General features: G+C 43.9%; 3 protein-coding genes and 1 non-coding gene across 4 annotated transcripts; 2 read left to right on the top strand and 2 right to left on the bottom strand.

Moving 5' to 3' along the window:
* The first annotated feature begins 14,569 nt into the window (after positions 1-14,569).
* On the top strand, positions 14,570-17,428 carry LOC123135626 (transcription factor ILR3). Its single transcript, XM_044554781.1, has 5 exons — positions 14,570-14,865; positions 15,620-15,682; positions 16,123-16,203; positions 16,335-16,539; positions 16,874-17,428. The coding sequence occupies exons 1-5, from the start codon at positions 14,762-14,764 to the stop codon at positions 17,165-17,167; spliced, it is 747 nt and encodes a 248-aa protein (XP_044410716.1). The 5' UTR covers positions 14,570-14,761; the 3' UTR covers positions 17,168-17,428.
* Positions 17,429-18,033: 605 nt separating this feature from the next.
* Positions 18,034-21,745, bottom strand: LOC123135625 (dehydrogenase/reductase SDR family member FEY). Its single transcript, XM_044554780.1, has 8 exons — positions 21,295-21,745; positions 20,496-20,616; positions 20,081-20,198; positions 19,839-19,975; positions 19,468-19,569; positions 19,272-19,364; positions 18,725-18,797; positions 18,034-18,636 (listed from the first exon to the last, which is right to left on the bottom strand). Exons 1-8 carry the CDS (start codon positions 21,618-21,620, stop codon positions 18,371-18,373), a joined length of 1,236 nt encoding a protein of 411 aa, XP_044410715.1. The 5' UTR covers positions 21,621-21,745; the 3' UTR covers positions 18,034-18,370.
* Positions 21,746-46,031: 24,286 nt separating this feature from the next.
* LOC123133388 (FBD-associated F-box protein At5g56370) lies at positions 46,032-48,902 on the top strand. The gene is made up of 5 exons (XM_044552890.1): positions 46,032-46,284; positions 46,368-47,287; positions 47,762-47,917; positions 48,020-48,219; positions 48,573-48,902. Exons 2-4 carry the CDS (start codon positions 46,397-46,399, stop codon positions 48,206-48,208), a joined length of 1,236 nt encoding a protein of 411 aa, XP_044408825.1. The 5' UTR covers positions 46,032-46,284; positions 46,368-46,396; the 3' UTR covers positions 48,209-48,219; positions 48,573-48,902.
* An 82-nt stretch (positions 48,903-48,984) lies between these two features.
* On the bottom strand, positions 48,985-49,058 carry TRNAV-AAC (transfer RNA valine (anticodon AAC)). Its single transcript has one exon. It is a non-coding gene; the product is annotated as a tRNA-Val (tRNA).
* Between the last annotated feature and the right edge of the window lie 23,031 nt (positions 49,059-72,089).

Raw genomic sequence — 72,089 nt, 5'->3', positions numbered from 1 at the left:
TTTGACTAATGTTGAGTCCATGGATTATACGCACCCTCACCCTTCCACCATTGCTAGCCTTTCTTGTGCCGCGCAACTTTCGCCGGTACCATACACCAACCATATACCTTCCTCAAAACAGCCACCATACCTACCTATTATGGCATTCCATAGCCATTCCGAGATATATTGACATGCAACTTTCCACTGTTCCATTTATATGACACGCATCATCATTGTCATATTGCTCTTTGCATGATCATGTAGTTGACAGCCTATTTGTGGCAAGGCCACCTTCATAATTTTCATACATGACACTCTTGATTCCTTGCATATCCCGGTACACCACCGGATGCATTCATATAGAGTCATATCTTGTTCTAGCTTTGAGTTGTAAATCCATAAAATTGTGATGATCTTCATTAATTAGAGCATTGTCTCAGTAAGGAAAGGATGATGAAGACTATGATTCCCCCACAAGTCGGGATGAGACTTCGGACTTTACAAAAAGAAAAAAAGGGGAAAAAAGAGAAAGGCCAAAAAGAAAAAAATAAAGGGGGAAAGGCCAAAGAAAAAAAAGAAAAAGAAAAAAAGAAAGAGAAAAAAATAAAAATAAAAAATAAAATGAGAGAAAAAAAGAGAAGGGACAATGCTACTATCTCTTTTTCCACACTTGTGCTTCAAAGTAGCACCATGATCTTCATGATAGAGAGTCTCCTATGTTGTCACTTTCATATACTAGTGGGAATTTTTCATTATAGAACTTGGCTTGTATATTCCAATGATGGGCTTCCTCAAAATGCCCTAGGTCTTCATGAGCAAGAAAGTTGGATGCACACCCACTTAGTTTCTTTTGTTGAGCTTTCATATATTTATAGCTCTAGTGCATCCGTTGCATGGCAATCCCTACTCACTCACATTGATATCTATTAATGGGCATCTCCATAGCCCGTTGATACGCCTAGTTGATGTGAGACTATCTTCTCCTTTTTGTCTTCTCCACAACCACCATTCTATTCCACATATAGTGCTATGTCCATGGTTCACGCTCATGTATTGCGTGAAAGTTCAAAAAGTTTGAGATTACTAAAGTGTGAAACAACTGCTTGGCTTGCCATCGGGGTTGTGCATGATTAAATACTTTGTGTGATGAAGATAGAGCAACAGCCAGACTATATGATTTTGTAGGGATAACTTTCTTTGGCCATGTTATTTTGAGAAGACATGATTACTTCTATTAGTATGCTTGAAATTACATTGAGAATTATGCTAGGTAGCATTCCACATCAAAAATTTTGTTTTTATCATTTACCTACTCGAGGGCGAGCATGAATTAAGCTTGGGGATGCTTGATACGTCTCCAATGTATCTATAATTTTTGATTGCTCCATGCTATTATATTACCCCTTTTGGATGTTTATGGGCTTTATTTTACACATTTATATCATTTTTGGGACTAACCTATTAACCAGAGGCCCAGCCCATATTGCTGTTTTATTGCATGTTTCAGTATTTCGAAGAAAAGGAATATCAAACGGAGTCCAAACGGAATGAAACCTTCGGAAAAGTTATTTTTGGAACAGAATCAATCCCAGGAACTTGGAGTGCAAGCCAGGGGATCATCGAGGAGGCCACGAGATAGGGGGGCGCGCCCACCCCCCTAGGCGCGCCCTACCCTCTCGTGGGCCCCTCGAGGCTCCCCCGACCGACTTCTTTCACCTATATATTCCCTTATACCGTAAAAACATCGAATATCAAGATAGATCGGGAGTTCCGCCGCCGCAAGACTCTGTAGCCACTAAAACTCTCGGGAGCCCGTTCTGGCACCCTGTCGGAGGGGGAACCCATCACCGGTGGCCATCTTCATCATCCCGATGCTATCCATGACGAGTAGGGAGTAGTTCACCCTTGGGGCTAAGGGTATGTACCAGTAGCTATGTGTTTGATCTCTCTCTCTCTCTCTCGTGTTCTCTCTATGGCACGATCTTGATGTATCGCGAGCTTTGCCATTATAGTTGGATCTTATGATGCTTCTCACCCTCTACTCTCTTGTGATGAATTGAGTTTTCCTCTTGAAGTTATCTTATCGGATTGAGTCTTTAAGGATTTGAGAACACTTGATGTATGTCTTGCCGTGCGTATCTGTGGTGACAATGGGATATCACGTGCCACTTGATGTATGTTTTGGTGATCAACTTGCGAGTTCCGCCCATGAACCTATGCATAGGGGTTGGCACACATTTTCGTCTTGACTCTCCGGTAGAAACTTTGGGGCACTCTTTGAAGTACTTTGTGTTGGTTGAATAGATGAATCTGAGATTGTGTGATGCATATCGTATAATCATGCCCACAGATACTTGAGGTGACAATGGAGTATCTAGGTGACATTAGGGTTTTGGTTGATTTGTGTCTTAAGGTGTTATTCTAGTATGAACTCTATGATGGATTGAGCGGAAAGAATAGCTTCATGTTATTTTACTACGAACTCTTGAATAGATAGAACAGAAAGGATAACTTTGAGGTGGTTTCATACCCTACCATAATCTCTTCGTTTGCTCTCCGATATTAGTGGCTTTGTAGTGACTCTTTGTTGCATGTTGAGGGATTGTTATATGATCTATCTATGTTATTATTGTTGAGAGAACTTGCACTAGTGAAAGTATGAACCCTATGCCTTGTTTCCTATCATTGCAATACCGTTTACGCTCACTTTTATCATTAGTTACCTTGCTGTTTTTATAATTTCAGATTAAAAAAACCTTTATCTACCATCCATATTGCACTTGTATCACCATCTCTTCGCCGAACTAGTGCACCTATACAATTTGCCATTGTATTGGGTGTGTTGGGGACACAAGAGACTCTTTGTTATTTGGTTGTAGGGTTGTTTGAGAGATACCATCTTCATCCTACGCCTCCTGTGGATTGATAAACCTTAGGTCATCCACTTGAGGGAAATTTGTTATTGTCCTACAAACCTGTGCACTTGCAGGCCCAACAATGTCTACAAGAAGAAGGTTGTGTAGTAGACATCATGCTATAAGTTCGGGGTGCCGCACTGTCGAGAGAGTTCGGACTTTTCTTGCCGTGTTATGGGGTACACTGAAGCCCCTGGCGAACTAAATATACCAAATGTACGGGTGCGACTAAATAAACAGTTTAAGGAAAACGAGAAGAAAATGCAATAATAAGCTGACGTTGTGTGTTTCTTCCATTGTTATTCAAATGATACGTCAAAGCTTATGTATACAAGTAGTGCGATAAGCAAAATAGGACTATTTAACATGTCCTAACCAAGGGTAAGCTACGTGTGAGTATAAAACAGGTATAGTGATCATTAACAGAGACCACCTGGGTATTCCCTTGTACGTCAAAGCTTCTTACCTCCTTGGTTTTTCCCTCCCGTGATGACTCCAACGATCCGGCTATCTGAAAGGGCTTCCAGGAAGTTGGGCTCTGAAAGAAAGAAAATGATGAAGGAATACGGCTCCCATGGCGGTTGAGCCGCATTGTGGACCGCGTCATAGTTGTGCCTCCGCCTATGCCCATGGTATTTTTAATGCGTAATTATGTACGTGCGGCACAAATTTTGCCGCTTGGCTGGGACTAGGACGGAGGCCGAATTGCTAATCGAGCTCTAGACGTGCCGGATGATCCTGCTGCGGGGTACTCCAAACTCGCTTGATGGTGTCCGGGTTCTTCGTCGCCGAATTGGCTGTTTGCCTAAGAAGGCTGCTTTGTACTTCTGCCGCTAGGGCCGCAGTGTGCTCCTCCGTACGGAGGGAGCGTCTGTGTTTCCATCAATTGTTATAACCCCGCGAGGTCCTGGCATCTTGAGCTTGGGGTATGCGTAGTGCAGCACCGCATTGAATCGAGCAAATGCAGTTCGTCCTAGTAGGGCATGATAACCACTACGGAAGGGGATGATATCGAAGATTAACTCCTCGCTTCGGAAGTTGTTCGGAGATCCGAAGACTACTTCCAACGTTATTGAGCCCGTACAGCAGGCCTCTACACCTAGTATTACTCCTTTAAAGGTGGTTTTGGTTGGTTATCGATGCCCATTTTGCACACTGTATCCTGATAAAGAAGGTTAAGGCTGCTGCCACCGTCCATGAGGACTCGTGTAAGGTGGAATCCGTCAATGATTGGGTCGAGGACCAATGTGGCCAAACTGCCGTGACGGATACTGGTAGGATGATCCCTGCGATCGAAGGTGATCGAACAGGAAGACCATGGGTTGAACTTTGGGGCGAGGGCTCCATCGCATAGACGTCCCATAGTGCACGCTTCCGTTCCCTCTTGGGAATATGGCTTGCCTATATCATATTCACCGTTTTCACCTCGGGAGGGAATTTCTTCTGTCCTCCTGTGTTCGGCGGCCGGGGCTCCTCATCGTCATTGCTATGCAGCCCCTTGTCCTTGTATTCGGCATTCAACTTGCCGGCCTGTTTAAATACCCAGTTCCATGTTGGTGTGGTTGGCTGGTTTATCGGGGGTGCCGTGAATTTGACATGAGCGATCGAGTATCCGGTCCAAACTGGACGAGCCCGGATTGTTTCTTTTGAATGGATTTTTCCACTGACCAGGTTTCGAGCCTCTGAATTCGGCGTTGACTGCCGTGTCTTTAGCGTTGTCGCCAATGTTTCAACGCTTGTGTCTATTGCATCGTTGCTTGCCGCTGCTATCTCTGGCGTATGAATCGCCGGAATTTTTTGGTGTGATGTTGCTGCGAGCCAGCCAGCTGTCCTCGTCCATGCAAAAGCGGGTCATGAGTGTCGTAAGGGATGCCATGGACTTTGGCTTTTCTTGGCCGAGGTGTCGGGTAAGCCATTCATCACGAATGTTATGCTTGAAAGCTGCTAAGGCTTTGGCATCCGGACAATCGACAATTTGGTTCTTTTTAGTTAGGAACCGGGTCCAGAATCTCTTTGCCGTCTGCTTCCCACTCGAGTCGGACATAGTTTGGCCAAGAGTCTCCTGATAGAGAGAGAGACCTTAATGAGTTTAGCACGTCGCCCAAGGGCGAGTGCTGAAAGATATCCGTGGAGGTGAACTCCATGACCGGTGCCCAATCAGATTCGATAGGCACGGGCGTACGCGGCTCGGATCCTGTAGCCGAAGACGAGTCCGAGGGTCTGGTGGTACCGACCTCATAGGAGGTGGGAGGAGTGTTCGGCTCCAAGGCCGATGGGTGTGCTACCTCCATGGCAGGGTCCATCCACCCGTCCTAGGATGGCACAGTCTGCTCCGGATTGTTTCCCAGAGCAGCCGCAGGCGCGATCACCCGAGTATTGTTCGATGGCAGATCTAGGTCATGCTCGTCGGGACTGTCTGGCGCACCTGACATGCGCTCGAATCCGCTGAAGATCAAGTCTCCGCGGATGTCGGCAGTGTAGTTTAGGTTTCCAAACCTAACCTGGTGGCCAGGGGCGTAGCTGTCGATCTTCTCCAGATGGCCAAGCGAATTGGCTCGCAGTGCGAAGCCGCCGAATACGAAGATCTGTCCGGGAGGGAAAACCTCCCCTTGGACTGCATCATTGAAGATGATTGAAGGAGCCATCAAGCCTTATCGCGACGACACAGTGGAACTCTCAATGAAAGCACCAATGTCGGTGTCAAAACCGGCGGATCTCGGGTAGGGGGTCCCGAACTGTGCGTCTAAGGCTAATGGTAACAGGAGGCTAGGGACACGATGTTTACCCAGGTTCGAGCCCTCTCGATGGAGGTAATACCCTACTTCCTGCTTGATTGATCTTGATGATATGAGTATTACAAGAGTTGATCTACCACGAGATTGGAGAGGCTAAACCCTAGAAGCTAGCCTATGATTATGATTGTAGTTGTCCTACGGACTAAACAACTACTAGGGAAAAGCCTAGCAGTAGCGCGGGTTTTGGGCCTATCAGTAGCGCGGGCAGGAGCGCTACTGATAAGGCGCTATAGCTAATGCTTAGCAATAGCGCGTCTTGGCCCACGCTACTGCTATATTGACTTAGTAGCAGCGCTTCATCAGAACATCGCTACTGGTAACTAGTAGTAGTGCTTCTCCTTACCCGCGCTACTACTATTTTTTAGTATTTTATTTCTTTTCTTTTTCTTTTCATGTTGTATTCATACACCTTTACACAAGTTTTCATACAACAGGAATTTAGAGATTGTTTTTACATCATAATGAGTTATTACATCATGGGGTGAAAGAACCGTGGACTAGTTTCAAGTGGATGTCCATCCACTTGAAACTAATCCGCGGTTCTTTCACCCAATGACATAATAATATCATCATCATCATCATATCATTAACTACTTAGCATCATAATACATCATTGTCATATAACACCTCCTCAATATCATCATTTTTATCATTGACATCACATAACACCTCCTCAAGATCATCATTATCAACTCTAACACATTACCACATAATAAACATATTGTACCTCATAGGACCTATTACATTCGATTAAGACCTACTACATTTTCTAAGGTAAAATAACAAAAAACAAGATAGCCCCTGACTCTCCATTATGGAGAATGGAGATTAGCCTGTCTCCAATTCTTGCCTTTCGCTGAATGTTACTTCCAAGAACCTCCTTGCGAATGTCCATACATTTCTTCCATTCTCTGATGATCATGTGTTCACGGGTTTTAGAAATCCCATATGCACAGGTGAGCTCCGTAGATTTACCTGGCAGTATGTTCAAAACTGAGAGGCGACCATGCAGAGACATCAGATGAGGCACACAATCCATCGGGAGTTTCTGTTGAAAAACATAATAATAACTTTGTAGTTAGCAATGATGTACTAGTTTTAGAAGTATGCAAAAGATGCACGGATGTCGTAATAGTAAAAAATCTTACCAGGGTATCTCCAGAGAAGTTATCGTTGTTCAACATATGCACTAGTGGCACGTATTCACCATAATTTGGAGGAGTTCGATAATAGTCATTGTAATTCTCAAGAAGAGTACAAAATGCGATCAGATGATTTTTCTCCTTATACGTTAATTGGGTGCCTTCGGTGTAGTGGGTTTTATCTACCATCTTCCGCACAGTCTTTGAAGAATCAAAATAAGCTGTCAATGGAAATAAGCTATCAACTATTTTGAAATAAACAATATAAATTAGTTAATAACTATGTTTGAGAAACTCACATAGCGGTACAATCGGAAGCGTATCAACAAGGACCCAAATGTCCATATTGTCTTCCTCGCTGTCAGGATCACCAAGATCCATGGTGACAATCATACCCTCATAAAAACCATACATTTTGCAAAGTGCTTCCCAATTTTGGCAACCAAAATGGGTTACGCTCCGAGCATTGCACAGATTTACTTCAAAATCCATATCATGATGGGTCCTTAGGTGTATTTTCTTTGTTTCTAAATTTTCATGGTCTTCAAAACCCATCCTCTCCAAGACATAGCGTCTTGCATGGCATGGGATAAGCTAGTCGAATTGTAAAATATGAAAATTAGACGTTGAAATAGTTGAAGTCATGCTTAATGGAGAAAAAAACACTTGTCGTTGTTGCGTACCGTTTCACAATCGAAGGTCTCCTCGAGCTTAATGCTGAAGCGCCGATCTTCGTCCAGCCGAACGAACCTGTCGCACATACCTCGATCGTCGTGGCACCAGCTACACTCCCCCGGGAGACCGTCGTCGTTCGAGTACGACATTTCCTACAATCATAATTCAAAGATTAAACTTGTACATATTCTAGCACAAGTCATGCCAGAATTCACGACAAAATCCGGCATGACCTTTGCTAAAAAAGGACATATCGAGCGCCTGAAATTTGCCGGAACGGAAATTAATCAACACTCCGGCAAAACATAGGCCACTCGGAGATGTAAACTGAACATGAACGGCCACTTGGGCAACCACATATCCTATTTGAGCAACAACACAAGATATACAAGGATATTTGGCTGGTCTCACCTCGATGTCGGAGGGGGTCGGTGACTGGGACGACGGCGGGGATGTCGGAGGGGGTCGGTGACGGGGACGACGGAGGTCACCTGAAACCATATAAGTTATCACTAACAACAAACATGACATGTTCAACTAGTTTTATTAATTCAACTAGTTCTTACTAAATATAAACTTACTACAAATAGAAAAAAACTAGTTCTTTCTAAAAATAAAGTAGTTCAACTAGTTATATTAATTATCTTACTAAAAATAGATTAGTTCTGTTAATTCGACTAGTTCAACTAGTTTATTAATTTACTTACTAAACTAGTTCAACTACAACTAAAGTAGTTCAACTACCACTACTACTACTAAAAATCTAGTACTAACTAAGCAACATCTAGTACTAGCTAACCCTAAATTAACATCTACTACTACTAAATCTAGTACTAACTAGTGGCAGGGGGTGGGGGGCGACGGAGAGGTAGCTAGGGGCGGCGAGGTCGAGGGCGGTGGGAGGAGGGCTGCCGGCAGAGGAGGGAGGAGGGGCGGCCCCAGGCGGAGGGAGGAGGGCGGCGACGAAGGAGGGAGGGGCGGCCGCAGGAGGAGGGAGGATGTGCGAGGAGGATGGAGGAGGGACGGAAGGAGGGGAGTACCTCGGCGGCGGACGGACGAAGGCGGCGGCGACGGCGACGCACGACGACGGTTTACGCGGGCGAGAGTGATAGTGTGAGTGAGAGGGCCGGTCGTGCGCGTGGGGATAAGGTAGGGATAGTTGTAGCGCGTTTCCTGAAACGCGCTACAGCTAACCTGAATAGCGGTAGCGCTCTATAGTAAAGTGCGCTACTTCTATAGCTAGCAGGGGGGCGAGGTCATGGCAACTATAGCAGTAGCGCTGTATGCGGTGCACGTGCTACTGCTATTTCCAAGTCAGCAGCGCGTTTCGGTCACACGCGCTGCTGCTAAGTAGCAGTAGTGTGGTATTTTGAAGAGCGCTGCTGGTAAGATTCTGTGTATAGGCTTTTCCCTAGTAGTGAACCCTCCAGTTTATATAGACACCGGAGGGGGCTAGGGTTACACAGAGTCGGTTACAGAGAAGGAGATCTACATATCTGAATTGCCAAGCTTGCCTTCCACGCAAAGGAGAGTCCCATCCGGACATGGGACGAAGTCTTCAATCTTGTATCTTCATAGTCCAAAAGTCCGGCCAAAGTATATAGTCCGGCTGTCCAGATACCCCCCTAATCCAGCACTCCCTCAGTCACTACTAGAGTTACTAGTACAAGCATCAACATTGATAATAGGAGAAGAGTAAGCCTTGGCTAGATTTTCAAGATAAGTAAGCTTGAGTGTCTCAGAACTCTTTGTAAGAAGGGTGGGCTCTTCTTCCTTAGTCTTGAGGGACACAGATAGAAGCTCACAATCCTTAGAGAGAGAAGCATGAGACTTCACAAGCTTACTTTTATCATTCATCAACTCTTTGCAAGAGTCCTTAGCCTTTTTCAAGGAGGCAAGATCTATAGCATGAACATCAATGTTTGCACCAATTTTCAAGCATAGTTCATCATTTCATGCTTCCTCATATTGGACTTTCCGCTCAAGGATTTCATATTTTTCCTTTTCCTTGGTTACAAGGGTTTCAAGTTCCTTAATGGTGACGGTGTGCCGACCCACCATCTCCATAAGCATGCGAAACATAGTGAGCTTCTTTCCTTTGAGGGAGCACATGACCTTATTTAATTTTGCAAACATGGGGTCATCTATATCATTATCATCATAATTATCCTCCGCATCAAGATACTCATCACTAGGAGTAGAAGGAGTGAAAAGAGGAGGGTTTGATCGTGGGGTTACATTGACCTTGTCAGGAGAGTTTTCATCCTCTCCATCTTCTACCACGGCCTTTGCCATTAAGCACTTGTGAGCATTGCCCTTGTATTCTTTCATGTAGTTGTAGGTGACAACCTCACCACTATTGTTGACTAGCCTCAAGGTGTTTTGAGAATCTTGAGCTACTCTGGCAACACCACTAACATCATCCGGATCGGATTCTTCATGACCAACCATTGCTTTCCCATCTCTCTTCTTGAGCTTGGAGTTCAGAGGATTTGGCAACTTTTTATTGGGAAAGGTCTTGGGAAACCTTGGTTTATCTTCTCTCTTCTCATACGGGCATTCGTTGGAGAAGTGGTTGGTTTCTTCACAGTTGTAGCATTTCCTCACTTTCTTCTTCTGGAATCTCCCTTGAATTTTCCCGCGCTAAACTTCTTGACAAAGAGAGCAATGTCTTCATATGAAGGACTCTCATCGGAGTCAATCTCATCACCATCTTCCTCATCATCATCATCTTCTTCTTCTTCACTTTGCTCTTCTTCACATACATGCTTGGCCTTCAATGCAAGGTTGATCTTTGATGTTGGGGTACCGTGCATGGCTAGATGTTTTGTGGTATTTTCCTTTGATTCTTAAAATAGTTTGAATGTGGATATGATGTCATTCGGGGTCATTTCCTTGAATCCATGGTGTTGTCTTATGTCCCACACCATTTGGTGATGATATGGATCAAGAGCATGAAGCAACTTGTCCACGAGAAACCGCTTAGTCAAGTTGAATCCATCTTGTGTCTTGTCACAATCACAAGACTCTATGTCAGTGGTGAGAGTCATGAGACGCTCAAGGAGCTGCGTGGGGGATCCACCTTTTTCCATACAGAAGTTTTGCAATTGACCCTTAGCAATTTCATATTGAGCAAGCCGGAGAGTGGAGGTACCGGTCTTGGTCCTCACAATGCTATCCCATAATTCCTTGGCACTTGTGATGTGTATGTATGGTTTCCTTTGCTTGTCAGTCATACCTCTCCTTATGCACATGATTGCGGTGTCGTTGAGATGTTTGTCATGTACTTCTCTTGGTGTAAGATTCTTCAGGTCTACAGCTTGATAACCATACTCCAAGATTTCCAACATCTCATCATTTCCATATCGAAGATGATCCTGTATAGCAACTCTCCACAAAGCAAAGTCGGTTGTGTCATGAAGTAAATGAGGTTTGCCTTGAGGGTTATACTTTGGTTTCTCTACTTGAGGTCTTGCATAAAGCCAAGGAACACTGGAGTGTTCATTACTAGGAGGTTGTTGGCCAAGTGAAGGAGTAGGCACAGTTAGCCTCGAGGCCGCACCACCAGAAAGTGGTGCAAACATCATGGTCAGTGTGTGGCTAGTCTCATTTGGACCCAGGCCTCAAGAGAAGCATCATGCTCCTCCTTTTGCTTAGCAAGCGCCCATTGCAGATCTTCAAAAGTGAAGGACTTGTCTTCCGTGGAAGCCACGCCCTTATCCTTTGGATCTGCAACAAGGAGAGTCCCATCGGGCTTCATCTCGCTCTAGGGCGGTTAACCCACAAGAATAGAGCACGAGGCTCTGATACCAATTGAAAGGATCGAGATGGACCTAGAGGGGGGTGAATAGGTACAATTACAAATTTTAATTGTTACTTAGCAATTTTAGGCAATAATGCGGAATATGAAGTTGAGCCTAACAACTGCAAGTGTGATGGTATGAGCTAAGCAAGGTAAACAAGTAACACTAGTAGGAGAGTAAGCAAGCACAGTATGATATAAGTAAAGACAACGAGACAAGTAACCACAAGTAGGAAGTTAGAGTTAGGGATAACCACAACTTCGAGAGAGAGGATGTATGTCGATGTTCACTTCCTTGGAGGGAAGATACGTCACCGTTAGAGAGGTGGATGTTACCACGAAGGCACACCAACGCCACGAAGGCTCACTCTATTCTCCCTTTGAGACAACACCATGAAGGCATTTCTCAATCACTAGTGGTAGGCCTTGGGGTGGTCTCCAAACCCTCACAAACTTTCCAGGGGTAATCACAATGATCGATTCCTCTCCGAATGACTCCTACCACCTAGGAGTCTCCAACCTCCAAGAGTAACAAGAACGACGGGAAAAGCTCAAGAACTTGCTCAAATCACGAATTCCTTTGGTGAGTAGAAGGGGAAGGAGTGGATCTATCGCTTGATTGGAGAACTTCTCTCAAATGTTCCCAAATCCCTTGGGGATCTAGGATTTGGTGTGGGAGTGAGATGTGTTCTTGGAAAGCTCAAAGTGAATGGTCAACCTTATCATGTGGAGGGAGGAGGCTATATATAGTAGTAGTGTAAAAACTGACCGTGAGCCACTTAATGTACTGGAGTTGTCGGACGTCCGGTGGCACAGATTGGGCCGGACGTCTGACATGCTGTCGGTCGTTTTGTTGCTGGGAATCCACATGCCACACAGCAGTACGAGACACACAGCCACCGGACCGGTGACCGGTCGTCTGGTGAGGACCGAAAATCCATAAAAAGTGTTCTGTTGAGGATGTACTGAATGCCCGGAGAGAAAACGGACGTCCGGTGACCGGTCGTCCGGAGAGGACCGGAAGTCCGCTAATTACGTTCTGTGAAGATCCATCGGACATCCGGAGAGAGCCATATGCCCGGACGGCTGTGAGGGATCAGACGTCCATAGAATTTTGGATGTCCGGTGATAACAGAGCACACTAGCTCAGGATCACAACAGACTTTGTGCTCAAGGTAGTGGAAGAATTAGAGATAAAACAACGATGCTGTGAGAGAATACTTTCTAGGTTTTGAGCAAGTCTTTCACGATATCCGACGATCCCCTCTTAATAGTGTGGGATCCCTATACTCAAGAACAACCGAAAAAGTGCCAAAGCTATTGTCTTGTATATTCGCTCTTGAGTGCTATATATTTGTCCGTAGTCATGATCCACACACGGCCCTTGAGACATAATCCTGAGATATACTTGATAAACATGATTAGTCCCCTATATGCATGTTGTCATCAACATCAAAATAAGATTAAGGGCATGAATGCACATTCACTCTCGTGCTTCCGCTTCCATGCTCGCCTCTCCCTAGTAGTAATCTCTCGACCCAGAACTCATGCGGGCCATGGCAAACGCAAGGGAACTACGATGAATGACTTGTTTGTTTTTGTGGGTGAGGAGTTGAGGAGAAATGTGCAGTCATCTTGGAGTAGGTAGTATTTATAACCGAGTACTAATAGGCTCCTAAGTGGAAAACCGTTTAGGTTTTGATCGGTGTGAACATGTTTGCAATTAAATATAGCATGGTAGTAATTTGGAATGTGAAGGGACGCAGGCACCTTGATCTGGCTAATCGTTTCTGTTGTGTTGCCTAATCGCAAACAGTTCATCCGTCTGAAGTGTATGCCCTCAATCACACACCTTCATTTGGCTGCCCGTTTCTGTTGTTCTGTCTCGTCACAAGCAGTTAATCCGACTGAATTGTGTGTCGTATATCGCGCACGCCTTTATTCGGCTGCCCGTTTTTGTTCTTCTGCCTCATCGCAAATAGTTCATTGAAGTGAACCGTATGCCCCGCATCGCACACGCAACTAAAATCTGAACCGAGTTTGATGTATCCGCCAGCGCAAACATTTTGCATCTTTTTTGACGGATTTTTTACATCACCGTTTGTGATTAATGCATCGCATACAGTTTCATCGAAGGGTCTCTGATTGTAGTGTAGCGTTAGCAGCGTCATGCAACAGTGAAGAATGAGATAAAGACTTTTAAAACATCATTTCATAAACTACACGTGAATCATGAATCATACAGAGATAAGGGACTTTTATAAAGTGATTTCAAAAAGTAAAAAAAATGATGGTCTCATCACTGACTTGATTTCCTAAGGCGCCACAACTAAATATTTTATGGCTGCGCAGACTACATTATATTGATGGACCCTGCATGTGCTAGACTAATAAATAATGTGTCTCGCCTTGACCTAGCGTCGCGGTGTACTTCATATCAGGATAAACATAGCTATGTATGGAGACAAATTAGACATTTAGTCATTTTCATATAGATTACAAAAACTAATCCATAGGAAGTTGTGTCGAGTTTTTTTTTTTGGGGGGGGGGGGGGGGGGGCTCGGTGTTGTATAGAACACGGGAATATTTTTTTATCTAACACGTGATGGACTAAATAAAATCATAAAACGACCTCTACAGATCCCGTAAAGAAACCTCTATGTAAGCGATGGTTCGTTTTGTTTGTTATTTACGATTTGTTTCAATGGATTTGTTTGACTCTTTGTGAACATTTTCTAAAATTTCATGGACATCCTTTTCAAATTCCCTAATATGATTTGAATACATGATCATTTTGAAAAAAAATGATGAACATTTCTATTTCCCGAGCATTGTTTTCAAAATCATATATTTTCTTAATAATATGCAAACAATTTTCTAAAATCACGAACATTTTATGGTTCCCCGATCATTTTTTGAATTCACAAATTTTTTATGATTTGTCAATTTTATGGTTCCGCCGCCTTGAATTTTTTTTATACCGTTATATATAGTGGTGTAGATGACACAAAGAATTGCCTGAAACAATAGAAAACAGTGGCACACAAAACACTAAAACAGTGACCATTTAAAGCTAAGAGAAGTGCAACATACCAAAATTGCCTGACAAACCATCGACCCAAGTCTGACCACATGGAGCACGTGGAACAGACAACGCGATAACAATCGGGGCCCACACGGCACGCAGCCCAACGACACGAGCCATCGCACGCCACCGGTTCTCCTTCCTCACTCGCCACCCGGATAGGACCTCCAAGAAACCCCAAATCCCGAACACGCCCCTCACTGCGGCAACAAGAGCGCGTCCAGGGTGCGATCTGCAAAAAATCGCAGGCAGACCTCACCATCCCCTCCCCCTCTCCTCCCCAGCAGCCAGCCTCCCCCGCGAACGAACCCTAGCCAGGCACGGCGGCGGATCCCTCGGGCGGCCCGGAGCCACGGCCGCCGCGATGATGTGCGGCGTCGGCGTCGGCGTCGGAGACCCCGTCGACGAGTTCCTCGTCGGGGGCGCCGGCGACGGCGGGGAGGACCTCGTCGCCTTCTGCGACGGAGGGTACGGACGCACGCCCGCCCGCGGCGGCAGAGACCCATATCTGTTTCTTCTTATTCTGCTGCCTATTGCGTTAGCTTTTGCGATTCCGCGCGCGGGATTTTGTAGTACCATCGAGGTCGCTGTCGCCGTGGAGTTCTTTATTGGCCGCGGGCGGCGCGGTTCTTGCCGCATCTCATCTGCGCTGCGCGGCCGCACGGGCTGCGGCGGTGGAGAAAGCGAACGCTCATGCTAGTAGTCTCCGCGATCTCATATATGGTCTGCAGCCCTGGTTGATGCGAGATTTAGAGGAATCAGCTCTTCTCTGTAATTCTCTGTGCGAAATATGTGGCTCCAAGGCTTTAAGAACTGCTATGCAATTCTGGTCATTGGTGATGTTGTGATTATACCCGTGAGGAACTGGTTAACCCGTGGCACAAATCTGCAGATCTTATGGCATATGAGTGTGTGCCGGTTTTGCTTAGCGATTAGTGATTTTGCGGTGCACTTCTTCTTTTAGCAATGGACAATTGTGTGCTGAATGCTATGCAGCGATGCAGGGATTCTTTCCCAGTATGTACCATGTAGACTGGAGTGATGTGACCTTCCTGAGCTCCTTGCCCAGTATATATGGGAGTGATGTGCGAACAAATGATTCCGTTTTGAAGGACACATCATTTAATATATGAGGGACATAGTCTTTTGGTGCATACTTGAGAGATACACTGTCCTTGGTTGCTTTTCTGATTGTACATTACTGCTGCTTATTATTTGCCAGGCTTGGGATTGAGGATGTCAGCGGAGGTGACTCTGGTCTTGGGCACTCTAATTTGGGGAAAAGGTGCCAGTCTTACACTTCTGATATTTCTTTACAAAAAGTGGAGTATCTTTATTGCTTAACCATGGAAAGATTCCTCTGAATTTGGTTTCTTGGTAGTACTATTCCATTTCCTTGCTGTTTACTCAGTACCGATAGACGATAGTGCTTTCCATGTTCAGTCTTTACCGCATAACAGAGGATATAGTGGACTTAAGAGCATGTGAATTGTTAATCATTACTGATCATTCTGAGCAGTACCTGATTGCATAATCCTTTTTTTCTTCTATTGTATTCTAAGCATGTGTGACACATTATGCTGTCTGTTATGCATGCCACTGGTGCCATTAACACTAATGAAATATTTTGTAACACACTATGCATTTTCTTTGCTGATTTATTTCCTTAGTTAACACCATACTGGATCTGCAATACTAACATAATAATAATTTGATTTTGTGCAGGGGCAGAGATGAACCATCTTCATCTGGTCCAAAGTCAAAGGCTTGCCGCGAGAAAATGCGGAGGGATAAACTGAATGACAGGTATGGGCATCTGGCAGTAGGTACTCCTAAAGCACCTCTTCCATGTAGGAAAAGGAAAAGATGCATACACGCGCAAACATATATTCTTTCCTTCCATGTCTGTATCAACTGTGATTTTTATCCAATTGCAGGTTTCTTGAATTATGTTCTGTTATGAATTCTGGCAAGCACACTGGTCTTGAAGAATGTTCGGCTAGCAATCCTGGGAAGAATGCTAAGTTGGACAAAGCAAGTATCTTGAGCGATGCAACTCGTATGTTGACACAGCTCAGAGGCGAGACCGAAAAGCTGAAAGAATCAAATGTGAATCTTCGAGAGACAATCAAGGACCTTAAGGTACCTTTGTTCCCGCATCACTTTGCATCTTATTGTTGGACTTCGAAATGCTTGACGTCATCCACACACTTGTTTGTGGCTGTTAAAGTTTTGCTCTGCCATGAACATCCATGAGTCTTTTCTCCCCTCTGTTCTTAGTACTGGAATTAAAATGGCAAACTAGCTCTCGTACATCTTCGCTGCGCCCAGTTTGACTTATGTGCAACAATTGGCTGACCATCAATTAAGTTACTAGATGTGCCATCTTTCACCAATTCACTGACATTGCATCCTGCCATCTGAGAATGTTAGATCAGATAAATTGTGGTTTCTTTACAAGTGCTTTATTTTCCAGGTGGAGAAGAATGAGCTCCGAGATGAGAAGTTGAGCCTGAAGGCAGAAAAGGAAAGGCTGGAACAACAACTCAAAGCAGCGAATGCTGCTCCTACAGGATTTGCTCCTCATATGCCTTATCCAGCTGCGTTCCACCCCGCCGTCTTCCCTCCATTTGCACCACCCTATCAAGTCCCAGCCAACAAAGGCGCTCCGGTCCCTGCTGCATTCCCTGGAATGGCGATGTGGCACTGGTTGCCCCCAACCGCCATGGACACAACTCAAGATCCAAAGCTCTGGCCGCCGAATGCTTAGGCGTGCCGACCCCGGGATGCTGACTTGCGCTCCCATTCGCCCATTGGCAAGTCAGAGCGTTCGTCAGGTCCCTGAGATGAAAGGAAGCTCGCGATTGCAGTTATTGTGTTTAGCCTGTTGTTTTGGGGGTCACTTGTCCCATAGAGAGGTGATACCTGTAATTAATCTGGATCTTAACCCTCTTGCTTGGAAAATATATTCAGTGCTACCATACCTCTTGTATGAGTGTTATGTATGGAATTGCACTGGTCTGTTTCTTGAGTTTCTACCCACAAGTACCTGTGTGATGCATTTGGAAGTACCTGTTTTGTTTATATAAAGTTGAAATGTGAGCAGTTGCATCTTTGAAAAAAACAAAATATGTCGTGTAGAACATTTGTGTTCTTTCATTGAGAAGATTTGTGTTTATCTTGTTACATCATTTCAAGAAGATAAATAAGTTGATGATATAATAAGTGGAAAAGGTTCACTTAATGCCCAAGCAGTACCACGATGACAAGAAAATTGTTTTTTTTTTAACTCAAACTTCAGAAGTTCTTTTGCCATGAAAGGTACTTTATTACTTCAAACAAGCACACCTCCACTTTTTTGGTAAGAACTTCCAAGTCTGCTACCCTCCACTTTTTTGGTAAGAACTTAACCAAATGTGGTAAAATAGGTAGTAACAAAGGCGAAAATACAAAGGTGGACATGGTTTCATGTGCACCCATGTGAATAGTAAATTCAAAAATAATACCAAAAAAATAAAAAAATCTGAATTTTTTGGGTATGAAACTTAGTCGACCATTCTACAAACGTGTGAAGTTTTGTGATGTATCGGCACCCATGGTATTCTTAATGAAGAAAATACTATTGGGAACATACAATTCATCAAACAATGTTTTTTAATATAGTTTTGATTTTATCATTTTCACCCAGATTACCATGGATGTGATTTCTTCGTGAAACTTCATCCGTGAGTATACCAGTTGACTATGTATATTACAAAAAAAAAATTCAGATTTTTCATCTTTTCTAGTTTTTTTTCTATCAAATTTACGATTCATAAGGAGTGCGCGTGGAACCTATGTCCACCAAATCCGCGTCTGTAACAAAGGTACCCTGACTATGCAAGTACAACCTCCAAACTAGCAAATTAACAGCAAACTGGATCAGGCTGAATGGCTGATCATGTGTTTTGAGATAGCCTGCCTATTCTCCTTTCTATTCAGCCTTCTGTTGACCATACCGGCACTGAACCGGTTCCCCTTCGATGAGCTTCTCCAGGGCATCTGACGGGAGGCCAATCATCTCGAGAGTCTTCTCCCAAACAAGCTGCGATGTTTCGAGGTTGTGTGCTTCTTCAGAGGCATTCATCGGATTACAGTCGTAGTTGATGCAGGCACAAACAGGCCAGTCTTCAGACTTCAACGTCTCGCAGTATTCCGGAACCTGGGGGTCGGATGCTGCAAACAATGTACTTCTTGAACCTGCATTGGATTGGAAATGAAGTGTATCAGCAGATGTGGAGATTTTTTAACTAACAGCTGGCGGCGAGCAAAAGATTGAGGAACCGACCTTCTTGAGGATCAAATATGAAGTATGGAATGAAACGATATCCAGCTACAAGAATTTTAGGGAGGTCCCGTGCCTGTGTCATGCCATGGGCAAGTAAGTCAATATCCAGGATAAAGAAAAATAATGAGAGCAGGATTAGTTGATAATTGTATCGTGACGGGATCATGGCCCATCAGAGTTATCAATAGGAATTGTCCGTGAGGGCAGTGGACATGATACTAGGAATAGATCAATAGATGTGAACCAATGTTCTCACAACATATATGCTGAGATGCATCTCTGTATTGGTGTATTTCTTTTTGTCTGCCATTGTATTCAGTTGCTAAGTTGAGAATGGTACGTTATCTAATCCTTTCTATATTTCTACAATACAGATATTTTCCATGTTGGTAGACATCTTATGGCATCTATGTCATTTTCTTCCTCTCCAAATGCCTAGTAAAAATACATAACGATAACTAGGTAAATACGCTTCTCAGTTTCACCTTTTAGAACAAAACAACTGATGATGAATGAAACTGGAGGGAATGTTGGGGGTGGCACTCACAACATTTGTGTGGACAATCCCAGGAGAGGAACAAACAATATGGACACCAGCCTCTGCCGGAATTCTCTTATGAAATATGCTGCTAAATTTTACCTGAATGTGAAACAAGAACAACTCAGACAAAAGTAACATGAAACAACATGCATAAAAAGCTTGAACACGATATTCCACTTGGAATGAAGCGGGACTATGATACCTGTGCTAACTTGCTATTTGAGTATCCCAACCAACTTCTGTACTTATGCTTTCCAGATGTAAGGTTCATATCTTCAGCATCTACAAAACCTATTGTGTGCATCTGAAATCGAACATAAGCCTGTCAGATGCTGGAAGTATACATACAGTGCTGCTACATAGTAGCTTACTCTCAAATGACATTAGGACAATGACTTGAAAATTGAAATAAGTAAAACTTCTTCATAAATGTTTATATTAGCATGAATATCAGATTGTGTACATTGTAGCAAGTACTTGTAATAATAGAAAACTGCATTCAGTGACCAGCAACAATTGGTTCCTAAGACTACACATACTAGTAGAAGAGACTGGTAATAATAGAAAACTCACAACTGAATTGACGTTTATAATTCTGCTGGGAGAGCCTCTAATAAGGGAAGGTAGAAGCAACATTGCTAGTAAAGCTGGCGCAAGATGGTTCACTTGCATGTGTTCTTCATATCCATCCTTTGTAAAACGCTGAGGCTCTACAGGGAAGGGAAAGGTGATACAGTTTAAACACTTCACTATGCAGCACATGGGTTGGATCATTTTAAAAGGCTAAAATCAAAAGAATCAGGTTACATACAGACCTCCTATGGTGAAAATGCCAGCATTGTTGATCAATACGTGTAGGGGTGCCATGCGAGCATTCCAAGTATCAGCAAATCTTGCAACCGAGTCAAGGGAGATCAGGTCAAGCTCCATTACCTTCAGATGAATATTCAAAACAGTGTCAAATAGTCTGCAGTAAAATCATGCAATGTCTTTAATAATTGAGATATGCACTTGCAACATATACATAGGTAGTGTAGTGCTTAAAACAATTATGTGGAACTCAACTAGAGCCAACAGAAATCAAAAGCTCTAAATTTATGTCCATGTGTCACATGAAGAATAACAAAATGTCATGAAACACAATCAGGTCATACAGTATAATAAACTCAACACATTCAGAACCATCAATTCACCAACCAGTAATCCGCAGTGTATAGCCTTCATAATTACCTCAATGTTAAGTGGCATGGAAACTTCTGTTTGTTCATTCTGCCATTTTTGTATCAGCTCACGCGCCACCTTGGGTCTCCTAACTGCCATCACAAGATGGGCCCCTGCTTGTGCGAGTTGCCTGGTTTGATGATGACGCCAGATGTATGCTCAATATTAGTTTCAGAAGAAGGCCTCTTATTTGGACCCGGATAATTATTTCACAGGTTCAGTAGAGCCAGCTTGTGAAGTATTTGATCCAATCTCATGTCATGTACAAGAGGAACTATGAGTCAACCACTTTATTCACTACCATGTGCATAAAGAGAAGAACCGTGCTATAAAGAGATGAACCGGGCTTTTCCATTAATCTTAGGTCGATGCATGATTTGATTTAGCTAAATATTGATGACGTTCACCAAATCAAGCCATGCTCGTTCAATTATCCTCCACATGGCCAAACAATTAGTGCATTGACCAAGCCCACTCATTTCTTCAGAATTGGCCTACGTTATTTATAATAAAAAGTGCCAGCCTTAGCCAAGCAAACACAAGTCCCACTCAAGTCAACATAGTACCAACTATCTAGTTGCTGAACTCGAAGGAGTAATACGTACAGAAAACAAGACGACCTAAAACCAAGTCACCACCTGAGTAGGATGAACAGTTAAAAAGATCCCATCTAGAGCAGTTGAGAAGCCAAGAATTCCAATCTCTGGACGCCAAATTCAGCTCCCTCCATGGTTTATTTGTTTGTTTATGCGAGGGTGGGGGAGAAGAGTGGCAGGTGGGGATGGAAACGAAGGGGTGAAGGAAGGACCTTGCGATCTCGAGGCCGATGCCGCTGGTGGCGCCGGTGACGATTATGGAGACGCCGTCGAGCGGGGGCAGCTCGAGCGGGTTGGCGAGGTGGCTGGCGGCGATCCGCTGGAAGAAGAACTCCCCCACGACGCCCATCCACCCGCGGCTCCACTCCAGCCACCCCAGCGCCTCCTTCCTCCCCGGCCCCGCCGCCTCCGCCCCCTCGCCGCCGGACGGCGGGCCCGCCTTGGCCTTGGCCGCCGCCTCCGCTCCTCCGTCCCCCTCCTCCTCCCCGCCGGCGTCAGCAGCCCCCGCGGGGCGGCGGTGGCGCAGGTCGCCGGCCATCTCGTAGCAGGGAATCTTCCTTCGTGGAGGAGAGGAAAGCTGCCTGCTTTGCCGCCGCTGGACGACGCTGGCGATGGGGATCTCAATCTGTATTCTACCAGTGGACTGGACAGAGTTGGAAACAAGTGTGCCGCTGCGCCCTCTGTCTCTTTCTCCGGAGATTCCTCCGTTCTAAATATTTTTATTGTATCGTTTAGATTTTTTTTTGCAATCCCTATTCTTCATTTGCCTGATTTTATGATATTTTTTTGACTTCGGATTCCAGCCGAGTCAAAAGGGGAAGCAAGCCATGGAGGTTGGGATGGGGACCCAGCGGAAGCGAGTTCGAGGGTTGACGATGCGGGTGCGGGAGGGGTTCATCGGCGACGCGCAATGTGTCGGAGGGGGGAGGGGGGCTTGGCGGAGGAAACGGATCGGGGCTGTGAGGCGAGGTGACAACGGGTTGCGGGGGCTGGCGTTTCGGCCGGTAGGAGTGGGTGGGCCAACCGGGGTAGGAGAGAGGGATTGGTTGAAACAGCATAAATCCGGTCGGTTAACTGAAGATTAGGTAGTCGCCGAAAAATATATTTGACAAGAAGCGACATACCATAAATAAACTCAATGAGAGTTAATCAACCAAAAAAATCGTTTGATTGAGGTAGATGATACGTGGATTTCATCGATGGAGGTCGGGAAACTCATGGTTGATGGACCAAACCTTATTTTGTTTTTAGGAACTAAACCACGTCGCCTTCGTGTTGCCCCCTCACAGGTGACTCAAGGGTGACAAAACCATGTCACCCAATCCCCGACTCCCCCCTTTCCCCGTCTCTTCTTCGTGCCACCACCTGAGGAGCCCACTGGTGCATCACACGTCTTGTAGAGAAGGTGAGGCAATGCCACGTTGCCCTACTCCACCGCATGGAGCATCAAAGCCAGAGTGACGTGAGTGCAATGGCAACGTTGACCTCCTTAGTGTTGGAAATATGCCCTTGAGGCAATAATATTTGTATTATTATATTTCCATATTCATATTTAAAGAGTTTATATTCTATGTTATAGCTACTATGATCCTTGAATATGTGATTCAATGAAAAACTCATATGCACGTATGGATTGATAAACGGTTAAATAGAAGGTTCCTAGTCTTGCATCTGGGACTAGCTCAAGTGTTGTTAGTCATTACGTTTTCCGGATCTTAGGATATCGTTAAGTGTAACGATAATCCTAAAACAACATTGAGATTATGAAGTTGGAAAAACGATCATATTAAATCGACCCAAACTTATTTGTTGTGAATTGAATTAATATCGTCTGTATTCAGTTGTAATAACACGGGTGTTAACGTGTGATATTTCTCCTTAGACCATGAGAGTGTCATGGTCACTTCTTACCATACGATGGGTTTTGGGATTGCTCAAACATTACTTGTAACACAGTGATCATAACAACAACTTACATGTACATCAGAAAGTCTGACAAGTGGTTGGATAGCTCAAGAGTGGGATTTGCTCCTCCGATGATGGAGGGATATTCTTAGGGCCCTCTCTGTGTGATGGCCTCAATCATAATCTTTCCAGACACAAGTGACTTCGTCACAGGGATGCCAAAACACTATAACAAGAAAGAAGAACAAAACCGGTAATGAGGATTTCAGTATAATGAGCATAGTGATGACTCAGGAGCATAACCATGCATCCCGGGTTTTGTGAAGTATCGCGAAGTAAAGGAGAAATCACATGATAACCAAAGGTTCACTCAAATACCATTCGTGTACTCACATGGGCAAATATGGATGCCCATGGTCCCACTGCCGGTCATTGAACGGACGGTTGCGTCCATATCTGTGAGTTACCGAACCTACGGGGTCACAAGCTTAAGGAAATTATATCTGCTGAGTGTTAGTAGGATGGGAGTCATGATAATATATTTGTGAAATTATTTCATGAATATTCGGAATAGTTTCGAGAGTATCCGGTAGTGTTTCGGTGTCACCGGAAGGGTTTCGGTGAATATCGAGTAATACCGGGTATTACATATATATTATATATAGGTGGAAAATGTTTCCAGTGATCTTAAAATATAAATAAAATGGTCTATAAGTATTTAGAATATTTATATTTAATTTAAACTGTTGGGGAACGTAGCAATAATTCAAAACTTTCCTACGTATCACCAAGATCAATCTAGAAGATTCTAGCAACAAGAGAGAGAGAGAGGATGCACATCTTCATACCTTTGAAGATCTCTAAGCGGAAGCATTACTAGAACGCGGATGATGGAGTCGTACTCACGGCGATTCAAATCGTGAAAGATCCGATCTAGCGCCGAACGGACGGCGTCTCCGCGTTCAACACACGTATAGCCCAGGGACGTCTCCTCCTACTTGATCTAGCAATGGGAGAGGAGAAGTTGAGGGAGAGCTCTGGCAGCACGACGGCGTGGTGGTGGAGCTTGCAGTTCTCCGGCAGGGCTTCGCCAAGCACTACAGAGGAAGAGGAGGTGTTGGAAAGGGGGAGGGCTGCGCCAGGGGAAGGGGTGCGGCAGCCCTCCCACCTCCTCTCTATTTATAGGGGCAAGGGAGAGGAGGGACGGCCCCCTCCAGATGGATCTAGAGGGAGGGCCAAGGGGAGGAGGCTTGCCCCCCAAGCCAAGGGGGGCGCCCCCTTTAAGGTTTCCCCCAGACCCTAGGCGCATGGGCCCTAGGGGGGTTTGGCGCTCAGCCCACCTAGGGGATGGTTCCCCTCCATATTCAGCCCATAGGGCCCTCCGAGGCAGGTGAACCCTCCCGGTGGACCCCCGGAACCCTTTCGGTGGTCCCGGTACAATACCGATAAACCCCCGAACACTTCCGGCGACCGAATAAGGACTTACCATATATAAATCTTTATCTCCGGACCATTTCAGAACTCCTTGTGACATCTGAGATCTCATCCGGGACTCCGAACAACATTCAGTAACCACATACTAATTCCCATAACAACTCTAGCATCACCGAACCTTAAGTAGGTAGACCCTACGGGTTCGGGAATCATGCAGGCATGACCGAGACAGCTCTCCGGCCAATAACCAACAATAGGATCTGGATACCCATGTTGGCTCCCACATGTTCCATGATGATCTCATCGGATGAACCACGATGTCGGGGATTCAATCAATCCCGTATATAATTCCCTTTGTCAATCGGTATGTTACTTGCCCGAGATTCGATCGTCGGTATCCCAATACCTCATTCAATCTCATTACCGGCAAGTCTCTTTACTCGTTCCGCAATGCATGATCCCATGACTAACTCCTTAGTCACATTGAGCTCATTATGATGATGCATTACCGAGTGGGCCCAGAGATACCTCTCCGTCATACGGAGTGACAAAACCCAGTCTTGATTCATGCCAACCCAATAGACACTTTCAGAGATACCTGTAGTGTACCTTTATAGTCACCCAGTTACGTTGTGACATTTGATATACCCAAAGCATTCCTACGGTATCCGGGAGTTGCACAATCTCATGGTCTAAGGAAATGATACTTGACATTAGAAAAGCTCTTAGCAAACGAACTACACGATCTTGTGCTATGCTTAGGATAGGGTATTGTCCATCACATCATTCTCCTAATGATGTGATCCCGTTATCAATGACATCTAATGTCCATGGTCAGGAAACCATAACCATCTAATGATCAACGAGCTAGTCATCTAGAGGCTCACTAGGGACATGTTGTGGTCTATGTATTCACACATGTATTACGATTTCCGGTCAATACAATTATAGCATGAAAAATAGACAATTATCATGAACAAGGAAATATAATAATAACCATTTTATTATTGCCTCTAGGGCATATTTCCAATATAAACATCAACGGGTCTAAAAAGGCCAAAGTGGTGGAAGGAATTATGGGCCACGAAGGCCCATAAGGAAGTGGAGCCCCCCCTACCATATGGGAGGGGCGAATTGGACTTGGGGAGGAGGACTCCTCCCCCTTTGACCGGCGCCCCAAGGAGGGCCTTTCCCTCCTTGGTGTCTGCCCTCTCCTCCTCCTCCAACCTATACATACTAGGGGTTTTTGCTCTATTGGATACACAAGTTTTCGAGCCTCATCTAGTTCTTCTAGTTCCAGTTTGTCCTAGTTTACTAATTAGAGTTAGCATAATCCTCTTGTCCTCATAATTAGAAGCCCCATGTGGTTTTAATCTCCTCCCTCTAATTCTTCAGCAATGATTAGCTCTGGACGGTGAAGCGCTGCCGGATCGTGAAGGCTGCACGCTTGCAACCAAGTAAAAAAGGCGGTGCTTTCGGTCTTTGGTTCGAGAGACTGTTCGTGGGTGGTAAGAGGGATTGTTCATCGATGGTTTGAGGGACTCCAAGTATGATCTACACCGACACGTTCTTCTTCCGCAGCAACTTGGTGACGATAACGATCGTGATCCCAACCAGTTATGCATCTTCATATTGTTACTAGGTGATTGTATAGGTGCGGTTTTTTGTTTTCTACTACATTTACCAACACTTAGCGGCAAGTGTTCGCCTTCCATACTGGTCACGTGGTGCGCTACTCGTGCCATGAGCGGCTCTGGTTGTCGTGCAAGATTTGGATTTCGGTGCCCCTTCTTCGTAGTTGCCATCCAGTATTCTCCGAGCTAAGGAATCCGGAATGCTTCGACAACGTAGATGCGGAGCAAGGGGAACCCCTGGTTAAATTTGGGTGAAATACTACCCTCGAAGACTGTTGCGATCCTCTATACTTGTGGGTTATCAGTCGGGGGCGCATGATGGTTAACTCCTGCCAACCTCCCTCGTATGGGCATGCGCAATAGTACTTTGCTTCAAGGTCTAATAGACTTTCACAAGTATGTGAGTCCATGGATTATACGCACTCTCACCTTTCCGCAAATTGCTAGCCTCTTCCGTACGTACCTGCATTGCCCTTTCTCACCTTGAGAGTCGGTGCAAAGTTCGCCAGTGCATCCAAACCCAGTGATATGATACTCTCTATCACACATAAGCCTCCTTTTATCTTCCTCAAAACATCCATCATACCTACCTATCATGGAATTTTCATAGCCATTTCGAGATATATTGCCATGCAACTTTCACCGTTCCATTATTATGACATGCATCTTCATTGTCATATTGCTTTGCATGATCAAATAGCTGACATAGTATTTGTGGCTCAGCCACCGTTCATCGTTATCATGCATGTCACGCTAGTATCATCGCACATCCTGGTACAGTGCCGGAGCCATTCATATAGAATCATATGTTTCAGTTTTACCGAGTTGTAATATTGAGTTGTAAGTAAATAAAAGTGTGATAATCATCATTATTAGAGCATTATCCCAATGAGGAAATAAATAAATAAAATAAAAAAGAGGCCAAAAAGAGCCCAACAAAAAAAGAGAAAAAGAGAGAAGGGGCAATATTACTATCCTTTTCAACACTTGTGCTTTCAAAGTAGCACCATGTTTTTCATATAGAGTCTCTTATGTTGTCACTTCCATATACTAGTGGGAATTTGTCATTATAGAACTTGGTTTGTATATTCTGATGATGGGCTTCCTCAAATGCCCGAGGTCTTATGAGCAAGGAAGTTGGATGCACATCTAGCTACTTAGTTTTTAGTTTGAGCTTTCATACACTTATCGCTCTTAGTGCATCCGTTACGTGGCAATCCCTACTCCTATCATTGACATCAATTGATGGGTATCTCCGTAGCCCATTGAATTAGACGCGTCGATGTGAGACTATCTTCCTTTTTGTCTTCTCCACATTAATCTCTACCACCACATTCTATTCCACCCATAGTGCATGTTCATGACTTACGCTCATGTATTGCGTGGGGGTTGAAAAAGATGAAGCGCATTAAAAAGTATGAACCAATTGCTTGGCTAACACCGGGGTAATACATGATTTATATTTTATGTTAAGAAGATGGAGCATGACAAGGCTATATGATTTTGTAGGGATATCGTTCTTTAGCATTTATATTTAAAAAGGCATGATTGTTTGTTGGTATGGGTGACTATTGATGTCTTTATGTCAAATTATAGACCATTGCTTTGAATCATTTAGATCTTAATATTCATACCCTAAAAATATATTCCATGATAAACATGTTAGGTAGCATTCCACATCAAAAATTCTATTTTAATCATTTACCTACTCGAGGACGAGCGGGAATTAAACTTGGGGATGCTAATACGTCTCCAACGTATTTACAAATTTTGATTGTTCCATGCTATTATAGTATCAATCTTGGATGTTTTATATAACTTTTTTGGTATTTTATATCATTTTTTGAGACGAACCTATTAACCAAGTGCCAAGTGCCAGTTGTTGTTTTCTGCCTGTTCTGGTTTTTCAGGAAATCAGTACCAAACAAAATACAAACACTATGAAACTTTTTGACATTTTTTTTGGACAAAAGAGACCCTAGAAGCTTCGGAGGAGACCAGACGAGAAGCAAGGAGACGACAAGGCAACATGGTGCGCCTAGTGGGGGCAGGCTCGCCCTGATGCCATGCGGGCCCCATGTGGCTCCATATGACCTAATTCCAACTCGATGAATTCTCTAAAATCGGGAAACCAATAGAGAGCCACCTTGTGGAGGATATAGCTACTGGGTATAAACCGGCCAGGAGGGTCCGGTTCACACTTGACTATGTTGAAGCCCATGAAGATCCGGAAGATGGCACTTTACTAAAAGAAGCATAGAAGCCCGAAGCCCAAAGGCGGATTAGGGCCCATAGTGGTAAACCGCCATGACTATGTAAACTTGTAGTATAAGTTAGGAAAGGAGAGACCGAGCCGGACACTTTGTATAAGTCGGCCTCGGGCTCTGTAAACCGGCCGGGCGTCAACCTGTGTATATAAAGGGGCGACCCGGCGGCGGTTCAGGGACAACAGATAACAACTCGAGACTCAGGCAAGCGTATTCCGCTCCCTGATCATCGAAACCCAATCAATCCCATCACAAACTAGACGTAGGCTTTTACCTTCATAGAAGGGGCCGAACTAGTATAACTCCCGTGTCCCTTGTCCGGTTTAACCCCTTCAAGCTAACCCGTTGCGATGGCTCCACGACTAAGTCCTTTCACGAGGACATCTGACGTGATAATTCCACGACAGTTGGCGCCCACCGTGGGGCTATCGCACGATGGTGTCGAGTTCTTGAAGGGCTGCTCTGAAGGACTTAAGGGGTACGTGATCGGCCGGATGGCCAAAAGTCATCGCGGCAAGCTTTACATCGACGACAAAGGATGGGGCCCCGAGGCCGGCTCAATTGAGTACGGGTACCGGGTCCCCTTCGGCGGAATTCATGTCTTCATTGGCAAGATCAGTGAACCGGGCCCTGAGCCGGACATCTGCACCGACCTCATCGAGATGGCTCAGCGTGCGAGTCCAGCCTGGGTTAAGCCTGCCATGAAATGTGCGTTCGTAGGATGTGTCCATGGGATCGGATCTGAACCGGTGTCTGAGGGCGAGACGGCAGTATATTCCGATGGCGAGTCATCCGCTGGCGAAACCGAGTCCTTGTACCAGATTCATGGCGGTATGCTCGAGGGACATTCCGATGGCAACAGTATTCCGAACCTCCTTGAAGCGCCGAGCCGGGTTGCTATTTACATGGCCGGCACGCAGCCTGTGTTACAGTCTTCATCGACCACAGCAATGACTACCGGGTCAGCGGCCGCGGCAGGTACCTCGGTGCGCCGGCCGGCGCAGGTTCTCTCCGGTTTAATGGACGCTTGGGCGACCTTGTTAACCGCGACAGTCACCCCGGATACACAGGATCAACACAATGCGGAAGTTGCGAGGCTGAAGGAGCAGATTACGCAGGCTAAGGCGGACCTGGTGGCTGAGGATAATAGGATGGCTGAGGAACAGGCCGCTTTGAATGCTCAAGCACAGCAGATACAAGCACAGAATTACCGGCTCATGCTGGACCGGACCACGTCAGAGGAGGTGTTACGAAGGAAGTATCGGTCGCGCCTGCCGCCGGTTTATGAAGGGTTAAATCTCTTTCAGATGCTAGGCGTCGGGCCTAGTAATCCGGCAGCCGCAAACCGAGCCGAAGCGCCTGGGATCGCCCTAGATCAGCCACGAGCAACGGGGCCACCCCGACGGACAGTTAACCCGCCATAGTATGTGCCTACACCACCGGGTCACTTTTCGAGCCCCCTGGATAACATGATTGCTGCGGCCTCACGCTTGGTGGCCATTCCAATGGAAGGAGATTCAATAGAGGCAGTTGAGACACGATGGGCGAGAGATCTTCTTCAAACCGCCGTAGTGCAGCAACAGGCTTATTCATATAGCCGGGATAGAATCCATTCACCCCCCTGTCCGAGCCCAAGTTATAGCAGGCGGATGGACGAACCAGAGGTATCTAGTAGCGTGCAGCGTCGCAATGCTCAGGAGGTAGTGGACCATGGCAGGGCTCGAAGGGATGGCGCTTTGGACCGTTATCAACCCGCCCCGGTTCAGCCAACAGTGTCGGTTGACAGAGGCATCGGGCTTGCTTTCAGTTCCTGGGGAGTACCGTGCCTTATTCCGGCTCTCCGTAATGTGCGTCTGCCCAAGGATTTCAAGGGACCGTGCAAGGTGCCTAACTATACGGCGGATCAGCCACCTGAGGCATGGGTCGAGACTTATGAGATGGCAATGGAGATGCTGGATGTGGATGAAGCAGCTTGTGCAAAGTACTTCACAATGATGTTGGAAGGACCAGCCCGCACGTGGTTGAAAAATCTGCCAGCTAATTCCATCGAGTCATGGGATCAATTGAAGGCCCGGTTTATAGCCAATTTTAAAGATACGTGCAAACAGCCCATGTACATTATAGATATGGATGCTTGTGTTCAGGGTGAGAACGAGTCCACAACTCATTGGGTGCGCCGGGTCTCAGAAGTTTTGCACTCGTCCGACCGGATTAACGCTGGCCAAGCGATTATCATGCTGGAACGTAATTGCCGGTTTAAGTCACTGAAGGAGAAGTTGGGACGGCTCAAGCGCCACTACAACGACCTGGGAACCCTCATGGTAGCCTTGGTAAAATATGCCGATTCTGATAATACCAAGGATCCCGGTTCTGATAATGAGAAACCAGAGAAGGGAAAGAGGAATGGCAGTGCGAAGGGACAGCAGCACAACCAGGGAGGCCATGGGAATAATGGTAAGCGTAAAGCGGATTCAGATTTTGTGGCTAATGCTAATGTGCAGCGTCGTAGGGGTAAACCGCCCCAGCGTGGTGGGATGATGAATCTGGAGCGTTTGTTAAATCAGCCCTGTCCAAAGCATGGAACCAAAGAGGTCCCTGCAACACATCTCTAGAAGGATTGTAACATCATGAAGGAGTTCAAAAATTCTGATCTCTTCCGGTATGATCAGGGCCCGTCGGGCGGTTCAGGTCCAGGTTTTCATGGTGGCGGCGGTTCAGGCTCTGGGTTTCAGAATAATCATAGTAACCAGAACAACCAAGGTGGTAATAACCAACAGAGTGGTCAAGGGAATCAGCAGCAGTCGGGTTACCAGAGTCACCCGAAGCAGCTGAATGGTGGACAATATCATGTATTCACCACTAGTCTGTGCAAGCGTGATCTGAAGCTGCATAAGAGGGCAGTCAATGCGGTTGAACCGGCAGTTCCACGCTATCTGCGGTGGTCGGAACAACCTATCGTGTGGAGTAGGGAGGATCATCCGCCCCGGTTGACAATCCGGGTCAGCTAGCTCTGGTGGTGGCACCTCAGGTGGGAGGTTACAAGTTCACCAAAGTACTCATGGATGGAGGAAGCAGTATTAATATTCTGTATTATGAGACATTCCGCCGAATGGGGTTGACAGATAAGAATCTTAAACCATCCAATACTGTTTTCCATGGTGTGGTACCAGGAAAGTCGGCATATCCAGTGGGCAAGATTGCCTTGGAAGTTGTGTTTGGGGATGAGCATGATTCCCGGTCTGAGACATTGACTTTTGAGGTGGTGAGAATCCAGAGCCCGTATCACGCACTGTTTCGGCGACCGGCTTATGCAAAATTCATGGCCAGGCCTTGTTATATTTACTTGCAGCTCAAGATGCCGGGTCACAAAGGAACCATCACGGTTCATGGAAGTCGGAAAATCGCTTTGGATTGAGAAGAGAGTGATGCGGCTTACGCTGAGTCGGTTTGTGCTACAGAGGAGTTAAAGTTTTACAAGGAGAATGTTGATCCGGCAGATATGACCCCTCTGAAGAAGCCCACCACTGAGCATGACCCAACCCTACACTTCAAACCGGCTGACGAGACGAAGCTTGTTGACTTTGTACCTGGCGATTCGTCCAAGCAGTTCAGCATCAGCACCAATCTGGATCCAAAATAGGAAAGCGCGCTCATCGAGTTCATCCGTGAGAACCGGGACATCTTTGCATGGAAGCCTTCTGACATGCCAGGTGTACCGAGGGAACTCGCTGAGCACACTCTTAATATTGATCCGAAGTTTAAACCGGTCAAGCAATTTCTTCGTCGCTTTAATGAAGAGAGACGCAAGGCAATTGGGGAGGAGGTAGCCCGGCTGTTGGCTGCTGGGTTTATCGTTGAAGTGTTTCATCCTGAATGGTTGGCTAATCCGGTGCTGGTTCTTAAGAAAAACGGGACTTGGCGTATGTGTGTGGACTACACGGACTTAAATAAGGCTTGCCCGGCCGATCCTTTTGCTCTCCCGCGTATTGATCAGATCATTGATGCAACGGCGGGTTGTGAGCGCCTGAGTTTTTTGGATGCTTATTCAGGGTACCATCAGATTAAAATGGCAGTTAAGGACCAGGAGAAGACAGCTTTCATCACTCCCTTTGGAGCCTTCTGCTATGTTTCTATGCCCTTTGGGCTCAAGAGTGCTCAGGCAACTTATCAGCGTTGTGTGCAAAATTGTCTTCACACGCAGATTGGGCGTAATGTTCATGCCTATGTGGATGACATTGTGGTGAAATCCAGGGAAAAGGAGACATTGATAGCTGATCTCAAGGAGACGTTTGACAACCTCCGGGTTTACAAGATGATGCTTAACCCGGATAAGTGTGTCTTTGGTGTTCCGGCAGGCAAGCTGCTCGGTTTTCTTGTGTCTAACAGGGGCATTGAGGCTAATCCGGAAAAGATCAAGGCAATCACATCCTTGGCTAAACCGACATGTATCAATGATGTTCAGCGTCTCGCAGGCCGGATTGCAGCCCTCAGCCGGTTTATCAGTCGTCTGGGTGAGAAGGCCATTCCCTTGTATCAGATGCTGAAGAAGACGGATGATTTCGTCTGGAGTGATGCGGCCAATGCGGCCTTTGAGGAGTTAAAACGGCAGTTGGTTGAACCGCCAGTTCTTCGCAGCCCCAGTTGATCATGAGCCTTTACTATTATATGTGGCTGCTAATGCCCGAGCGGTCAGTGTGGCAATTGTGGTAGAGCGTAAAGAGGCTGGGAAGGAATATCCGGTTCAACGACCAGTATACTACATCAGTGAAGTTCTGATCGAATCAAAGCAACGCTATCCGCATTGGCAGAAGTTGGTGTATGGGGTTTTTATGGCCAGCCGAAAGCTCAAGCAATATTTTCAAGGTCACCCCATCACAGTGGTTAGTTCTGCTCCCTTGGGCGATATCATCCAAAACAGAGAAGCAACTGGCCGGGTTGCAAAGTGGGCAATTGAGCTTGGTCCACATGGTTTGAAATATGTACCTCGAACAGCCATCAAGTCTCAGGCTCTTGTGGACTTTATCAATGACTGGACCGAGTTGCAAGCACCGGAAGAGAAGCCGGATAATACGTACTGGACTATTCATTTCGATGGATCAAGGCAGTTGGAAGGCTCGGGGGCTGGAGTTGTCCTTACTTCCCCTCGAGGTGATAAAATTTGCTATGTCCTCCGCTTGATGTTTCCTTGTACTAACAATGCAGCTGAGTATGAAGCTCTACTTCATGGTCTCCGTGTGGCTAAAGAGATGAACTTAACTCGAGTTCGTTGTTTCGGAGATTCTGATCTGGTGGCTCAGCAAGTTTCTGGTACTTGGGATTCTAAGGATCCACTCATGGCGGCTTACAGGCGTGAGGTAGATATTGTGGCGGGTCACTTCAAAGGTTACCAGGTTGAGCATATTGATCGGCGCAAAAACGAAGCGGCAGACGCTTTGAGCCGACTTGGATCTCAGCGTAAACCGGTACCTCCTAACACCTTTTTAGATATCTTGCATAACCCGTCTGTTAAATTGCCAACAGAAGAGGATCTGGCTGTTCCTGATCCGGAGGCGCAGTTGGTGGCCGCTTTACACGTCATGCCGGATTGGACGGTTCCATATCCGGCATATATGAGCCGGGGTGAGCTACCAAATGATCAAGTCCTGGCCCGACAGATAGTCCGGCGCTCTAAGTCCATGGTTATTCACAATGGCGAGTTGCACCGCTGTAGCGTTTCAGGCGTGTTTCAGCGTTGTGTTTCTCCGGAGGAAGGCCAAGCGATCCTCCGGGAAATTCATGAAGGGGATTGTGGTCATCATGCCGGGTCAAAGTTCCTGGTTGCAAAAGCTTTTCGTCATGGGTTTTACTGGTTGACAGCTCATGCTGATGCGGAGGATCTGGTAAAGCGATGTGATGCTTGTCAAAAAATTTCACGTAGAGCTCATGTTCCGGCTCAGGAGCTACGGATGATTCCCATCACTTGGCCTTTTGCTACTTGGGGGCTTGATATGGTGGGACCCTTTAAACGTTCCCGGGACAAGAAGACCCACCTGTTGGTGGCAGTTGATAAATTCACCAAGTGGGTTGAAGCAGAGCCTGTTAGCAACTGTGATGCAGCTACGGCGGTTCAATTTCTCAAAAAGATTATTTTCCGTTTTGGCTACCCACACAGCATTATCATGGATATGGTACTAACCTCTCCAAAGGTGAGATGGAGGATTTCTGTCAGAGAGAGAGCACATCCGGCTTGACCTAGCATCTGTGGCGCACCCTCAATCCAACGGTCAAGCAGAGCGAGCTAATCAAGAAATCTTAAAGGGTCTTAAACCCCGGCTCATGATTCCCTTGAAGCGGACGCCGAGTTGTTGGGTGGAAGAATTACCTTCTGTGTTGTGGAGCATCAACACCACCCCCAATCGATCAACAGGATACACGCCTTTCTTTATGGTCTACGGGGCAGAGGCGGTTCTCCCAAGTGATATACGTCATGATTCGCCCCGGGTTGCTAATTACGTTGAAGCGGACAACAAGCAAGCCCGCCAAGAGGCACTGTATTTGCTAGATGAGAAGCAGGATATGGCTTTGGCACGCTCGGCGGTTTATCAACAAGACCTGCGGCGTTATCACAGCCCCCGGGTTAGGACAAGAGCCTTTCAAGAAGGTGACTTGGTGCTCCGGCTTATCCAGGATCAGACTGGCATACACAAATTATCCCCGCCTTGGGACCCTTTGTGGTCAGCAAGAATCTGCATAACGGATCATACTACCTCATTGACGTTCGAGATGACTCACGCAAATCTGAGGAGGAGACCCGGCGGCCCTGGAACATAGCTCTCCTCCGGCCTTACTACACTTGAGCCACAGGCTCTTTTTTATGTACATATTTTGACAATGTATATATTATCATCAATAAATAAATCAGCATCCTTGCTTTAAAGCGGGGTCTCTGCTGTTTTTTCTCAAATATTCTTTGAGCTACATGGGGGCTTCAGCTGACAAAGCAGAGTACTACCCATTAAACCGGCTATCACGCCACAAAGCTTGGGAGCTTCACACCCAAAGGGCCAAAGAGAGTTTCGATGCTATGCACAACTCAAACATAGGCACCTAAAGAGCACAACTCATCACATTACTTGGGGGCTCCTTGGTCCAATACCAAGAAGTCTGAATGGACCCTTGTAGCTGGGTATCGACCCACGGCTTGGAAGCCTGGTACATTTACCTAAAACCCCAGGTTAACCTGCCTTCATCAAGTAAGACACTCCTATCCAGGTCATCCTGGCACGGCCCTCCGAACGTTTGACAGTTACTCTCCTTGAGACCCTGCACTTGTCAAAGTTAAAATGGTGATTGGTTAGTTGGAGGTCCATCTTAAAAGGCTTTGTTAAATGGTTCAACTCAGTGGCCTGGTAGCCCACAAAAAGCCTCGTATTTGGGCCTGGCAGCCCCCCAAAAGCCTTGACTACACGATTTTCATTTGAGTTTTGGCTGAATTTTATGTTAAACCGATTTTTCTTGGCTTGATCAGTCATCTTCTTCGCCCGGTATTCCTTAAACCGGCTTGGTTTGCAACTACACGTTGACAGACCTTCATTTTAAACCAGAGTTTCTTAACCCGGCTTGGCGTTGACTTCCTGTCAACAGCCCGGATCATCTGGCATGAATCATCACCCGGTATGACTTAATCTACGACATCAGAAAATGATGGAGATACAAATAATTCAGATTTGGGTTTTTTCACCCTTATCGAATTCAAGTTGGCCAGCCAACTAACCAGGGATCTTATATTACCGGTATGTATAATTTCATATTTTTATGATTTGATTATCAATCCGGCCTATTTTGGGCATTATGACCCGTCCGGCGGTAAACCACCAGGGCCCTTTGTCTTTTTATGAATACAGGAATTGCATATTATGATACTTGGAACAAAATTGACATTGATATGGTGGATCCACGCAAAATATCTTTTGCACGATGGCAGCAGATCATCATAAGTTTTTGCTATCCTATTACACGGCACTCCAAGGCCCAAAATATAGAATTATTCATGGATCGTTCCTCATATATCAACCGCCTTGACGGATTAAGCTTCGTCACCGGGTTGACGTGAGGTAGATGGGTCATCTGGCGTCAGTTCAGCCTCCTCCTCATCCAATGGCTGGAAGTCATTGGTGGTCCAGTCAATCCGGGTCAAGGCCTGAAAGACAGCCTCTTCACTTATAAGCTCAGCCGGATCAACGTCAGGGGCGTAAGTGTGATTACGGATTGGTGGAATGAGGTTCTGCACTTCAGGAATCACAGCTTCAACCCGTTTGTTGTTTGCATCATAGAAAGATCGGTGAACCGTCAGGTTCGCCTCTTCTGCTAGTTGACTCGCCAAAGGACGCATCTCCCTTGTTATCCGTTTGAGGGCGTCATTGTCAAATTCTTCGCCATTTTCTTGTGCACTGGGGAAGCCTTTGGATATATCAGCCAGATCAAGATCAGCTATCCATGCCTTGGCTCGAGTCAACGCCAGCAAAGCGCCTGCCCGAGCAGCGGATCTCTTCAGCTCTTCTATTTGCGCTGGCGTCATTGAGAGACGATCCAGCGTATCTTTGATAAGTGTTGGTGCTGCATTATCATATGAAGTTGCGCATATAACCCGTTGAGCGCCGGTATACAGCTGTTCAATCAGTGTATATGCCGCTTTAAGCTTCTTCCGCATGTCAGAACCTAGGTGAGCGATGCGACTCCCTATATCGGTTCAGGAAATACATGTTAAAACGATGAAATTTCAAAGGGATACAACTTTTGGCAACCACTACTTACCAAATATGGCAGAGGTCATGGCATTGATTTAGCGCTTCAGTCCAGACAATTCTTCTGCCACCGGTTCAAGAGCTGCTTCAGCAGTCTCCGCCCGCTTCACCAGTCCGGCCTTCTCGGTGTCCCAGTTGGCTCGTTCAGACTTAAACCATTCTTTAAGCTGCTCCATGGTGGTCAAGGCGGTTTTCAGCTCCTCCTTGGCCTTGGTGGATTCTGTTTGTTGGGTTTCAAGATTTGCTCGAAGATCAGCAATTTGTGAGATTTGCTGATTTATTTCACTCTGCAACAGTAAGAGAGCATGTTAATATCTTTTCAAAGTCCCAAGCATATAACCAGTTATACACTCGACACTTGGGGGCTAATGCGGATCATTTTTTATGTGGGTATTTGAAATCCCAAGGATTAATACAAGTTTTAATCCTGGCACTTGGGGGCTAATGTGTGTTTGATCAGACATAAAGAAAATTTCACAAGTTGCCGCATGAAGTATATGAAGTCCCGGTTTGACTTTTTCAAGACAAACCGGCCCTTGGGGGCTACAATGCACTGAAGGTACAGAACAAGAAGCACTAATGTTTACCTCATAGCGCTCCTTCATCAGATTTACTAAACCGGCTTCAAAGTCGCGGCTTGTATACAGCCGGTTCAGAAAGCCGGAATGAAGATCTTGAACAGTGAGATCGGTATAAGCAGACAAATTAGTCTTCCCTTTCCCCTTGTTCATGGCAGCAAATTCATCCTTAGTAGTGTGCTTTGACAGAACAACCGGATTACCAGGGGCGTTATATGCAGTGCTTGTAACAACAACATCATCATCCTGGGCCGGGCTGGAAGAATCAATATTCTGAACAGGACTTGGTACTTTCATGGAAGGGCTTGGCGGTTTGATAATTGGACTTGGCGGATCAGCAATTGAGTCCCGTTGTTCCATTGCTGGGCTTGGCGGAGCAGGAGGATGTGAAATGTCAGCTTCTGCAGTCGGTTCAACTTCTAGCGGATTAGCATTACCATCTTGATTCGGCCCAGCAGAGCTATCCATGGCAACTTCTGGGTGTTCGTCCTGATGCTCGGGCGTCTTTTCCGGATCAACTTCAATAGTAGGTTCGCTGGTCTTGGCCTTCTTGCTTAATCAAGCTTTGGCGCTATAACATCAAAGGTTAGAGTATGGTAAACCAACAAATAAAGTTATAAATCAGGTAACACTTACCCAGCGACAACTTTGAGAGGAGGCAATTGGGTGGTTGACGAACCACCAGACGAGCTGGAAGAAGCCTGGTAATTCGGGTCAGACGGATTGAGAGGGCATCGGAAGAAACCTTTTAAAGGATATTGTTTTTCAGGAGAACAAATCACCTCTGGATGGCGTTTCCGGGAAGGTGTATCAGCTAAACCGGACGAAGTGATTTGCTGACCACTATGCCGGGTTGTGCGACGTTCTTCCGCTTGCCGTTTCTTCAAAGAAAATTTTGGATCCAAATGAGCAAGGGCGTGAGATTGTTTTACTTTCCGGACTGTACGGCGAATTCTTTGAACCGGCACAGGATCCGAGTCGGAAGAAAGAAGAATTACCTCAACATGATCTGCATGGCCGGCCTCAGCGTCATCCTGAAGAGGGTCATTGTCAATAAGATATACGAAAAAGGAGCCAAGTGAGTCAAGTTCTACCTCAGCATCTGATTCTTCCTCCTCCGTCAGATCAGAAGATTCGGTGGTTTTCTTCTTTCCAGGCTTCTTGGTGGCCTTGGTTTTTACACGAGGAGCACGAGCCGGTTTAGTTTGTTTCCAGAAAGAGTTGTTGTCCTGAGATTAAGGCAGAGAAAGGTTAAGTAGACAGTCAATACGGAAGTAAATCAGTAAAGTATGTACATGAACTTACCGACGGCGGTTTATTGGAGACGTAAAACAGAGCCAAACCGGTTTGGCTACATGCAGAGACCGGTTCATTAAGCATCTTCTTTACACATTCGGTGATTTCAAGGTCGGTCATTACTACTTCATGATATTGTTGAGGGTCTTTTACATTGCCGGTATACTCATGCATCAATCCTGGGCGGCGGCTCAAAGGCAGAATGCCCCAAGAAACCCAGCAGCGGACAAGATCAATGCCAGTTAAACCGTTGGCCATCAGAGCCCGAAGCTTGGCGAGTTGAGGAGCAAAATTCTTCCGTTCTGCGGCGGTTAAACGTGGAGGCAGTGGGTGGCCATTGCTAAGCCGATGAGGGCGGTAGCCCGACAAGGGATTTTCTCCATCAGGAGCAGTGTTCCGGCAGTAAAAACCAGGTCTGGTTCCAATATTTAGGATGGCTATGATGTTTGGCATGAGGGAAATCAACTTCTTTCCTTTTTTGAATTGACACGCCACCAAGCTCTGTGTTGGGGCAATCTGAGAATTCTGTGCGGCGGTTCAGATGAAAGAAATCCCAGAATAACTCCACGGTTGGCTCTTCTTGAAGATAGACTTCGCAGAATACTTGAAAGTTGCATATATTTGACACGGAGTTCGGACCAATATCTTGCGGATGGAGTTGGAAGCTTGCAAGGACATCCCGAAATTTTTTTGATCCGGGCGGACTGAATCCCCGGTCTAAGTGTTGCATAAAAACAATCACCTCTCCTTCTTGAGGTTCAGGTGGACATTCCGATTCCGGAACTCGCCAGTGGAGAACCCTCTTTGAGGCTAAGGCACCAGTGGTGACATAACCATTGATCTGTGTCTCTGTAATCCGGGATGGAACCCAATTGCAAGCAGAAAATTGCTTCGACATTCCGGAAAGAGAAACTGAAAATAAAAGTGCTGGTTTAAGGTATCTAATTCAGTGTTAAACCGGAGAAGAATATTGTGGAAGTTCAGTTGGCGGTTTAAGAGAGGGCTAATGCTATATGGCGGATTGACTATTAAAGGGTTAAACCGCCTGTAGGCAGAATGGCCAGAATTCGAAATTTTTGCTAAGTATTGACAGAAATAGGTTTCACACAATGGTCAAATTTATTTGGATCTACCACACATCTGTAAAGCAGTTTTTATCTGAGTTCTAAAGGAGCTAAATAGAGCAGGGAAGGCCATGTACTCTACAGAGGTAAAAGAACAATTTGCTAGCATTAAAAATGGACGAAGGGTACCTACCGCATGAGATCTACACTATTACTGGGTCAAAAATTGTCGCGGCAGGTGGAAGAACAAAGAAGGACTGTGCAGAAGAACTCGGGAACCCTAGAAACAGATCTAAAGACAGAGGGGAAAGGAAGTTTACCACTGCAGATCTACTGCGGAAGAAGGATGACGAAAGTCTGGTCTGTTTCAGGTTGATGCAGCGGCCTTTGTTGATGCAGATCTCGAAGGTCGCGGGCGGCGGCGGAGCTCCAGAGCTTGGGCATCGCGAGGAAGAAGGCAAAAGGGGAAAAGAGAGAAGGGCCCTCGGGCCTTATTTATAGAGGAGAAAGTAAAACGGCAGGCGCGGGAATCAAGGAACCTGAAACGGCAGAATAAGTGCGCCTGTCGCCTCGATTTTCAGGATAACCATTAAGTGAAGGGAATCTTTTTTAATTATTGTTTACAAAGATGACATCATGATGGACCGTTGCTGCGTTCAGAGGATGACATCACGGCGGTTTACAAAGTTTCAGGAGAAGACAATATGGCGGTTTACAAAAATACAAGAAGATGCTTGCAAGCGATATTTAAAGTATTGAAGATTGACATGAACAAATTCAAAATCAATCTGGGGCCTAATGTGGAGGATATAGCTACAGGGTATAAACTGGCCAGGAGGGTCCGGTTCACCCTTGACTATGTTGAAGCCCATGAAGATCCGGAAGATGGCACTTTACTAAAATAAGCATAGAAGCCCGAAGCCCAAAGGCGGATTAGGGCCCATAGTGGTAAACCGCCATGACTATGTAAACTTGTAGTATAAGTTAGGAAAGGAGAGACCGAGCTGGACACTTTGTATAAGTCGGCCTCGGGCTCTGTAAACCGGCCGGGCGTCAGCCTGTGTATATAAAGGGGCGACCCGGCGGCGGTTCAGGGACAACAGACAACAACTCGAGACTCAGGCAAGCGTATTCCGCTCCCTGATCATCGAAACCCAATCAATCCCATCACAAACTAGACGTAGGCTTTTACCTTCATCGAAGGGGCCGAACTAGTATAACTCCCGTGTCCCTTGTCCGTTTTAACCCCTTCAAGCTAACCCATTGCGATGGCTCCACGACTAAGTCCTTTCACGAGGACATCTGACGTGATAATTCCACGACACACCCCAAACATTTTTTCGCCGCCACAAGTTTCTGTTCTTCCGCGATCTCTTCTGGAGGCCTTCTCCGGCACTCTGCCGGAGGGGGGATCGATCATGGAGGGCTTCTACATAATCCTTGTTACATTCCGGTGATGCGTGAGTAGTTCACCACAGACCTACAGGTCCATAGGTATTAGCTAGAAGACTTCTTCTCTCTCTTTGATCTTCAATACAATGTTTTTGGAGTTCTATCCGATGTAATCTTCTTTTGCGGTGTGTTTGCTGTGATCCGATGAATTGTGAGCTTATGATCAAATTGTTCATGAATATTAATTGGGTCTTTTAAATTCTTTTATGCATGATTGTTATAACTTTGTATTTCTCTCCGAGCTATCCGTTTAGTTTGGCCAACTAGATTGATTTATCTTGCAATGGGAGAGGTCCTTTGTCATGGGTTTAATCTTGCGGTGCTCTATATCCCAGTGACAAAGTAGGGGCCAAGACAAGTGTTTGTAATGTTTCCATTAAGGGTAAAATAATGGGGTTTATTCATATTGATTGAGTTACTTTGTCTACATCATGTCATCTTGCTTAAGGCGTTACTCTGTTTTATGCTTAATACCCTAGATACATTCTGGATAGCGGTTGATGTGTGGACTAATAGTAGTAGATGCAGACAGAAGTCGGTCTACTTATCTCGGACATGATGCCTATATACATGATCATTGCCTTGAATATCTTCATAACTATGCGCTTTTCTATCAATTGCCCAACAGTAATTTGTTCACCCACCGTATGCTATGTGCTCAAGAGAGAAGCCTATAGTGAAACTATGGCACCCGGGTCTACTTTTATCATATAGTAAAACACAAAATACATTACTGCAATTTTATTTCCTTTATTTTATTTTGCAATTTATCTTATTACCTACCACTACGAGATTTGGTCCTTGTAAGTAACCTTCGAGGGATTGACAACTCCCTTGTTTGTGTTGGATGCAAGTATTTGCTTTTGTGTGTGCAAGTGCTGCTAACGAGGTTCTGTGTGGTTCTCCTACTCGATTGATAATCTTGGTTCTTAACTGAGGAAAATACTTATCTCTATTGTATTGCTTCTTTCTATCCTCTTTGAGGAAATCCTAACGCAGCTCACAAGTAGCAATATGATGTGTTACCTCCTAGATCTGTGTGCCTTAGGATCGAGGTCCTGACAATAAACACCCGGACTAACGGCCCGACCACTGTCCGTTAAAAGAAAGGCGACCAGCACCCCTTATATTTAGCCCAAATATGGGATAGATATGGGGCGGCTCGGGTGCGCCCGAAAGCATCCACCACGTCGAACCCGACAGGCCTACTCCAACCACAAATTGCACCAAATCCACCAAAACCATTCTCCCTCCTCCTGCCTCCTTCAACCTTTCCCACGTTCAAGCCTTCGCCGTCCGCCACCCTTCCTCCCCATGATTGCCCCGGTCTCAATCCATCGCCCTAGATGTCGTCCACCGTCGTCGACTGCCGCAACAGAGGCTGCGTCTGCCTCATCCAACGGTGTCCCGTCTTCGGCTTTGTCCCGCAAGTCGGAGAATGTCACCCGGAGGGACCAACAACAGAGCCAGCGAGAGAGGGAAGCGTTAGTGTCGCAAGGAGCGGATGTAGACATGGACGAGCTGTTGTCCCCCCGCCACGCACGGGATCTTGCACCCCATACATCCAACCGTCGACAAGGATTGCGCCGTTGTACTAGGTTGGATAAAGGAGGATCCGACGCCGGGTTGGGGCATTCCGAAGAGCTTTCCGCCCATGCAGATGCCAGCAGGGAACGTCTATCACTCGCCGCAGCTGGTTCGGGCTTGCGGAGAAGAAGGATATCAATGACCATTAGGGAGTACGAGGAGGCGAGGGCAACTACAGCAGCAGCGACGCATGCGACAAGGATGCAGACGGAGAATGCGGCCCGGATGCAGGTGGAGGACGACGCAAGGATGGCCTCGCAGCAGGTGACTTAGATGGTGTTCAACGAGTGATCGGGCCACCGACGAGTGATCCAACATGCTCGAACATTGATTTTACTTTGGCATATCCACATTGTTTAACTATGATTTGTTTTGCTTTATTTCAAACTGTTGAATTAAGACAATTTGTATCATATGATTGATGTGCATGGATTTGAGGCTCCGCATTTGAGGTGTGGATGTGCGGTAGCCCATATGAGGGGTCGCCTGGGGGCGCCCCTATATCTCGCATTCCGCGAGATTTACGGGACGCTCGCTGAAGGGGAGCGAGATGGGCCGGCCAGGAGCACGGGAGGCCACAACCTCCTTTTTTTTGGTTTTCTATTTTCTGCTTTCGTTTTCGATATATTTTTTAATTTTGTTTATACTTTAAAATATTCTAATATATATATTAGAAAAAATACTATATGATTTTTTTTTCTTTCAAAATGTTTACCAAGCATTTGAAAAATGTTAAATATGTAGAGATAAAATGTTTATCACATATAAGATAAAATCATGTATTTAAAAAGTGTTAATCAAGCATTTAGAATTTGGTTGAACAAGTATCTGAAAAATGCTAAATGCGTATAGAAAAAATGTTGACTATGTATTATAATAATGATGAATTTTTTATCATGTATATAAATGTTAATCGTGCATTTGAAAAATATTAAATAAATATTTGAAAAATGTATATAAGCTTTTGAAAAATGTTAAATGTGTATAAATAATGTTATTTAGCTATTGAGCTTCAAAGTTTATGTTTTTATGTAATCGCAGCATCAAAAAGAAAGTCTGAATTTTCCACGGAAGCCGGCTCAAAATATTTGATCTTAGGTGCATTTCCCTCTGGAATATTATTGTTCGGGTGCGACCGGACTACTACCGATCAATTTTTGGGAACTTATTTATAGACGACCATGTAAAATTGATCAATCGTTTTGATCATGTACATACATTTTTTAATCAAGTATTTGAAAAATGTTGGAAAAATATTTTAAAATATTTCTTAAGCAATTAAAAATATATTAAATGTGTATAGAAAAAATTTAAGCATGTACTAAAAAATGATGAATTTTTTGTTATGTATATAAAAATGTTAATCAAGCATTTGAGAAAATATTGAACAAGTATTTGAAAAATATTAATATGGCTTTTGGAAAATGTTAAATGTATAAAAAAATGTTAAAACTATATTAAAAATGATTAAAACTTTTATCATGTTTATAAAAAATTAATCAAGCATTTAAGAAAATGTTGAACATGTATTTAAAAAATATTAATCAAGAATTTAAAAAATGTTAAAAGTGTATAAAAAATTGTTGGTCATGTATTAGAAAAAGTTAAACTTTTATTTGAAACAAAAAGGAAGAAAGAAACAAAATCGAAGGAAAATAATAAAAAAATAAAATAAAAGAACACATGAAACCGATAAAGAAATAAAGAAAACCAAAGGAAAACAATGGTAAAAGAAAGGAAAAAATAATGAAAATAGAGAAAACCCAAGAAAACCCAGTGGAAAACAAAAGAAAAAAACAGAAAAACACTGTGAAAAACTAGCTCACTTGCCTAAAGTAGGACGCATCCAACTATCTGAGCACGAAATGGACACGAGCCTAGTGGCTACCAGCTCTCTCGGTTAGCCCGTAGACAAGAGTTAGATCCCCGGATGCGTCCCTGTTCTTCTCGATCTTTTTAACAGTGTGCGCTGTAAAATGAGCCGACCAGATACTGCTTTCACTTGAAAGGAAACATCTTACGGTCTCGCTTAAACCGACATATAGTCGCGGCGCCGTCTGGCACTGTCTGCAAACACGCTCAGGCTAATTGCCATGTCTGGTTGTAGATGCTCTGATACTTGTTGAGTTTTCTTAGAAAAAAAATACGAGTCGAATTTTCATGGGAAAAAATAGGATACGAATTGAGTTGGTTCACAACCGAATGAGGGGCCTTATCCGGACGAAGATGCCAATGTGGCCTTTTTGTATGGATGTGGCTATATTTCAATCGATTGAAATATAATCAAATCTCAGTTTGATGATATGTAGTAAGTATATTATAAGAAAAAAAACTGAAAAGAAATTTTTTGTACGAATCTTGACAAAGGAATATAGCATCGACTGACTGATATATGACCAAGTCTCAGTTTTTCGTATATGTATACTGTTCAAGGCCGGTCAGTTGGCTAGTAGTGTCGCTCGTCCGCAGCTCACACAGTGGCCTGTGCTGTGCGAAATTAATTGAATAGAAGCAGCCGCATCTCTCTGAAGATGGAATAAAGGTCTCCCCGCCTAGCTCTCGTTCCGGCGGTGCATCTAGCATCGTTGGTGGGCTTGTGGAGGTGTGTCTTCGGCAGATCTATCTTTGGTGGATTTGCTCGGATCTCGTCGTTGTTCATCTACGTTCGTGTGTCTTCGGTTTGGATCCTTCCGATCTACGTTATTTTTCATCGGCGGCGGTTGCTGTTCTGGGGTGCTGGTCCTGTGGGGCCTTAGCACGACGACTTCCCGACTGTCTACTACAACAAGTTGTGCCCGGCTCCAGCGATGGAGGGGCGATGACGGCGGCGCGCCTTCGGCTCGCTTCGGTGCTTGTAGTCATCGCCAGGTGGTCTACGAATCTGGATGTAATTTTTATTTCTGTTATTCGTTGTACTGCCATGATTAAAGATGAATAGATTGGAAGTTTTCTGAAAAAAAAATAGAAGCAGCCGCATTTCCTAGGGTTAGGGTTTCAGAGCAACAGTGACGACCGCCGATTCGAAAGCATCGAAGCAGAATTGTAAGTGAATCAGGGGCCGGTGGCTGCGATGTGCTGATCTCCTCCGCCGCCGTTGCTCAGCTTTGTTTGGTCGAGAGGGAGCAAGGGTGGTGTTCGTCCGGCCATCTCACCGCCGCCACCGGCCACCGCCGCGCCGACGAGTCGAGCTCAGGCCTGGAAGGTGAGTTGTCAAATCTGTGATTTTGATCTTTGTCGTCCCTGCTGCCTCCCGCCCCTTAGGTTGTTCGCCTCGTGTTCTCGCAGCTTCCGACGCGCACCACCTGTTCGACGGAATGCCTCGCACAAGCAGGGCAGAGAAATCGTTGAAGTCCTGCAACGAGGACCGGATCAGCGCCCTGCCGGACGACGTCCTGCGCCATGTTCTTGGCTTCCTGCCGGCGGATGAGGCAGTGCACACCTGCCTGCTTGCCCGGCGCTGGCGCTACCTTTGGAAATCCATGCGCCGTCTTCGCATCAACAAAATTGGGAGGTGGGGGAGCAGCTCTGGCGTTTTCCTTACCAAGTTTGTGAGCTGCATGCTGCTTCTCCGAGACCCTGGCTCAACTCTAGATGAGGTCGAGATCGAGTATGAACGTCATTTTGACGACGATCATACTTGGACATCAACATGGATCCATCATGCTTTGTCATGCCAAGCTCAGGTCCTCACTGTCAAGTTCCCTTTGCATCAGTTCTTGGTCTGCTATTTGGACGGCCCTCCTCTTGTCTCCCGGTATTTAAGAAGATTGCAGGTTTCTGATGTGACGTTGAAAAGCAACTTCCTAAAATTTTCAAGCTGTTCAGCACTGGAGTATCTGAAGATAAAAGACAGCAACTTAGAGACTGTGAGTAGCGTCCTTTCCCAGTCTTTAAAGCATCTGAGCATCGAGGATTGTTATTTAAAAAATGATGGCCGGATTCGTATTTCTGTCCCAAATCTTGTTTCACTGCAACTCATATCATGTGGAGGTAGAGTCCCATTGCTCGAAGGCATGCTGTCATTAGAAACCGCAGTTGTCAGGCCTCAAGTCTGCTGGAAGGATTGCTGTCTTGAAGGTGTGGCTGAGGGGTGTTGTGGTACTTGTGCGAATTGTTGTGGTAATGATGACCACAATGGTGGCTGTATACTTTTCGGAGGTCTGTCTCGTGCTAAAAACCTGGAGTTGACAGCTGATCCGGAAATGGTACACCTACACATACTTCATCTTGATTTTAATGCATATGTGTTCTGATCTCCATAGTAGTATCTGTTGGGGTCTCTATCCATCTTTACATATCAGTTAATGACGAAAATAGTGTAGCCAGTTGTATTGCCACCAGATGAGCTCTTATGTTTCATTTTGTATATGTTAAAAATTCTATATATGTTTATGTGACTGCACTTTCAGATCTGACCCAATTCTAGTTGAGAAAGTCTTGTGGTGTTGAGAATATCCATTCAGACAGCATGCTCATGATGTGAATATCTAAAAGATATATCAACAATTCTTTGTAAATGTAGAGAGGGTTATTAATTATGACATACTGACGTTGCTTATATACTTCATCTAGGTATGAATTTTAAATGTTTAGCCAAAGGTCCATTGCACTTTCAGTACCAGTGCACTGTGGAATTTAAAACTAGATCCTTAACGGGAACTGCTTTGCACTTTGTTCAGTTTATTTTCAGAAGGGATTTGAGGTGGTGCCCTACATTTAGTAGGTTAAAGACATTGTTGCTGAGCGAGTGGTGTGTGCAACCTGACCTCCATGCACTAGTTTGTATGCTTGAACATTCACCGGTTCTTGAGAATCTGACACTTCAATTGTGTGAGGTATTTGTTTTCTGAATGGACAGTGGCATAGTTGATGCGGTGTTAAGTTTTATTTTCATACATGATTGATTGATATTGGTGAAATATTCTTGTTTGTTACAGCAAGAAAAAACTATATATGGAATGGAAGTGGAAGAAAATCCTGGTTTGATGGAGAAACCAGCTGCTATTTCGGGATACCTGAAGACTATCGAAGTCAAATGTGAAGAGGTTGATAACAGAGTTTGCAAAGTTCTGAAGTTCTTGAGTACATTTGGCATTGCAATTACTATCCAAAGGACTAACAGATAGTCGGAGAAAATGTAAGTTAACTTGTGGCTCTCTTCCTGGTTTTAGTGCAACTCAGTTGTATAGAAAGCCTTCATATAATGGGCGTACAAAACACGACCAAATCTATTTTCTTGGATAGAATTATCCAATGAGGCATGTCAACTAATTAACTCCCATGCGAATCAAGACGTCAAATCCTGAGTGCTTCTTTTGAAGCATCAAACTCGGATGAGATGAGTGAACATGGGTGGTCTTTTGCACTGCTATAATTTGTTCATGTGCATGCCTCCTTGTCAAGTAACTGAGCAAAGTTGTTTCTTCACACGATTCCCCTCCTGAAGTCATATTTTGTTTAATTGTTTTTATATACTTATACATGATTCAGTTTTCAAGAGTTGATGACGAGCTTTTGGGCTGCTGATGGATGTACCAACCAACCATTCAGTTCCGGAGGTGGTGAGGCGAGGAGCTTTGTGCTGTCGATGGATGAGCATTCAGGAATGAAAAAGCTCGTCGCTATCTTTGTTCCGTGTGAACTTTCGTAATTTGCAACTCGAATCCATTTAGATGTCTAAACTGATTACTCTGCTTAGGGTAATGTACTCCTACTAATATTGTTGACCGTAGAATCGGCGAAAAAGAAAGTGGAACAGACTGTAACACAAACATGAGTTATTGGGTTTGTTTGGATAAATTTGGTATTTGTGGCTATGCATATTTAACAGTCTCTCGTCTGAATACCACCGTAAAGTATGAGCCCAGTTAGGGAAAAAAATTCAAAAAAAAAAAGGGCTATTTGGCTTCGCCCGGGTTCGAATCGGAGACCTTCAGTGTGTTAGACTGACGTGATAACCAACTACACCACGAAACCGTTCTTGCTTTGTTTCCTGTTTAACAGCACTTGTTCGTATACTTTTTCACTTCTTTGACTGACCTAGATAAACTGTTTTCCATGCTTAGTGTCGGCTGAACTGCAAAAACAAAAGAGGTGCAATTCGTAAATGACCTGCAAATAGTTCATTTTGAAGCAAGAGAGAACATTATAATTAACGCATACGCTATATAAACACAATCTAAAATTCTAGAATCATAATTCCCCTGAACCCAAGCAAAAATGTAGGAACCAGCAGCCTTCAGCTACGCTCCAAGTGCCGTCTTTACTACAAGTAGTAGCTAGGACCATATTCTTTGAGCGGCTAGCTAATTACTTGTACTAATACTAATTTTTCTTTTATCTTGGATCAAAAGATCAAAAAGGTATGCTCTTATAGGTACCTAAAAAAGGGGAATACTTTGCAGCTGACCAACTGATCAGGGTAAAATGTGCATCACTTGTTACCATTTGGTCACACCAGTATAGATCTGTAGTGTTTTAGAGCAGGTTTTTCAACAGAGCCCTCGGTCAGTTCTGACTTCCGATTCTACTCAACTTGAGCATACACTCATATTCTCCTACAATGTTTCATGTAAAGAAATAAAAGTCGCTAAAGGGTTCGCGTGCCTGACAGTGTGGGAGAATCGTTGTTGGGCTCTGCACCGGGATTTTCTGCGCCATCTGCTTTACGAGCCCTGCTGAATTTCTTCTCCCTGTACACTAGGTAACCCGAATTGCGACCAGAAAAAGACACAAGATCATTTTGCAAGTCACCCCCATGATGAAAAGTAGGAGGAATAATAAGTGCTGGAGGAAGCTAATTAGTTTTTGCATGAAGTTGGGCACCGGAATTTTCATGGAGCTCAGAAAACAGAAATATAGAGTCATCAAACACGATATCACCAGAGATACGTCGAATTGATATGTGAAAGATGTAATATATATACCAATGAACGAACACTGGGTAGAACGGAGCTAAAGTTTGTGTTTACTGAAAGGACGAAGGTTTGGCCATACTGCGCACCCAAATATACGAAGGAAAGAGTAGTCTGCTCTAAGGTTGAAAAGAAGTTCTAATGGCGTTTAGGGTTGAATAACTTCGCTAGGTAGGAAATTGAGTGGTAGACCGATGGGCGCGACACCGGCAGGGGGGAGGAGAATGGGAGGCGGCAGGGTTCATCTAGGGAGGGGGGGAGGGGGAGGGGGCCTCGGCGGGGCGGAGCGAGTGGAGGGAGAGGAAGGATACAGAGAAGAGAGCTACCATGGCGAGGAGGAGGAGCGTGCAAGGGGTGGGGTGTGGTTAGGTAGGAAATTGATGAGATAAATAATGGTGATAAATGTGGTAAAATCCCAAAATGTTAGAGGAATGGATGTGTTAGCAAGTAAAGCAAGACTAATCTCGACAGCGTGTCTATGTTTTGGTTCAGCTGAACCATTCTGTTGATAAGCATGAAATAAGACCAATCTCCACGATGTGTCTATGTTTTGGTTCACTTGAACCATTCTGTTAATAAGCAAGATGGCATGAGACATTATATAGGAAATACTAATGCGCTCAAAAATGAATTTAATCTGCTATACTCACCGCCCACTCAGTTTGCTGGCAAGGATTCTTCTATCAAATAAATGTCTGTTGAATGTAAAGAAGAAGCAAAGCTAGGAGGAAAAGCAGAGGAGGCACGCACGAGTTGTGGATCCAGGCAACAAATGCCTTTTTCTTTTTCTTTTTTCAGCAACGAATGCTGGGTGTGCTGCTTGCAACCAATGCAAGGTTGGGCTTATTACATAGCAGAGACCCACTCCACTCCTACCAACTCTGCAGCACATCAACTCACAATGTATTGCTCCCGGTCTAAGCATGGACAGCCATGACACACGGTGGCATGTCCTCTCACACAATGCACGGCATGTGCGTGTACCTTACATCAGGCTAACATCGCAGGAGTCAAACATGCATGAACCTTACATCAGGCTAACATGGCAGGAGTCAAACATGCATGAACACATGAGCATGATCAACAATTAATTAAATCATACATCGACTAGATTAACTTCTAACACCGCCCACTCAGTTTGCTGGCAAGAATTCCTTTAGCAAATAAATGCTTAACATGTTGGAAATCATGAAACTTTTGAAACACATTTGATTATTTTTTTATCAAGTATATCCAGGTAAACTTGCTGAAATTGTCGATAAAGGAAACATGGTTGATAGTTGACTTGATTCTGTGATTAAACAGAAAGTTTTGCGTCTAGTGTAGAAATTCCTGTAATTTACTGGAATGTGATAATTAGCTGATATTTTTACACCTGATTAATATACAAATTGCCCATGTTGTTCTAGTTTGTCATAATGTTTGGAGTTACATAATTATAGATTCTATTCAGATCATTGCAGACTATTCTGTTTTAGATAGATTCTATTTTCATTGCATAATTGCTTGTTTTGATAATGCTATGGTTTATATCGGGGGGTATAAGTCATGGAGAAGTTGGAATACAGTAGGTATTATGAAATAATAAAATATGAACGGGTTCATAACAGTACCTAAATTATGCGAGTTCTTTATGACTAATGTGAGTCCATGGATTATACACACTTCTATCTTTCCGCAATTTGCAAACCTCTTCAGTAGCATGCAATGCTCTTTCTCACCTCGAGACTTGGAGCAAACTTAGCCGGTGCATCTAAATCCCGTCACATGATATGCTCTATCACACATAAATCTCTTTTACCTTCCTCAAAAAACCCACCATACCTACCTATCATGACATTTTCATAGCCATTTCGAAATATATTTCCATGCAACTTTCATCGTTCCATTTTTATGATATACATGTTCATTGTCATATTGCTTTGCATGATCATATAGCTCACATTATATTTGTGGCTCAGCCACCATTCATCATTATTATACATGTTACACTTGATCATTGCACATCCTGGTACACTGCCAGTGGCATTCATATGGAGTCATATTGTTCTAGTTATCGAGTTGTAAGTAAATAGAAGTGTGATGATCATCATTATTAGAGCATTGTCACGGTGAGGAAAGGATGATGGAGACTGTGATTCCCCCACAAGTTGGGATGAGACTCTAACGAAAAAAATAAAATAAAATAAAAGGAGAGAGGCCAGAAATAGCCGAACAAAAAATGACGAGAGAAGAAGAGAGAAGGGGCAATTTATTATCTTTTACCACACATGTGCTTCAGGGTGGCACCGTGTTCTTCATATAGAGAGCCTCAATGAGTAGTCACTTTTATATACTAGTGGGAAATTTTCATTATAGAACTTGTCTTCCATATTCCGATGATGGGCTTCCTCAAATGCCCGAGGTCTTCATGAGCAAGAGAGTTGGATGCACACCCACTTATTTTCAATTTGAGCTTTCATACACTTGTAGCTCTAGTGCATCCATTTCATGGTAATCCCCACTCCTTGAATTGATATCGATTCATGTGCATCTCCATAGCCCATTGATCTGCTGAGTTGATGTGAGACTTTCTTCATTTTTGACTTCTCCTATTTGATCCCTACCACTGCATTCTATTCTACCTAGTCCTATGTCCATGGCTCATGCTCATGTATTGCGTGAAGTTGAAAAAGTTGATGCACGTTGGAAGTGCGATCCAATTGCCTGGTTTGACACCAAGGCGCTCATGATTTATATTTTTGCGGTAAAGACAAAGTCATGCCATGTCAACATGCATGATAAAATGAGGGGGATAACATTCGTTAAGGATCGTATATTTTGAAAAATTAATTATTATGTTTCTTATATTCATGGATATTATTAAGTTGATATTGCTACGTCATCGTTTCTCATCAAGTATACCGTAAAGAAATTATATGATACACATGTTAGGTAGCATTTCACATCAAAAATTCTGTTTTTATCAATTACCTACTCAAGGACGAGCATAAATTAAGCTTGGGGATGCTTGATATGACTCCAACGTATCTATAACTTTTGATTATTTCATAATATTATACTATCAATCTTGAATGTCTTATACGTATTTTGTACTATTTTATATCATTTTTGGGAACTAACATATTCCAGTGCCTAGTGCCAGCTACTATTTCTGCTTATTTTTGGTTTTTCAGGAAATCTTTACCGTACGAAGTCCAAACACTACGAAAGTTTTTCATGACTTTTTCTAGACAAAAGAGACCCTGGAAGCTTTGGAAGGAGACCGTAGACTGCACGAGGAGACAGCAAAGCAACAAGGCGCGCCCAGGGGGTAGGAGCAACCTGATGCCTTGTGGTCCCCTCGTGGCTCCATCTGACCTGGCTTCGCTTCTATAAATTCTCAAATATTGGTAAACCAATATAGAGCCACCCGAAACCCTTTTTCCACCACCGCAAGTTTCTGTTCTTTCACGATCCCATATGGAGGCCTTTCTCGGTACACTGCTGGAGGGGGAATCGATCACGGAGGGCTTTTTCTATCACCCTTGCTTCCTTCCAATGATGCGCGAGTAGTTTACTACAAACCTTCATGTCCATAGCTAGTAGCTAGATGTCTTTCTTCTCTCTCTTTGATCTTCAATACGACCACAGACATACGGGTCCATAGCTAGTAGCTAGATGGCTTTCTTCTCTCTCTTTGATCTTCAATACCATGTGCTCCATGATCAACATGAGGTTCTATTCGATGTAATCTTCTTTTGCGGTGTGTTTGTTGGGATCAAATAAATTGTGGGTTTATGATCGGATTATTCATTGAAATTAATTAAGTTTTTCTAAATTTATTATGCATGATTATGATATCTTTGTATTTCTCTCCGATCTATCCATTTGGTTTGGCCAACTAGATTGATTTATCTTCAGTGGGAGAGGTGCTTTGTAATGAGTTCAATCTTATAGTGCTCTATATCCCAGTGACAAAAGGGAACAAGACACATATTAGTATTTTTACCAATAAGGATAAAACGATGGGGTTTATTCATATTGACTGGGTTTAATTAGTGTTTGTTCCAAGTAAAGCCTTTGGGACGATGTGGTTGATAATTGACTTGATTCTGTGATTAAACAAAAAGTTTTGCGTCTAGTGTAGATAATCATGTAATTTACCGGAATGTGATAATTAGCTGATATTTTTACACCTGATTAATATACAAATTGCCCATGTTGTTCTAGTTTGTCATAATGTTTGGAGTTACAGAATTATAGATTCTATTCAGATCATTGCAGACTATTCTGTTTTAGATAGATTCTAATTTCATTGCATAGTTGCTTGTTTTGATAATGCTATGGTTTATATCGGGGGTTATAAGTCATGGAGAAGTTGGAATACAATAGGTATTATGCAATAATAAAATATGAACGGGTTCATAACATACCTAAAGTATGTGAGTTCTTTATGAGTAATGTGAGTCCATGGATTATATGCACTTCTATCTTTCCGCAATTTGCTAACCTCTCCGGTACCATGCAATGACCTTTCTCACCTCGAGAGTTGGAGCAAACTTAGCCAGTGCATCTAAACCCCGTGACATGATATGCTCTATCTGACATAAGCCTCTTTTACCTTCCTCAAAATAGCCACCATACCTACCTATCATTGACATTTCCATAACCATTTCGAGATATATTTCCATGCAACTTTCATCGTTCCATTTTTATGAGATACATGTTCATTGTCATATTGCTTTGCGTGATCATATAGCTGACATTATATTTGTGGCTCAGCCACCATTCATCATTATTATACATGTTACACTTGATCATTGCACATCCTGGTACACTGCCAGTGGCATTCATATAGAGTCACATTGTTCTAGTTATCAAGTTGTAAGTAAATAGAAGTGTGATGATCATCATTATTAGAGCATTGTCCCAGTGAGGAAAGGATGATGGAGATTGTGATTCCCCCACAAGTTGGGATGAGACTCTGGACGAAAAAAAAGAAAGAAAAAGAAAAAGAGAGAGAGGCCAAAAATAGCCTAAAAATGACGAGAGAAGAAGAGAGAAGGGGCAATGTTATATCTTTTACCACACATGTGCTTCAAGGTGGCACCGTGTTCTTCATATAGAGAGTCTCAATGAGTAGTCACTTTTATATACTAGTGGGAAATTTTCATTATAGAACTTGTCTTGCATATTCCGATGACGAGCTTCCTCAAATGCCCGAGGTCTTCATGAGAAAGATAGTTGGATGCACACCCACTTAGTTTCAATTTGAGATTTCATACACTTATAGCTCTAGTGCATCGATTTCATGGTAATCCCCACTCCTTGAATTGATATCGATTCATGTGCATCTCCATAGCCCATTGATCTGCTGAGTTGATGCGAGACTTTCTTCATTTTTGACTTCTCCTATTTGATCCCTACCGCCGCATTCTATTCCACCTAGTCCTATGTCCATGGTTCACGCTCATGTATTGCGTGAAGTTGAAAATTTTGAAGCACGTTAGAAGTGCGATCCAATTGTCTGGTTTGACACCAAGGTGCTCATGATTTATATTTTTGCGGTAAAGAGGAAGTCATGCCATGTCAACATGAATGATAAAATGAGGGGGGATAACATTCGTTAACGATTGTATATTTTGAAAAAGTAATTATTATGTTTCTTATATTCATGGATATTATTAAGTTGATATTGTTACGTCATCGTTTCTCATTAAGTATACCGTAAAGATATTACATGGTACACATGTTAGGTAGCATTTCACATTAAAAATTCTGTTTTTATCATTTACCTACTCAAGGACGAGCATAAATTAAGCTTGGGGATACTTGATATGACTCCAACGTATCTACAACTTTTGACCATTTCATAATATTATATTATCAAGGGACAATTACACTTCTCCCCCTAACTTGAGCCACCCCCTGGGATTTGCCCCTAGTTTTGAGGTATGCTCAAAAATACCCCTCTTCCGTCTGTGGCCCTTACAGAAATCCCCCTCCGGGCCAGACCCGACGGGTCAATGGTCTTTGAGCGGTAACTTGGCGTCTGTTGGACATTTTGGCCCCTTGTTCTTACATGTGGGCCCGTATCAAAACGTTATCCACTCGCTCACTCTCTCTTCTCCCTCGCGACGCACCTCTTATCTCGTTCCCCTCTTGGCGACCGAAACCCTAACCCTAGGTCACCCTAAATCCCTCACCGGTGGTCCAGTAGCTGTGGCGGATCTGTAGGACTGCGGGCGTCGGGATGCGGTGGGAGTGGAGGTGATTATCCACCATCTTTTTTCCCTCTGCTACAGCGCTAAAGGAGGCGGTATCGACGATGGCGGCTGCCGATGATTGTGGTGGTGCCAAAGAAGCATCCAGGCAGACGACGCAGACGACAGGAATGCAAATTCCAGCAAGGTAAGTTTCTTGTCCCAAGTTTATTTGAATCTTGACCTGGATCTGTTACTATACATAGATTTACCCCGATTGCATGCGCTCTTAGTGGTAACTACATGCTTTTATCATAGGATGAAACCAAAGAGAGCTTTTCGTCTCAACTGTAGAATGGAGACCACTATCATAGGCAATGGTGGCACAAAAGGAGCCGGTACAGGCTTCACATTTCCTTTTATGGTGGACAAAACATCAAAATTTGTCCAATTTAGAGGTGCTATAAGTGATAAATATCCATGGGGTATTTTTGATGCTGTAGAATTTAGATATTGGGACATGCAGAATACTGTATGGGTTCCAATTCAAAATGATGATGAGTTAGGGTTATGTTTGCCACAAATGCTGAGAGCAATTTAGTGCAGCTGGAAATTAATGTCATACAAAGGAAAAGAGGGGAAACAGAGAGCGGAGTAGCAAGATCTGCACCCAGTCCTTCACAGCCTAGAAGCAATCAAACTAGTAGAAGGAAAGCAGCAACTAGTAGAAGGAAAGTAGCAACTACTAGTTCACAGTCTCAAAGGTGTGTATCTACAGGAAGGAAATCAGCAGCTGCAACTTCAGAACCTGATAGCAGTCAGGCTAGAAGAGGAAATGGAACTCACAGCACAGTACAACAACCAGGAACCCCAAGTGCCAACTTGCCTAGTCAACCATGTCCTGAGTATAGCAAAGCAACAACTTATCCAATCATAGAAGAGGAATTTCCTGATGAAGTGCCCACAGACGATGAGGATGAAAGAATGCACCCAGAGTTTGTTGTTAGGAAACCACCTAATGAGGATGATGGTGAAGATTACATTCCACCCCCACAATTTGAGGAGACAGACTCTGATGAAAGAGAGGAGGACATGGACATGGGATATTCTGAGACAGAGGATGAGGGTAGGCCTGATGTGCAGTATAATAGAGACGATCCTTCTTTAGCAGAAGGAACTATATTTTCAGATGTCATAGATTGTAGGAATGCACTTGCCACCTTTTCAATCAAGACCCAAAGTGAATTTATAATTGACAAGAGTGAGCCCAGTAGACTAACTGTTCACTGTGCTTACAAAAGGTGTAAGTGGAGGATGCATGCCTCCAGAATGAGAAATAGCACACTTTTTCAGGTAATACACTGTAGGACTAATGTAATTAGTGTAAATAATAACTTTCCTTAGTAATAACTGTGCATTCATAATTGTATGGACTGTTGCTGACTATTACTTGCTGCAGGTCAAAGTGAACAAGACAACTCACATATGTCCAAGTGTTACAAGGAGGCAAAGGCTCAAGTCTGCAAAGAGTAGGTGGGTAGCAGATGCTGTGAAGAACTGGGTGAGGGAGAACTCAAATATTTCAGTGCCAACTCTGCAGACAGACTTGAAAAAGAAGTATGGTGTGCAGCTCCCTTACATGAGAGTTTTTTATGGTAAGCAAATGGCACTAGATAACATCTATGGTAAATGGACTGATTCATTCCAACTCTTGTATACTTTCAAAGCTGAAGTAGAAAAGGCATCTCCTGGTAGTGTGGTTAATATTGATATACACACTGTAAAGTATAAACTCAATGGACAGAAAAGGTACAAAGAGTGCTTTAGGAGAGTTTTTATATCATTTAAGGCCTCTTGGCAAGGTTTTCTAGCTGGTTGTAGACCATATCTAGCAGTAGATGCAACATCATTAAATGGAAGGTATAGAGGACAGCTTGTTAGTGCTTGTGCTGTAGATGCATGCAACTAGATCTTTCCAGTTGCATATGGAGTGCTAGAGACAGAGAAAATTGAGAGTTGGACTTGGTTTTTCCAGAACTTGAAAGACCTAATAGGCCATCCAGAGGGATTGGTTATTCACACTGATGCCTGCAAGGGACTTGAGTCAGCTGTAGAAGATGTGTTCCCAGGTGTAGAGCACAGGGAATGCATGAGGCATCTTGCAGCTAATTTTAGTAAAAAGTTTAGAGGAAAATTCTTTGATGAAAACTTGTGGCCCTGTTCTTTGACCTACAGCTTGAAAAAGCACAAATACCATCTCACTCAGTTGTACATCAAGCAAGGTGTGCAAGAGTACATAGAGGAGCACCACACTAAGTTATGGGCAAGGGCTCTTTTCAATGAAACTTGCAAGCTAGATTATGTTAACAATAATCTTGCAGAGTCTTTTAGTTCAAAGATTAGAAAGTGGAAAGGGCTACACATTGTTGATCTGCTTGACAGAATAAGACAATACATAATGGAGAAATTTGACATTAGGCAAAGCATTGCTGCAGTAACATATGTTGGTCATGTAATAATTCCAAAAGTTATGAAAATGTTGCTTGCAAAATCAAAGGGGTTGGACATGACTGTAGTGAAAATAAGTACACATGAGGCAGAGGTCACTGCAGTTGACAGAGAAAAGAGGGAGTGGAGATATCATGTAGACTTGAAAGCTAACACTTGTAGCTGCAGAAAGTGGCAAATTACATGCCAACCTTGCATACATGCACTATACTTCATTACATCAGAGGTCCAGCCAGTGAGATTGACCAGTATGTGCACCCATATTACTCAGTACAAATGTTCAATGCAACATATGCTGACAACTTGCCTGCAATGGAGGGGAAGCAACAGTGGGATGTAGTTGATCCTGGGTTCAAACTGTGTGCTCCAGTTCAAAATAGGCCCCCTGGTAGACCTAGAAAGACCAGGATTAGGGCAAAGTCAGAAGGAAAAGGACTTGGGGGCAGGAGAAAGAAATGCCCTAGATGTGGCAGACTTGGTCACCATGGCAATAAGTGCAAAGAGTCAATTGACCCAGCTTTTGGAGAAGAGGATGAGCACTGGGGTGCTGACAATGCACCTGAACACAATGATGTACTATCTGATACAAATGAACCTGCAGCAACAAAAGATGATGATGCAGTAGAAGAAACAGAACCATAAGCAGATCTTGAAGAAGATGATGCATCAGTTCCTGTAACTGATGCACCTACTGTAACAAGTTCAGCAGGAACTACTATGAGGTAACCTGCTATTATAACTACAACTAATTGATTTATCTAACAAATTACTTCATTATGAACTAATAAAAGCTTGTGTTGTTACTTTTCAGCCCAAGGAAAAATTACAAAAGGCCAGCAGAGAGAGGTGATAACCCTCTTTCACCAAAGAAGAAGTCGAAAGGTGATACACTCACGACTGGTGGTTCTGTAACTGGAAGCAACCAGCTTAGCAGGTCTGCCTCTCCTAAGAAGGTGCCAGCTGATGCTAGGAGCACTAGGAGCAAGTCCAGGCTCTCTTCTAATACTGCATCCAACACTAGGAGCAAGAGGGGAAACTTGCTGTGAACACTGTGTGATCATGTCATTTCAGTCATGTTCGAACCATGTAGTAGAAGCTTTGAACCATCTGTTTGTTTGAACTATTTAGTTGAGGTTGTTGTCTGAACTATGTAATGGATCATGTTGTCTCATGTTACTGTTGTCATACCTTGTTGTCGATGTTGGCATTTTGTTGGTATTATTTGGAATTGATCCTGGTCATAACTTGCTGTTGTTCATCATTGATGTTGATCCTATTATACATTGTTGGTATCTTGAGTGACCACAATGATGCAGTATCATTGATCATTGATGTTGTCGATCACTTCTCCGGCATGTATTACTTGTTGCTCAAATGGATGTCGATCATGTTTCGTTGGGACCATTTGATCGATGAGTAATATGGATTGGGGAGGTACAAACAGAAACAATAAGACATAGAGAGATCACAAGATCCAACTGATGCTTTTCAATTACTTTGTCTTTCAAAAAGATGCATAGCATCAAAGTTACACAATCAGGAACTACTCACATCATGAAAAAGTTCACAACATCAAGCTAATTTCTACTCAGTGCCAAACTAGCTTATTCTCACTGACTAATATGCATTCTTTAAACCAAACAAATATGATAGAATGCATATGCCAACAATTATCATCAAAAATGCCCATGTTTCCATCTGATCATGCTTCTTCTGCAATTGTAACTTTAACTTCTTCTTTTTCTCTCTGAGATGTGTCACCCTCTTCTCTAAACGATGAGATTTGAGCCAACTTGCTTCTAGTCCAGCATGTAGTGTCTCAATTGCACGCCCCACAAGATCTAGAGGAGGAGGGTCAACCCACACAGCCCATTCACATTCATCAGGAAGCTGCAACATAAAAAATATCGTCAAAATGCGATCTTGGAACCAATTTGTTGCAAAGCAGATACAATCTACCAAATTACATCCAGTGGGCATCCAAGAAAACGTCTCCCCATGCTTGATCCTCCCCAGGCGACACGGCGAGCGGGAACGAGCCCGTGCCTCGGGCACCGATGCTTGGAAAGCTTCTCAAGGCCGCAATAACTCGGATCCGGCATGTAGAACTCGAAGGAGAACTGCACTATGCCGACCCCATCAACCTTGGAGAGAGCAAATCCCCAATTTTACCTCAAACCCTAACGAGAAATCCGTGGGCGCACACAAATCAGAGAAGAATAACTTACCTCCACGGCGACAGAAGAGCTTGCGGACGACATGCGTGAGGTGCACATCCACGCGGCCTCATCGCCCGAGCTCCAGAACGATGCCGTTCGTGTGTCACCGGTGCGGTCGCCAAGAGGGGAACGAGAGAAGAGGTGCGTCGCGAGGTAGAAGAAACAGAGTGAGCGAGTGGATAACGTTTCGATACGGGCCCACATGTAAGAACCAGGGGCCAAAATGTCCAACAGACGCCAAGTTACCGGTCAAAGACCATTGACCCGACGGAAACGGCCTGAAGGGGGATTTCTGTAAGGGCCACAGACGGAAGAGGGGTATTTTTGAGCATACCTGAAAACTAGGGGCAAATCCCAGGTGGTTGCTCAAGTTAGGGGGAGAAATAGAATTGTCCCTATTATCAATCTTGGATCTCTTATGTATTTTTATACTATTTTATACATTTTTGGGAATTAACCTATTAATCCAGTGCATAGCATCGGACCTAACTTTGCTTCTATAAATTCTAAAATATTGGTAGACCAATAGAGAGCCACCCGAAAACCCTTTTTCCGCCACCACAAGTTTCTGTTCTTTCGCGATCCCATATGGAGGCCTTTTTCGGTACTCTGCCGAAGGGGGAATCGATCATGGAGGGCTTTTTTATCCCCTTCCTTCGTTTCGATGATGTGTGAGTAGTTTACCACAGACCTACAGGTCCATAGCTAGTAGCTAGATGTCTTTCTTCTCTCTCTTTGATCTTCAATACCATGTGCTCCATGATCAACATGAGGTTCTATTCGATGTAATCTTCTTTTGCAGTGTGTTTGTTGGGATCCGATGAATTGTGGGATTATGATTGGATTATTCATTGAAATTAATTCAGTTTTTCTGAACTTTATTATGCATGATTATGATATCTTTGTACTTCTCTCCGATGTATCCATTTGGTTTGGCCAACTAGATTGATTTATCTTCAGTGGGAGAGGTGCTTTGTAATGGTTTCAATCTTGAAGTTGTCTATATCCCAGTGATAAAAGGGAACAAGACACGTATTAGTATTGTTACCAATAAGGATAGAACGATGGGGTTTATTCATATTGATTATGAAAAACATGCTATCATCATAGATGTGATGGGCTCCTACTTCTATGACAAAAAATCATGACGGAAAATGGGCTTTTCGTCCTGGGCGGGCCGGAGACGCAGCTGCATGACATTCTTTGGGCCGTCCATGATGGAAAAAGCCATGGTAGAATCGAGGGCGAGGAAAATATGGGGGAGTTCCCGGTTACGATGGGTGGTCGGGGCTGAGCGATGCATGGAGGTTTCCACGTTTTCTCGTGTATGCACGTATGTGCGAGGCGTTGGATAACTATACCCGAGCGATCACATGTTACTGAACCCGAGCGATCGATCCCTTGGCTGTTAACTGAACCCGAGCGATTCATTCGCTGCTGACTGAACCCGAGCGAATCCTTCGCTGCTGCTTCTAACTGAACTAAACGATCGATCATTGTTGCTGCTTACTGAAGCCGATTGAGCCCCCGTGCGAGACGTAGTCAGCCGGTGTTGGATTGCCTCTCGATGAACAGTGACCATTGCTACCATGCGCGTGGTACGTAGAACAAGTCGAGACGTGGTGAGTCGAGACGGTTGGTTGGCTGTGGATGAACAGTTTCCGGGGGGTGGGGGGGGGGTTGGATGAGCATGACCCCGTGGTAGTAGGCCGTTGCTGCTGGATGAACATGACCTCGAGGAGGCCGCCGCACCCCAGCCGGTTGGGGGTGGATGAACAGGACCCCGTGGAGGCTCTATGAACAGCAGCCGATGGAGGCTGGATGAACAGTAGCAGTGGATGAACAGTAGCCCGTGGAGGCTGGAGGAGGTCGACGATGGATGAACAGTAGCCTGTGGAGGATGGAGCGAGGCAGTAGACAGTGGATGAAAATGACCCCATTTCGATCGTAGGCGCTCTAACACAAGTCCGTTTCCTCCGTTTTGCGGCACGCCAGACCCCTCCCGATCAACAGGACCCCGTTTCGACCGTAGGCACTCCAACACAAGTCCATTTCCTCCGTTTTGCGGTACGCCAGACCCTTCCCGATGAATAGGACCCCGTTTTGACCGTACACGGTCGAACAGAAGGCTCGTTTCCTCCATTTTGTGGTACGCCAGACCTCGTTTCGGCTATTCCGTCCAAGCCGGTTGGCTCCCGATGAACACAACGCCGTTGCTGCCATCCACTTCCTCTCCATGTACACGAGCCCTGGCCGTACGTATGCGGGAGTAGGCGTTCGGGACCCCGCCCGTATGTACGTACGTGGCCGTATTTTTTGGCATCTAGTTGTACATATGTGTACACAGTTTAGAAGGGAGTGCCTGAACTGCTACGTTGGGGCATGCCAAGTCTTCCTCCACCGCCAACTCGACGTTGTCTACTACTACACGTATCGCTGCTTGCTCGGCCACGGTTCATCGTTGCAGAGAGACTGATCGACCAGTATGTACGTACACGTTCGCGACAACGCTATGTACGCTTCGACCGGGCGGGTCCCAGCTGTCAGGGAGGATAAGGATGCACTTCCTTGCGTGCGAAGATATAGCTGGTGGGTGCCGGCTGTCAGGGGAGGAATCATTTTTATTTTGTGAGTAATAAGGAGGCACTTCCTTGGTTTCGAAGATGTAGCTGGTGGGTCCAGTTGTCAGCCTCACAGCCTAAAGTCCACTTCCGATGGCTGTCGTTCGTTGACCTCATTGACCACGTGGCACCGAGAGCATCAAGGCGGTGGACGACGGCAAGGCCTAGGAAGGGAACGATGAGGAGCCAAAGAAGACGAGGCGGGTGGATTCCCACGCGGAGGGGAGTACGAGGGTTCACTGGTTCGACTCGGCGTAAGGCTGCCGTCGCCGGAGAATAATAGGGGGTGTGGGTGAGTAGAGGGCAGGTCTGGCTAGTCGTAGTATGGTCGGTCCATGAGGCCTATGCGGCAACATAGCCGACCATGGGAGGCTGGAGCAGGTGGTACGGCGGACCTGGTTTGGGCGGCTGGAGTAAGAAGACCAGAGGTTGAAGACACAGCACAGCCATTGATTTAACATCCAACGGTCAGTGCAGCTAGAATTGTTTTGACTAAGTTTACAAAGCCCGTACGCGTCAACTTAGTTGGCCCACAAGTCAGCCACCAAATCTGGTGGGTCCCAGCTAGCAGGGGGAATCATTTTTTTGCTCATAAGAAGGTGGCACTTCGTTGCGTGGGAAGATGTTTTTTGGGTTTTTAAATTTCTTCTTCTTCGAGTTATAATAAAAAGAAAATAATTTAGCATCTTTGGTAGAATCTATATTTTTGCAAAATGGATCATAATAAAGCTGGTGGGTCCCAACTGTAAGGGAGAGGTAACTTTTTTCCACGTAATAAAGGAAACACTTCCCTGCGTGCAAAGATGTAGCTGGTGGCTCAAACCTGTTAGGGCGAGAAATCATTTGTTTTCGCATAATAAGGAGGGACTTGCTCGCGTGCGGCCATGGGCCATGCGGGTCCCTACTATCAGCCACTCCACATTCATGCCTCTTCCGATGGCTGTCGTTTGTTGACAAAGTTGACCACTGAAAGGACCACGATGTCGCCTAGAGGGGGGTGAATAGGCGTTTTAAAATCTTTTACGGATTTGGCTATATCCTAATGCAGAAATAAACTAAGCGGATACTTTTCAATCACAAATCCTAAATATACTAGGCTCAATAAGTGCACCAACAACTTAGCGTAAACAAGATGGGAACAATGAGGATATGAGTAAGCACAAGTAAGTCACACAAACTTACTCAATGTATATCACGAGATATGGAAATGAATAATACACACAACCACAAGTAAGCAATACAAGCTTACACAAATTGTATCACAATATATGGGATTGAATGATACAAGCAAACTCAAGTAAGTTACACAAACTTACTTGAGCAATATCGCAATATATGGAAGTGTATGACACAAGTTAGCAATTCACACTAATCACAAAGTATATCAATAGTAGCAAGTATGAATTGTGGAATATGAAGTGTAGGCCTAAATAATCTCTACAAGGAAATGGCCAACACAATATAATGAACCACCACAATATAATGAGGACAACAAGATATAGTGAATGCACGGTCAAATGAACAAAGTAAACCACAAGTAAGGAGTTAGGGTTAGGGATAACCAAAGTCACGGAGACGAGGATGTATCCCGATGTTCACTTCCTTGGAGGGAAGCTAGTCACCGTTAGAGAGGTGGATGTTACCACGAAGGCACACCAACGCCACGAAGGCTCACCCTATTCTCCTTGAGATATCACCACGAAGGCGATTCCCAACCACTAGTGGTAGACCTTGAGGCGGCCTCCAAACCTTCACAAACTTTCCGGGGGACAAATCACAAGTTGATTCCTCACCGGAGCACTCCTACCGCCTAGGAGTCTCCAACCTCCAAGAGTAACAAGATCAAGGGGGAAATGCTCAAGACTTGCTCAAATCACAAATTGCTTTGGTCAAAAGAGAGAGGAGGAGTGGTTGTATGCTTGGATGAAATCTCTCTCAAGAACTCTCACAAATCTCTTCGGGGTGTAGCACGAGAAGGCTCAAATCCCTCTCTCTCAAATCCCACCAAAAGCAACTAATGCTATGGAGGGATGGGAGAGGAGAGGAACAATGGAGGAGGTCAACCAATGAACCCTAGATCCATGGGATAGTTTTCCCCCAAATGGATTGGAGTTTTGAGGCTTGGGGGATGAGGATAGAGCTCAAAAGAATGGGGAAATCTCAGATTCAAAAACTCTAGCTCGATGGGGAAGAAGGGTGCCTTATATAGTGCCCCACCAAATCTGCCTGTTACACAAACAGAAAAACGCAGCCCGGAACTTCTGGGCAAGCCCGGAACTTCCTGGCACCCTATTGAACACATATGTGCAAACTCTCTGGTTAACCCGGAACTTTCCCCGGAACTTTCCCGGAAGTTCCGGCCCCCGGAACTTCCGTCCCTGCAGAAAACAACCAACATACCGAAAGTAAAACATGCATAACTTTTTCATACGAACTCCGATTTTGATGATCTTGGGCTCGTTTTGAAGCTATGGAAAAACCCCAGGTCCTCACATAGAGAACCAACCAAGATCAACCAAAATTGAGGATGCCAAATATGGAAATGTGTTATCATATATTTGGGAAACCTATTTGGCTTTGGATTTTGTTTGGTATATAGGATAGGAGTGGAATTGTGTAAAGAAGATGTTGATTTGAGCAAATCCATCACAAACCCCTTTGATCCCCTCTTAATAGTGCGGGATCCCTATAACTCAAGAATCATAAAGGAGCTACACTACATAGCTATCGAGAATCCATTCTTGAGTGTATATGTTTCTTTTTGGTGGTCATCACTCCACAACACTAACGTCAAAGGAACTAATACCTTTGACACGAGCCGTTCACTTGAGCTTGTTGATGTTTCTTCTTGGCTCAAGATGAAGGCAAGACATTGGTGAAGTCTTCAAGTATCTCCCCCATACACAATGTGGGGAAGCTTTGCTTTGTATTCATCTTCACTTGTCCATCATGTGATCATCCACAAGCTTCAAGCATGTAATCCTTTGGGATGGTTATCTTGAACTTGCCCTTGTCAACCATGATCACCAATACTTGATGTCATCCTCTCATATACACTTGAAATCTCTTTCTCGATGCGAGCCCATGAGAATCACCTACCTTTCGCTCGTGTGTTGACCATTTAGAGTTCGATCTTTGAGCTTCATCTTGGTCAACCTATATCTCTACTCCATGTTTAATCTTGAAGTCTTGAAGGGTATATTGAATTCTTCACTTGAATAGCTTGCTTGAATACTTGATCAATCATGACTCACACATGAGTCCATTATGATCATATCTCTGAGCCACTCCTTAAGATACTACAATGAACTTCATTTTGATCATCTCAATGTAATTGTTGCTTCAAAGGAGTTGTCTTCCATTATTCTTCAATCATATTCCAATGGGACTAACCTTCAAATGTATATCTCAATGCAAACATTAGTCCATAAGGATTGTCATTAATTACCAAAACCACACATGGGGACTACATGTACTTTCAATCTCCCCCATTTTGGTAATTGATGACAATCTCAACAAGAGGGTTTATATAATGAATTTTTACACAAGCACGCACTTTTTCTAGAATAAATTGTATACTTGCGGTGACTTTGATAGCATTAATTATCACAAAGAAACTTGATGTTTATCAAAACCGGTTGTACTAACATCAAAACACTACACAAGCATTTGATGTTAGTAAGACCTCAATATATTGAGCAAGCTCCCCCACAATATATGCATGTGTCAATGAACTTTGAATTTCATTGCATATATTGGTTGATATAAACTAGTTGGAGTTTTTTTATATATTCATTCATGCAACAAGCATATATAATTAGGGTGGATATGCATGAATGACAACAAGAACTTCAAAAGATATTTATCTTAAACCCTCTAAACTTCTCCCCCATTGGCACCAAATGCCAAAATGGAAGACAAAACATCTAGCATACCAATATAGTAGGATTTCGTCCTTGATGTGTGCATATCACAACATGTGAGTGAAAACAAATGCACATATTCAATGATGAACAATTAAAGGAGCTCAGAATCTATAGAATGCAATCAGATACGAAGATATGAACTTTTTCATGTATAAAAATTTCTAAGTGGCCAATAATAACCATGATATGTATCCATAAAGAAACTCGTATACACAAAAAGAAAGGTTGCAATTGATAAGAACATGATATCCACAAGTGAATCCACTATTATACAACTTGAGCCTAGTCATAATAGCAAGGTACATGGCACAAAGCTCATGGCACAAATTTATCTCATTTGCATAACACAAAGTGAAGCAAGCAATCAAAAGATCCGATAAGCCAAAAGGATAAAAGAATATTATGATTTGGGCAAAGGAGTGTTCTAAGGAAAATAGAGAAGCTCCCCATGATTTGTGCACTATTTAAATTTTTTGTATTTGGATGCAAGTGCACAAAATAGGATCATCACTCCCCCAAAATCAATAGAAACACAAAACAATTTCAAGCAGGCATAGATAAGAAAAGAAGCCTAGCATTTGCAACAAACATATGGTTGAGCAACATGTAAATGAGGCAACCTAAGAATAGGCACAACCAAAATGATGTGTGTGAGTCACGTCAAAGCACTTGAGAAGACTAGTATAAGGATGAGAATTAAGCATCAACATAGCCTTGAGTAAATGAGATACAAGGTGCAAGACATGTCCTTCCCACACAAACGAAGTTAAGAAGGTCACACACACATCAAGAAAATGGGTTCACAAGCTCACTAATAGCAAACTAAAAATCAAAGCTTGTGACAACCCATGATGAAGATAGGAAATAATAGGCTTGTCAAGACAAGCATGAGGACAACAATCTTCACCAAACATGAGTGCACTAAGATGCAAAGAGGTAAGACATGCACTCATACAACAAATGCTTCCATGGAGCCACCAAAAAGATATAAAAAGTGAATTAAATGGTGGACATGAAAGAATAGGGATATCAACTAGAGATGTAACTTCTCTCACGTGTATAAGATTCTAGGTAGATGATATCCACAAAGAAGGATGTACACATAAAATAGTTACAAAAGGAAAGAATAAGGTATCCAAACGGGAGTCATAAAATATACCAATGAGATCTTTGCTTGAAAGCATAGCACGTGGCTTAATATAATCTTATTGTATATTAATGAACTCCAAACACACAACCATCAAAGACATCATAACTAGCAACAAGAGATCATGTTGGGATGCTTTGAGAAAGGAAACAAGTATCACAGGAACGAGTCAAGAAATTCATGCCATGATGCAACCTACACAAGGTTGACCCCATTTCTATATATATGCATGAAGTAAATACTTGTTACCGAGATAGCATTGGTATGAAGTCGTAGATCAATAAAATGTCCAAGCTTGGCTCTAATTTCCTCATAGTGCCACCACCTTCATGAATAAGCCAAGCACCCAATGCTTCTCAAATGTACCTAACACATTTTAAGTACAATATGGTCCCCAAACTTATTGGGTCCGAAGTAGTTAGCATAACTACAACACATAGGGTAAAACCACTTAAATATGTGCATATTGATATGAATTTGAATTTCATGCACATCTTAGCTATTAAGAATTTGATGGATTTACCATATATATATTGGATCAAATAAGGCAAACAAGGCATGTGAATTTACACATAGTAAATATGCATGTACAAGCCTACCAAAATCCAGGGAGATACAAATTGGGCAAATGACCACATAACCGTTAATACTTCCAATAATATTACTAGTCATTTATGTTGTCCAAAATGAATCAAAGTGACAAATCAACATATGATAGCACACAAAGTTCAACATATGAACCAAGGAAAAAAACAATGAGCATATAAGATATGCATTGCACACATACTCATAGGAATATCTCACTCAAGTAGATATAGGACACTATAAACAATGAGATAACAAACTCTCATATAGAGCAATAAGATGAATTCGAACAAAATGGTATTTCGGGTTATCATCCGGTGTAGAAACCAAATAAGTACATGATCATCTATACTAACACAAGCATAACATGAGAGTTTAGAAATAAACATAATGCTTGGATAGCATAATATTAACATTCCAACTAGATAGATCATCATGCAAAGCAATAATTGGAATAGCTTTAATCAAATGATTTTCCAAATATGATTTTAAAGATAACCATGGGCAAAACCGCACAAGAATGCCATACGTAAACAAGACATTGCGTGCCACGGAGATATAAGATAATCTCAAATATAAATTCTAAGTGGCATCCCTCAATTGTTCATATTAACAAGGATTGTGATATGCACAAAGCATATCACTCCCCCATAATATGATGATCCATGTATTATCCACAAGAAGCAAATAAAACCCAACTAAGGATAATTAATGGAGAGAATTTGAGTTTCAAATGAGCTTTACATACCACATAGTAACTAGATAATATTGCACTAACAATACTAGGTGGTATCCCACATACATACACATTTAAGGTTTGTGATATCCGTAAATATCTCAAAAGAGCCAAGGAAGATTCAACTAATGAAGCAATAAAGGCTTGAAACCACACACACAAATATATGAAGTGCATTGCAACCTACAAATGCTAGATAACACAAATCAAGCATACTAGGAAGCACAACTATACAAGCACATGCTAGGTACAAAACCTAAACATGCAAGGGACATAGTGACTTTCAATGTAAACAATGCAAGTACAAGTTACCGCAAAGAGGAGTATTGGATTGATAGATATGATGATAATCCACTTGACTTGGCATTAACCATAACATATGGTGAAAATAGTTTTTCTTCCTGAAGTAGCCAAGTCTCCAATGCCCTCCACACACCTATTGATCAAGTTTGAGTTTGATGGTCCCCAACCAAGTTGGGTCCTAAGAAGTTAGTAACAATAGGCTTGGCAACCCAAATGGTCTTGTCCACTTTCAAACTTCTTTGGGAACCCACAAACTTGGCAAACACATTGCCAACAATATCCTTCCTTAGCGAATAATGATTATTGACTATAGGAGGCTTAGATATGTTATTGTTGGGACAAGATGAAGCTATGTGTCCCTTCTTACGGCAAATATAGCAACATGTGCTCCCCTTTCTCTTCTTCTTTACCTTCTCAACTTGGAGAGCATTATCTTGGTTAGGCATGGGAAGAGGCCTTTCATTATCTTGATATTGAACTTGAAGCCACTTCCCTTGATGCTTCACATTTGAAGCCTTCTTCTTCAATGGACAAGATCTCACATGGTGTCCAACATTCTTGCACTTGAAGCAAGTAATGTTGGCCGAATTCTTGACTTGATCTTGTCCCTTCTTCTTGTTCTTGGACTTCTTCTTGTTGGAGATGAAATCAAGTCCTATTTTGTCTTGAGGGTCCTTTTGCACACTCAAGATATTATCACAACATGTTTCCCAAGTCTTTCTTCAAACTAGTGACTTGGGCCTTGAGCTCTTTATTTTCCTTTACAAGGTTAGTATTAACAAAAGAACTAGAGGAAGTAGAAGCTTCATTGTTAGAGCAACAAGGCATGGTGAGCAATTCATTACAAGATGTACCAATATCATGTAGAGAGGAATTGCAAGGACTAGCACATGACAATAAGGCATTTCGAGTAGAAGATGTGCTAATATCCACATGAGACTCACATGATTTTACCTTGGTGACCATAGCCTCATGAGCTAACTTTAACTCATCATGAGAGATTAGAAGATCCTCATGAGTGCCTGAGAGCTTTTTATGACTTTCTCCCAATTTCCCATAATTGCTAGTTAGCAAATCAAGTTGAGTCCTTAGCTCAACATTTTCTTTTAATATCGATGCTTCACACAAGATAGAGTTAGTAGCACAAGCATCATTATTAATATGAGAGGAGCATGTAGAGGCTAGAGACTCCGCATGAGTAGCTTGAAGTTCCTCATGAGACTTAGAGAGTTTGGTGAGCTCTCCTTTGACCTTCTTGTAGTCAAGGTCAAGGTGCTCAAAATCCTCTTTAAGTTTACAATGAGTAACTTCAATCTCTTCTTTTAAAGACCTCAAGTCACTAAGACATTGATGAGCCATAGCAAGTTCATGTTCAAGTTGTTCACTTTTTGCTTGCTCGTAAAGGAATAAGTCGTTACGTTTTTGAAAGCAAGCAAGAACATCTTGGAGCCTTTTATAAGTGTTATTTTTAGCTCTACGAAGAGTTTTCCCAATCTCATAGAGATTTTGAGTCAAGACTTCATCATCTTCCTCATTACAACTATCATCATTATCACTAAGAGAAGATGATACCTCGTCATTACCTCTTGCCATGAGGCACATGTGAACACAAGGGGTTGATGATGATTCTTTTGGAGAGGAGGGTTCTTCATCAACCAAGCGTGCCTCATTTTTCTTGATTTCCTCTACATGGTTAGTTTCACAAAGAGAACTAGAGGGAATCACGGCATTTTGAATATGGCAACACAAACGACCAAGCATATCATCACACGAATTTATGAGTGCATCATTAGATGATATGCAAGGACTCTCTACACAAGAATGTATGATGTTTTCGGTGTTAGATATGCTCGTGTCCATAGA

The sequence above is a fragment of the Triticum aestivum genome, chromosome 6B, assembly GCF_018294505.1.
Source record: "Triticum aestivum cultivar Chinese Spring chromosome 6B, IWGSC CS RefSeq v2.1, whole genome shotgun sequence".
Taxonomy (NCBI): Eukaryota; Viridiplantae; Streptophyta; class Magnoliopsida; order Poales; family Poaceae; genus Triticum; species Triticum aestivum.
This window is presented reverse-complemented; position numbering and strand designations above follow the sequence as displayed.

Bases quoted from the DNA above. Each gene is read 5' to 3' on its own strand.
- LOC123135626 (XM_044554781.1), top strand. From the start codon at position 14,762: ATGATGTGCGGCGTCGGCGTCGGCGTCGGAGACCCCGTCGACGAGTTC. The intron at 14,866-15,619 runs GTACGGACGCAC...ATTATTTGCCAG, and splicing joins GTCGCCTTCTGCGACGGAGG to GCTTGGGATTGAGGATGTCA. The intron at 16,540-16,873 runs GTACCTTTGTTC...TTTATTTTCCAG, and splicing joins AGACAATCAAGGACCTTAAG to GTGGAGAAGAATGAGCTCCG.
- LOC123135625 (XM_044554780.1), bottom strand. From the start codon at position 21,620: ATGGCCGGCGACCTGCGCCACCGCCGCCCCGCGGGGGCTGCTGACGCC. The intron at 20,199-20,495 runs GTAATTATGAAG...ATTCATCTGAAG, and splicing joins CCATGCCACTTAACATTGAG to GTAATGGAGCTTGACCTGAT. The intron at 19,976-20,080 runs GTCTGTATGTAA...CCTTCCCTGTAG, and splicing joins TGGCATTTTCACCATAGGAG to AGCCTCAGCGTTTTACAAAG.
- LOC123133388 (XM_044552890.1), top strand. From the start codon at position 46,397: ATGCCTCGCACAAGCAGGGCAGAGAAATCGTTGAAGTCCTGCAACGAG. The intron at 47,288-47,761 runs GTACACCTACAC...CACTTTGTTCAG, and splicing joins TGACAGCTGATCCGGAAATG to TTTATTTTCAGAAGGGATTT. The intron at 47,918-48,019 runs GTATTTGTTTTC...TGTTTGTTACAG, and splicing joins TGACACTTCAATTGTGTGAG to CAAGAAAAAACTATATATGG.